General features: G+C 40.1%; 1 long non-coding RNA gene across 1 annotated transcript; it reads right to left on the bottom strand.

Moving 5' to 3' along the window:
• Positions 1–14,756: 14,756 nt before the first annotated feature.
• Positions 14,757–42,490, bottom strand: LOC122558034. The gene is made up of 3 exons (XR_006314011.1): positions 42,415–42,490; positions 19,505–19,586; positions 14,757–14,989 (listed from the first exon to the last, which is right to left on the bottom strand). It is a non-coding gene; the product is annotated as an uncharacterized LOC122558034 (long non-coding RNA).
• Positions 42,491–72,089: the final 29,599 nt, after the last annotated feature.

Raw genomic sequence — 72,089 nt, 5'->3', positions numbered from 1 at the left:
GTGCTTTAGAGATTATGGATGAAAAGCAAACATAGAGACTGACAAAAGTGGGACTGACTTGGAGGTGACACAGTAACTTAGTGGTTAGCACTGCTGCCTCACAGACACCAAGGATTCCAGCCTTGAGTGACTGTTTGTGTGGAGTTTGCACATTCTCCCTGTGTATGCGTGGAGGTGCTCCGGTTTCCGGCTACAGTTCAAAGATGAGAAAGCTAGGTAGATTTGTCATGCTAAATTGCCCTATAGATGTGCAGGCTAGATAAATTAGCATGGTAAATGCAGGGTTATGGGGATAGGGTGGGATGATCTTTGGTGGGTCAGTACAGATATGATGGGTTAAATGCCTCTGTCTGCACTGAAGTGATTCTATAATTAGATTGAAAACAGTTTTTGTTCATGAGTGATCATTTTCTTCATAGACATGTATAGTGCATAACTTGTAGCTGCAAATGATTATGTATACATCTTCCTTCAATTAAAAGAAGGATGTTTGGAAAAATGCATTTGCAGAGATATTTTACATTCATGACTGGTCATAATTATGTGATCTCTCCCAAACATAGGTTCACTTTAGATGATGTAGCCATTAAGTACATTGCATTTAGTTTTAAGGATGGTCATGTTATAAAATGCCTAATATAAATGGACACCTTTCACTCTTGAGTCCGAATTGAGTGCACCACCTGACTCATCTTGTGGATTCAATCTTTTTTTGTGTGGCTCCTCATCGGAATGCCATCCTAAATGAATTTTGATCTTTTAAGCTTTTGCTGATCGTGACATATTTTGATGATTGATTTAGTCAGTTACCTAATTCCAGATAGAAATACCAACCTGATTTGCCAACCAGATTAGTGAGGCAACAAGTGTCAATACATTTATTATTCATCTGAAAACAGCCTGCAAATGTTATTCTTTTATTTTTGTTTTAAATTCCTATATTTTTAGGGACATAGTACATTCTATTTTCTTTGAGATTAGGACCTGAAATTTGGACTAAGGAGTGAAATATGTCCATTTATATTAGACATTTTATAACATGACCACAGTGTGTTCCAAAGCACTTTACAACATATTAAATGCTTTTGATGTGCAGTCACTATGGTAATAAAGCAAGTACCGCAGCCAATTGATGCTCAGTGAAGGTTCACAAACCACAATCTGGTAATGACCAATTACTAATCTATTTCAGAGTTGTTTCTAACACAAACACTGTGAGGCACATTTGAGGATCACTGATTTGTGCTGAATGTATGACTAAAGGTTCTCCAACACAATCTTGGCCTGGGCAAGTTCCCTGATGCACACTTAAAATAGACTTTGGCACCTTTAGCATAAGAAATTCAAACAACAAGTACTGTTTCAGTCTTTTCTGCTAAATCGAACAGGATAGAATAAAGCAAAAATTCATTCTTTACGATTCTTAAGGAATGACTGGATGACTGACCCAAGAGGTACATTTTCAGAATTGTTGTTATGTAGCTAGGAGTAGGGGTCCCAGACTTTGAGCTCTTGCCTGTACAGCCTCCTCCTGCAGTAACGTCTTTCATGTAATGATATCTAAGACTCAATATTCTGGACTCCTCAGACATTACAATTTGTGCATGGGGGAATGAAACAAAGAACTATGAAAGCTGGAGATCTGAAATGCAAACTGAAAGTTCTGGAGACACTCAAATTTTCTGGCAGCGTCCGTGGGGAGAAAAACCCAGTTAATGTTTTCAGCCCAGTGACCCCTTTGTCAGAGCCGGAAATGGTGGCATTCTGAAGAAGGTTCACTGTACCCGAAATATTAATTCTGATTTCTGTCCACAGATGCTGCCAGACCTGCTGTGTTTCTTCAGCAATTTCTGCTTTTGTTTCTGATTTTAAGCATCAGCATTTTTTTTGGGAAGTGCTGACAACAGGGTTGGGGGTGTGGTGAGGGGAGGTGTTGGTGGGGTGGAAGGGAGTGAGATGAATAGATAGGCATGGTGCCCAGAGACAGAGAGAGCATAAAGAGGAAGCTGGCAAAGCAAATGTTGTTAGTAAACCAGGGAAAATAAAAATGCTAAATATATGCTAAAGTGATGTGTAAATCATTGAAAGTGCATTGGCTGTGCTGGCAGTGACCCATGCAGAACAGGATTCAAAGGTATGGGGGAAGGGCAATGAAGAGGATGGAGATGTTTGGGCTCTGAAGTTGTTAGACTCAATATTGAACCCTAAAGGCTGTAAGGTGCCAAGGTAGAAGGTGGGATGTTGTTCCTCCAGAACTGCAGCAGGCTTGAGACAGAAATGTTGGCATGGCAACATGGTGAGCTGTTGAAATAGCACACAACTGGATTCTTGACATCATTTTTATGAGTAGACTGGAGGTGTTCAGCAAATTGGTCATCCAGTCTGCATTTTATGTCCCCTGTAAAGGAGGAAACCCTGTGAGCAGCGGGTACAGTAGACTAGATTGAATGAAGAACCTTCAATAGCTGTTTCATCTGGAAGATGTGTCTGGAACCTTAGATAGTGACGGGGAAGTGGAGGCAAACAGAACAGTGTTGCACCTTCTGTTATTGCCTGAGAAGGTGACATGGGGGTCTGGGGAGATGCTGGGAATGGAGGAGGAGTGGATCTGAGCGTCCAGGGAGGAAATGATCTTTGCGGAAAACTGCCAAGGAAATATGTGCCTGAATGGTATCCAGCTGGAGGAAAGGAGAAGGTCATTGACCTTCTTTCCTATAGTTCTGGCAATTCCTTCAGATCATTGCGTTAATGCAAGCTGACCTGGTCTGGTATTATGGCCTCCACTGCTGATCCTGGAGAAAAAGGAAGTCCCATCTGTACACTATCCTCTCTCCTTTCCATTCTCTGATATGTCCAGGGCAAATCTCAGGAAACAAGCTGGTTAGCTCCAGACTAATAGTCTGAGTGCCCAACATCCTATTAAATGTGATGCCATTGCTGGGGACGCCAGTTAATTTTAGGACCTCTAGTGAATGCTAAGTTGTTTTGGGAATGCTGCGTGGTGAGGTGGATACTTGCTGTAAGGGCTGAAATGGCAATTAATGCGGTGAGTTTGGTAAGGTATGGCAAGAAAACTCGCTCAGTCTCACGGCAGGAGTCACTCTGACCAAACGCAAGCTGACTTATACTTAGCCATGATTCAGCCTAATTTTTTATTTTCATCTTATTTTAAATCAAGCTGAATATTTTATTCTTTAATAATGTTAGAATAATGATTTCCTCAAATTGCATTTCATTTCCTCTTGTTATTTGAAAATATGCAACATTACTTAAATAAGCTTTTTAACATCGATCCATAAACAAAACCTTTCAGCCAATACCATGGCTCTTGTAATTCTTAGACTATAGCTTCATGAAGTGGATATATGATGGATTAAGCCATCCACTGAGGCTGTATGTTTTAATTAAATAAGCAAGTTTAACTACTATTATGGAAGTGATTTTAAATAAACTAAACTAAAAGTAAAGGAAACAATTCAAATTTTTCAAATCTATGTGAAATAAATCAACGTTTGCAGCTTCTTTTTCCCCAAATTGCATTTGACTCTTATGCTCAACACAATGGTGTAAATAATGGCTCATTCTTATCTCCTAACTCTTAACTCTTGCTTATGTTGGTACAAATTCACATCACCTCTGGGTAAATGCAAAATTAACTTCATGCACAGAATAGTGAAACACAAGGAAACCGTTACATTTTGGATAACCAAATCCAAAGCATTTTATGTTTGAGCTAACTTCTGTATCTTTTAAAAGAATCATTGATTTGTTTTGCTAATTTCTTTAAATTTGCATACTTCATTAATCTCATTAGTAGCCTAAAGATAATACTCTTGAAATTCCATTTAAAGTATGACTTTTTCTGTTAAGTAGATTAAGTAGATTAGATGTGCTTAACATAAATTATTACGTTATCTCTATAAACACCAACATACCCTAAAGTTTAATGTATTTAGAATTTGTCCGTTTTGTACAATTTGAAAATTAGCTTCCCTTAGAACATATTTATGAATAATAAGTTATTCATTTCCAATTTATGTTAGAGAAAATTGAGTTGTATTAACGATCAACATAACTTAAGTAGTGAGAATAAAAAAGTAATGCAAATAATTATCAAGTTATATCCTTCAGCTAGCATCATTTTTTTTTCCCTTAAGTATGTCAGTCTTGATTTCCAAAGTTTTGGAGTGGTGTTCAGATGGGATTTGAAATAAGTTTGGAGTCTCTTGTGCCAAATATAAGTCTAGGACTGCCTCCAGGTGAAAGTTGGGTGTAAAGTGCGGTCACCTAATAAGAGCAGGAGCAAAAAAAAATGCAGGGGCTTTTCTGTCTCATAAACTGCTGCTTTGAAGGACGTGCTTAAACCTGTATTCAGGTGGTTCCCAATTTACAAACATCCAACTTATGAATGCTTGCACTTACTCATGTGATCCCAGACAGGGGTGTAATTGTAAAGATCAACTTATGAACAATTCCTTAACTTATTGATCTGTGTTCCTACTTGTGTAAAAATAAACTTGCTAACGGACTTGAAAATTGAGAACTTGACCATTTACAACCAAGAGACTGCCTGTAAAATATTTAATCAGTTCGAAAATATTGGCTGGAATCTTCAAAAATGCCAAATACAGAAAACATGGCGGCACAGACTCAGGATTGTAAGGAGTTGTGAACTGTATGTCAAATAGAGATTCCTGATAAAGGGCTTTTGCCTGAAATGACGATTTCCTTGCTCGTCAGATGCTCCCTGACTGCTATGCGTTTCCAGCACCACTCTAATCTGGACTCTGATTTCCAGCATCTGCAGTCCTCACTTTTGCCTGTATGTCAAATATTCCAGAAAGAATTTCAGTACATTGAGGGTGATCACAAGATGGAAGAAATTATGAAAATAGATATTTGAACCTACAATATTGGATTTAATCAAGAATCACCTAAATGTTGAATTGGAATAAAAAAAACTGACAAAAGCGAGCAAAATTATGAGGTGAGCATAACTTCATGGATGGTCAAAAATTGTTGATAAGTGAAATAATGACTGGCAAAAACAAACAGGCAGCACAACTCACTGGGAAGCAAAACTGAAGCAGCCATGAAAAGGTTTTTCAAACTTATTTCACAGGATGTGGCCCATTTGTGGATTGGCCAGCATTTATTGCCCATCCCTAATTGTCCAGATGATGGTTAAGAGTCAACCACATTGCTGTGGGTCTGCAGTCACATGTAGGCCAGACCAGGTAAGGACAGCAGATTTCCTTCCTTTGCTGACATTACTGAACCTGATGTGTTTTTGCAACAATTGACTGAGTGGTTACATGGTTGCCATTAGGCTAGCTTTTAATTACAGAGCTTTCTTGACTTCACATTTCACCATTCTGCTCTTGTGGGTTTCAAACCCAAGTGCCCAGGCATCATCTGGGTGTCTAGACTAATGGCGTAATGATAATGCCACTAGGCCATTGGCCTAGTGTGAATGCTGGAAATCTAGTGCAAAAACAACAAATCACAAAGAATTGAGGGTATCTTGATGAACTTTGAGGGTCATGCCAAACTGAGGTGTTCAGTCGATAATCTGAGGACTGCAGAAAAATACAATGGCTTGTACAGTGAATAGTAGCAAGACAACACAGTACAGTAAAATGTGAAATGGCAGGAACAATAGGACAATTACTGATTCCTTCAAATCTGTGATGCTAAATGAGCAGAAAAGAAGAGATAACATGCAGTATTGATTCATGCATTTCTAAGCATTTCTGAGAGGGGGAAGGTGATAGCCAGTTGCTAGGCAGTTAATCCAGAGTCCCAAGTAATGTCTTAGGAATCCAGGTTTGAATCCTGCCATGGTGAAAGGTGGAATTTGAATTCAATATTTAATTTGAATTAAGAGTCTAATGGTGACCCTGAATCCATTGTCTGCTGTTGGAAAACCCATCTGGTTCACTATTGTCCTTTAGTGAGGGAAACTGGCATCCTTAACTGGTCTGACCTACTGTGACTCAAGACAAAGCAATATAGTTAACTCTTAACTGCCCCTGGGCAAAGAGGGTTTGGCAATAAATGCTGGCCTAGCCAGTGACGCCCTCATCTCATCAATATTTTTTTAAAACCATAATGAAACAAGTTATTAAAGCCATGAAAAGTACAAAAAAAAATTCTAGATCAATAGAATCACAAATTCAAGGAAATATTACTTATTTTATCATGAGTTTTGATCAGATCATGGTTGTAGCCTGTTGTACAGTTTCAGCCCTATTGCAATTGAAATGGGAGCAGTGCACTGTCATTCACTAGTCTCATTACTCCACAGGTCACATCATCAATTAGATTGCAGAACTGGCTAACTTGCATGGACTGTTACATTTTATCCCTCTAAGTAGACCAAAACATTCACACAAACACCCACCCACACTCACAAATATGCACAAATAGCACAGTGGCTTAGTGGTCAGTACTGCTGTCTCACAGGGCCAGGGGCCTGGGTTTGATACCAACCTCGGGCTACTGTCTGTGTAGAGTTTGCACATTCTCCCTATGTCTGCATGGGTTTCCTCCCACATTTCAAAGATGTGTAGGGTAGGTGAATTGGCCGTGCCAAACTGCCCAGAGTGTTCAGAGATGTGCAGGTTATGTGCATCATTCAGGGGAAATTGAGTAGGGCAGGTGAATGGGTCTGGGTACATTACTCTGAGGAGCGCTAGTGTGGACTTGTTGGGCCAAATGGCCTATTTCCACACTGTAGGAATTCTATGAAGAGAGAAACAAAATGGATTTCTCTTTTCAGAGGTGCACTTTGGGGCCATTGAAATAAACGTTTTTGAGACAATATTGGTCAGTTCTTGATGGAATTAAAAGAATAGGTGTAGAATGTTCAGCTTCTAGTTGACGTGGCCCATGGCAGTCTGTCATTAAACACGAGCAGTTATCTTTACGATCATGGGAGATGGAGCTCATCAGGTAATACAGGACCAAGAAACTTTTGAGACATTATTTCAAGAGAACAGTCAGGCTTCACATTGGATTCCAAACAAGGATGATTCAGAAAGGCAGAGTGATGATCTGAGAAGCCTACACTTTAATAGCCTTGCCCCAACCCAAAACTAGACAACTTCTACCTGCCTCCAAATACTGTTTCAAGTGAATATTCATAAACCCAGTCAGGTGATCTCCACCAAAAATATCCAACAATTCGTTGAAACCATGGTCATTTCCAAGAAATGATATGTTGAATAAACTGCTCCAATGTGTCTTTTCATTAACCTTATTGATAAAAACACAATTAAGGTATTTCCAAAAAAAAAATTTAAATGTATCTTTTTTTTCTGCAATGCATCGAAAATTCAAATCCTCGAAGAATATGAACTTTAAGGCCTTTATAACAACCTCCACATGACAAGACAAACATTGTGGAGACAGTGCAGTTGGATTTACAATGATGCTGATAGATTTGCAAGGTTACAGATATCAAGATGAATGAGCAGAATGGGGCTCTGTTCACACAGGAAACAATGAGGAGAACTCTTGGACATTGTGAAAGGGTTTGGTTAGGTGGCCTGGGTGAACCTGGCTTCACTTGTGGTCAGTCCAGTGGATGGATATAAATATAAAATAGGCACTAACAGATTGAACAAAAAACAAGAGGAAGAAATTTCTTCATAAGGACTTGTCAGAATGTTGAACAAACTTGCAGATGAAAATGATTAAAGAAATCAGTATTAGCACTTTAAGGGGGGACTCTGGGCATACAGAAGGAGATTTAAATCAGGGAATGAAGCCAAGGAGGAGAAATAGAGATAGTTAGAATGGAATATAAAACAATAGTATAGTCCTGTCAGAAGAAATGGTCTGCTTTGTTTGCAGTTTCACATATTGATTTGATGTTTCCCCATTAGGTATTTTATCAATCCCTGGACTAGACTGAAGGGTCCTAATCTAAGAATAGCATTACAGTGTTTACAGTTGTCTTTTGGTTCATGTTATGACAATGAATTGAATTTTTAAAAATTAATGCAAGCATTAAAATCTAGAACAGAAATGTGAAGGATCAAAATCCTGAAAAATAATTAACTGAATTGTGTTAGTGAGAACAATTCTGTAGATCAGAATTAGGTTGAAGGTTTAGGAAGATTTGTTGGAAATGAGAAGGTCAAGACAGAGGAATTGGACTTTGATTATATATCAGCATGATGGAAGGTTAATAGCACTTCCCAAAAGCAGAACACAGCAATGGCCCCTTCCTGCACAAAGTTGCAATGGAAGAACAACATGCTTGAATTCATCTTCTCTATATATGTGAAGGTTTGAATTGGCTCTGTCCTGATGTCATGTTCTGTTAATGAAGTCACATATAAAAGGGATGTCACTTATTCCATAGAGAGAGAGAGAGAGAGAGAGAGAGAGAGTGTGTGTGTGTGTGTGTGAGAGAGAGAGAGAGGGAGACCACATCCAGAACTTCATGTTGTGGAATGCCCCATCCTCCTAAAAGTAGTCAAAAAGATGTCATCCTGTGCCAGTCCACAGTTCCACTTATCACTGGGTATCAAGCTGTAGAGTTTACTAAGGATTCCCCTCTATAGGCACTCCATATATGGGCAATAAAGAACAAAGAACATTACAGCAAAGGAACAGGCCCTTTGGCTCCCCAAGCCTATGCTGCTCCAGATCCTCTATCTAAACCTGTCACCTATTTTCTAAGAATCTGTATTCTTCTCCTCCCTGTCTATTCATGTATCTGTCTAGATACATCTCAAATGATGCTATTGTTCCCACCACTACCACCTCCGCTGGCAACGTGTTCCAGTACCCACCACCCTCTGTGTGAAGAACTTTCCAGGCATATCTCCCCTAAACTTTTCCCCTCTCACTTTGAACTCGTGACCCCTAATAATTAAGTCCTCCACTCTGGGAAAAAGTTTCTTGCTATCCACCTTGTCTATACTTCTCATGATTTTGTCGGCCTCAATCAGGTCCCCCTCAACCTCCTTCTTTCCAATGAAAATAATCCTAATCTACTCAACCTCTCCTCATAGATAACACTCTCCACACCAGGAAACATTCTGGTGACCCTCCACTGCACCCTCTCCAAAGCATCCACATCCTTTTGGTAATGTGGTGACCAGAACTATATGCAGTATTCCAAATGTAGCCGAACCAAAGTCCTATACAACTGTAACATGACCTGTCAACTCTTGTACTCAATACCAAGTCCGATAAAGTAAAGCATGCCATATGCCTTCTTGACCACTCTATTGACCTGCATTGTTACCTTCAGGGAACAATGGACCTGAACAGCCAGTTCTTTCTGCACATCAATTTTTACCAGGACTTTTCCATTTACTGTGGAGTTTGCTCTTGAATTGGATCTTTCAAAATGCATCACCTCGCATTTGTCTGGATTGAACTCCATTTGCCATTTCTCCGTCCAACTCTCCAATCTATCTATATTCTGCTGTATTCTCTGACAGTCCCCTTCACAATCTGCTACTCCATCAATCTAAGTGTCATCTGCAGACTTGTCAATAAGGCAACCTACACCTTTCTCCAAGTCATTTCTGTGTATCACAAACAACAGTGGTCCCCACATGGGTCCCTGTGGAACACCACTGGTCACAGGTCTCCATTTTGATAAGTTTCCTTCCACTACCACTCTCTGTCTCCTGTTGCCCAACCAGTTCTCTGTCCATCTAGCTAGACACCCTGGACCCCATGTAAATTCACTTTCATCAGCTTACCATGCAGAACCTTATCAAATGCCTTACTAAAGTCCATGTAAATCCATCTACATCCCTTCCCTCTTCAATCAAATTTGCCACTTCTTCAAAGAATTCTATTAGCTTTATAAGACATGACCTTCCCTGCACAAAGCCATGCTGCCTATCACTGATAAGCCCATTGTCTTCCAAATGGGTATATATCCTATCCCTCAATATCTTCTCTAGTAGTTTCTCTACCACTGATGTCAGGCTCACAGGTCTGTAATTACTTGGATTATCCCTGCTGCCCTTCTTAAACAAGGGGACAACATTAGCAATTCTCCAGTCCTCTGGAATCTCACCGATGTTTAAGGATGCTGCAAAGTTATCTGTTAAAACCTCAGCCATTTCCTCTCTGTCTTCTCTCAGTAACCTTGGATAGATCCCATCCGGACTTGGGAACTTGTCCACCTTTTAGAATACCCAACACTTCCTCTCTCCTTATGCCGACTTGACCTGGAATAATGAAAGATCTATCCCTAACCTCAGCATCCATCATGTACCTCTCCTCTGTGAATACCGATGCAAAGTACTCATTAAGAATCATGCCCATTTTCTCTGACTCCACACCTAGTTGCCCTCTTGCTTCTTATATATGAATAAAAGTCTTTGTATTTTTCCTTAACCCTGCTTGCTAAGGGTATCTCATGACCCCTTTTAGCCCTCTTAATTCCTCATTTCAGATTGGTCCTACATTCCCGGTATTCTTCCAAAACTTTGTCTGTCTTCTGTCACTTAAACCTTATGTATGCTTCATTTTTCCTCTTAGCTATTCTTACAATTTCATCTGTCATCCTTGTTTCCCTAATCTTGCCATTCGATCACTCACTTTCACAGGAAGATATCTCTCCTGAACTCTAATCAACCTTCTTTAAAAGCCTCCTACATATTTCCCTTCATGTGGATTTCCCTTCAAACAGCTGCTCCTAATCTACATTCCCTATCTCCCACTGATTTTTGGCATAGTTGGCCTTACCCCAACTTCGGACTCTTCCTTTAAGACCACTCTCATCTTTGTCCATGAGTATTCTATAACTTGTGGAATTGTGATCACTATTCCCAAAGTAATCCCCGACTGAAACTTCAAACACTTGGCCGGGCTCATTTCCCAACACCTGTTCCAATATGACCCCTTCCTGAGTTGGACTATTTACATACTGCTCTAGAAAATCCTCCTTACAAATTCTGCTCCACCCAGACCTCTAACACTAAGTGAATCCCAGTCAATGTTAGGAAAACTAAAATCTCCTATCACCACCACCCTGTTGCTCCAAGTCTTTCTATGAACTCTACATATTGTACCTCTATCTCACATTCACTTTTGGGAGGCCTGTAGTACAATCCCAACATTGTTACCACACCCTTCCTATTTCTGAGCTCTGCCCATATTGCCTCATTGCTCAAGTTTTCCATAGTTCCCTCCTTCAGCACAGCTGTGATATCCTCTCTGACCAGTAATGCAACTTCTGCAACCCTTTTACCTCCCTCTCTATCCCACCTGAAGCATCAATATACTGGGATATTTAATTGCCTATCATACCCTTCCCTCAACCAAGTTCCAGTAACAGCAATAACATTATATTCCCAGATACTAATCCAAGCCCTAAGTTCATCTGCCTTACCTACTATACTTCTTGCATTAAAACAAATGTACCTCAGACCACCAGTCCCTCTGCGTTCATTCTCTGCTTCCGGCCTACTCTTACCCTTAATTACGCTGACTTCATTATCTAGTTCCTTACAAGCTTTAGTTACTACTTCCTTATTGTTCACTAACCTCCTCACTTGGTTCCCATCTCCCTGCCACATTAGTTTAAAACCTCCCCAACAACATTAGCAAAAGCACCCCAAGGACATTGGTTCAAGTCTGGCCCAGGTATAGACCGTCCAATTTGTTATTGTCCCACCTCCCTCAGAAGCAGTCCGAACGTCCCAAAAATCTGAACCCCTCCCTCCTGCACCATCTCTTAAGCCACACATTCATCCTGGTTATTCAATCATTCCTAATGTGACTCGCATGTGGCACTGGTTGCAATTATGAGATTGCTATCTCTGAGGTTCTACTTTTTAATTTGGTTCCTAAATCCCTAAGTTCTTGTAGGACCTCATCCTGTTTTTTACCTATATCATTGGTGCATGCACTACATGCACTACAACAGCTGGTTGTTCACATTCCCCTTGAGGATATTCTGCAGTCAATCTGAGACATCCCTGACCCGTGCACCTGGGAGGCAATATACCATTCAGGAGTCTCATTTTCAACACAGAAAAGCCCATCTACTCCCCTTACAATTGAATCCCCTATGACTTTCAGTGTTTATACAATGTGAGCTCTGCTGCAAAATTTGGTTGAGCAGATGATTGCCGCATTAAAGCAAGAATTCTGCTGCCTCCTCACAGTATGCGCCAGAATACAACATGGAATGGCTTGCTCCATTCTCCACAAATTGGCCATCACATACCCTCAGCAGCTGTTTCAGGAGGAGGAAGGAAATAGGCCAGTATACAAATGTGTTCCAATGGATTTGCATGAGCATTATGTCAAATCCTGCTTACCCTCAGTGAAACCCCAGATTCCTACTGCTCAATGCATCATTCCTCTTTTGCCTCAGAGCCACACCTTGGTGAAAGCTTTGAAGTAAAAGACACCACAACATTTCCATTCATTACCAGCTTTATGCATTAGCACTCTGAGTACTCCATATTGTACTTACATGTTCACTGTTGTACTTCACCTTTAGTGTCTGACTTGCACATGACTTTGCCTGTCCCACTGCTCCCATGCAATGTTTTTGGAAAGCTGCAGAGGGATTTGATCATGTTCTGCTGGTGGGCCCAGCTTTGACTCCACCATTATTACGTGGGCAGCAGCAGTCTCAGCTGGTGGATGACCTACAACAACAGACTGAAAACAGGTCATTGCTGGGAGGATAGATGCAGTTCTTCCAATGATAGCAGCTCTGTGCTGCATGTAACTACTGCCACTCCCCAGGACAGCATCTGGGCAAATGTTGTCACCTGCTGGAATGGAGATGTCTCAATTGCTCTGTTCAACCAACCCTTGCACAACGTCTCCCATTTAGCACTGCTGCCTCACAGTCCCAGGGAGTGAGTTCTATTCCAGCCTTGGTCTGTGTGGAGTTTGCACATTCTTCCCGTGTCTGGGTGGGTTTCCACTGGGTGCTCCAGTTTCTTCCCACAGTTCAAAGATGTGCAGGCTAGTTGGATTGGCCATGCTAAATTGCACATAGTGTCCAGGATGTGTGAACTAAGGGGATTAGTCACGGGAAATGCAAGGTTACGGGGATGGGGTAAGGGATGGGTCCAGGTAGGAATGTTAGTGTGGATTCAATGGGTCGAATGGCCTACTTTCATGCTGTAGGGGATCTCTGATTCTCTGATTTATGACAGTTTCAGATGGGTTACCCCAAATTTTCAAGTTCCCTGTGTAAAGATGGCCGAAATATCACACCTTCATTATTCACTCCACTCTCTCTCTTATGATTCACTCCACTCACTCCAGCCCACTCTCCATTGGTTACAGTAAGGTTAATTCGGAAAGGATCCTTTCCTTTGTGGATGCCTTTCTCCCAAACCCAAACTAATTTATGTTTTGAATATTTAACCAGGCTTTCCTGAATTAATGAAGCAGTGAATCTTTTAGTTACAAGTAGCCAAAAGAAATAATAATACATCATAGCGGCACATAGATTTGAAATAAGAATTCAACAAAAAAACATAGAATTTTTTGAATACATATCCATTAGTTTCTATTGTGGGACAGTGTGGCTGTTGTTTTGGATGATACCAGTAGCACTAATGTTGGTAGGGAAGTTGTTGATTTTGAAATGCTTAGCTTTGGAGATCAGCCAAAAGACCTTTGTCCTGTTTCCTTACAACTATGGTCTCTCTTGCTTTCTGGCTTCCAGTAAAGAGAGAAAACCTTCCTTTATAATGATCCGCTGTGGAGGGATGACTGGGAGCTGGTTCTCAGCTGTTATCCTCTTAGTTTAACATAGTTCACCAGAAACACGCAGACCAGGATTGAAACTGGCTCTTAACCCCTTGTTCAGATTTCCAGCATTTGTCTTCATTCTTAACCCCTGTCCTTGAACATTTTGAACGGAGAAAATACAACATGTCCCTAATCAGACTGCTCTCTTCTCTCCTTGCTTTTCTCCAGTCTGAGATAAAACACAGGAGACTATTGTTCGGTTTGCAATGCATTTCTCTCTTTCAGGTCTGTCTCTTTGAGGCTTCCATCAGGTTTGACATTCCACGGTCTCCCTTGAGGCTGGGGTTAATCCACACAATCCTTTTCAACAGCTACTGAATTACATTGCTCAGAATTTACATTCTCAGTCGTTTTCATGCTGGTTTGTGCCATGTAAATAGTTGACAGGAATTGAGGAGTTAGGAGATGAGTTATTTATGGCAGGATTCTCAGCCTCTGACCTGCTATTGTAATCACAGTATTTAAATGTCTGGTGCAGTTCAGTTTTCAGTCAATGGTAACCCCTGGAATGATGGTAGTCGAGGGTTCAGTGATGGTAATGCTATTGAATATCCAGGGGCGATCGTTAGAATTTGTCTTGTTGGAGACTGTTGTTGCCTGGAATGAGAAGGAACCTGTCATAAATCTTAATTTGGAGATGCCAGTGTTGGACTGGGGTGTACAAAGTTAAAAATCACACAGCACCAGGTTATAGTCCAACAGGTTTAATTGGAAGCAGTAGCTTTCGGAGCGACGCTCCTTCGTCAGGTGATAGTGGAGGGCTCGATCGTAACACGGAATTTATAGCAAACATTTACAGTGTGATGTAACTGAAATTATACATTGAAGAATTGATTGTCTGTTAAGCCTTTCATCTGTTAGAATACAGTGATAGTTTCACTTCTTTTATGTGTAAATCACAAAAACTTTTTTTTTAAAGTTGCATTCTTGGATTAGCAGTTAACAATGGTGATAGCGAGACAATATGTTGAAGGTGTTGGCCCCCTGTGTTCTCTGTCTATGCCATGATGTTTAGATTGATTCTAATCTAAAAAGTGAGATAATTTTTTAGATTAGAATCTAAATTAGATTCTGTTGGACCATAAATCTTAATGGCTTCAGTGATGCTACTCGTCAAACACGACTGGTGTCTGCTGTTATCCCCAACAATGTCTCTTCCACGGAGTCAGCTCCAAGTCTTCCTCAGTGGTGTGGTGTTGCTGCTGTCCACTATATGCACCTTATCCTGCAAAAGAGAGAGAAGTGTAATGTTGACTGTACTGCAATGTGTTTTGTGGCATCGTTTTAAACATTTACTGGAGATGGATGTCGTTAGCTATTATCAACATTTTTTGCCCATCCCCAAATTCCCCAGAGAAGATGCACCAGCCACATTTGAACTCCAGTATATTGTGTAAGCTGTTATACAGTGTAGGCTGTATAAAAGTAAGGTAGAGTGTAAGATATGAGTCATGGCAGTTATTATAGATAAGGACATGTGAATTTTTGCGGCTCTACTTCAACGCTTGAATCCTAGCAGTAAGATGCACATCTATGTGCTCCTGTTATCTTGTCATCTACTGCTTGGATTACCCACTGTCGATAGAAGGCATCTGTCCTTTTTTTCCTCATCCACCAAGGTCTCCAGTGTAGCGTTGAAAAAGCCTGTCGTCTGCTCTCTACAATGATGTACTATTCTTTGTCTTTTCCCCATCAAAATAAGTAGGACATCAATGTTCAGCACCTGTTCTAGTAACAGTGTGCCTAGAGCTAGTATCTAACCATATTAGTCCCGGATGATACATTCAGTTACTCAATAATACGTTTTTTTTTAATTTATTGATTTATTGTTGTCACCTGTATGGAAATACAGTGAAAAGACTTATTTTGTGTGCTTTCCCGGCCCATCATACCACACAAAGTGTGTCAGGGTAGCAGAACAGAGTGCAGAGAGCAATGTTACAGCAGAGAGAAAAGTCACCATTATCATTTAAGAGGTCCATTCAAAAGTCTGTTAACAGCAGGAAAGATGCTGTTCTTGAATCGATTCATATGTGTATTCAAACTTTGATATTTTATGCCCGATGAAGAAGGTAGCAGACTGTATAACGGGAGTGGGAAGGGCCTTTGATTATGTTGGTTGCTTTCCTGAGGCAACAGGAAGTATAGATGGGGCCAATGGATGGAAAACTGGTTTGGTGGTGGACTGGGATGTGTTCATAACTCTCTGTAGCTTCGTAAAGCCTTGGGAAGAACAACTGCCATGCTACATTGTGATGTATCCAGATAGGATGCTTTCTATGGTGCATCTATAAAAATTAGTAAAGATCCTTGTGGACATGCTGAATTTCCTTAGCTTCCTGAGGATGTAGAGACTTTGTTGTGCTTTCTTGACCATTGCATCGATTTGGGTGGACCAGAACAGACTGTTGGTGATCGTCACTCTCAGAAACTTGACAGTTGCGACCACCTCCACCTCAGCACCATTGATGCTGATAGATGTTTGGCCTCCACCCTGCTTCCTGAAGTCAATGACCATCTCCATCCTTCTGTTGATGTTGATGGAGAGATTGTTACACCATGCTGCTAAGCACTCATTCTCTTTCCTCTATCCTGTCTCGTTGTTTTTTGGCAGTGCTGGCATTGCCAGCAACTTATAAATGGAGTTAGTGCAGCATTGGTGAGTGTATTAGGACAACAGTAAGGAGCTGATTATACAGCCTTGTGGTGTCCATGTAGAGGACTATGGTGGAAGGGGTGTTGTCACCTGTTCTTACTGACTGAGGTTGATGAGTCAGGAAGTCAAGGATCCAGTTGCAGAGGGGTGAACCATGATTTAGAAGTGTAGAGATAAGTTTGTTTGGACTTATGGTGTTGAAGGCAGAGCTACAGTCAATATGTTGGACCCTGATGTAGGTATCCTTGTTATCCAGATGTTCCAGGGAAGAGTATAGGACCAGGGAGTTAGTGTCTGCCATGGACCTGTGGCACCAGTGGACGAATGGCAAGGGATCGAGGTAATTTAGTGGGCTGGAGTTGATGTAAGCCGTGAACAACCTCTCAAAGTGCTTCATAATTGTGGACGTCAGAGCCACCAGACGATAGTCGCTGAGGCATGCTGTATGATTTTTCTTTGGCACTGGGGTGATGGTAGTCTACTTGAAGCAGGTGGGGAATTCAGATTGGAGTAAGAAGAGATTGAAGATATTGGTGAATACTCCTGCTAGTTGGTCCACACAGGGTCCACACTCCAGCCAGAGTCTCCATCTGGGCTGGTCACTTTCCGTGGGTTCACTCTCAAGAAGATTGATCTAACATCTGTGGCAGTGACCATGGATACAGGCACATCCGAGGCTGTTGGGATAGGTGACATAATTTCACTGACCTCTTCTTTACAGCGAGAGTTGAATGAATTGTGCTCGTTGGGCAGGGATGTACTGTTTCCTGCGATTCTATTCAAATTCATTTTGTCGCCTATTATGTTGTGTAAGCCTTGCCAAAAATGACCAGTGTCTGTGTGGTTAGTCTGGGTCTTAAGCTTAATTTGGTGTTGCCTCTTGCCATCTCTCATAGCTTTACGAAGATCATAGCTGGATTTCCTGTTGTCCAACTTGTATGCCTCAGACCTGGACTTTAGTAAGGAATGGATCTCCCGGTTCATGCATGTTTTCTGGCTGACTGAATGTTTCATTACATTTTACATTACATTACATTACATTACATTACAGTGTGGAAACAGGCCCTTCGGCCCAACAAGTCCACACCGACCCGTCGAAGCGCAACCCACCCATACGTTTACCCCTTACCTAACTCTACGGGCAATTTAGCGTGGCCAATTCACCTGACCTGCACACCTTTGAACTGTGGGAGGAAACCGGAGCACCCGGAGGAAACCCACGCAGACACGGGGAGAACGTGCAAACTCCACACAGTCAGTCGCCTGAGGCGGGAATTGAACCCAGGTCTCTGGCGCTGTGAGGCAGCAGTGCTAACCACTGTGCCACCGTGCCGCCCACTCAATCATGTTAATTAGCAGGCAGCTTAGTGCTCACACACACTCTGTATTAAATTGAACAGAATGCAAGCAATCCACACAATGTTCAGGAGCTACTTATTTCTCATCTCTTTAACAAGAATTTGATATAATTTTATATGGTTTTGATATGAAATTAATGCTATACCTCCACTTCTGTAAATGTAAGCATGATCAACATGATGGAATCAATAATTTGATAGAATCAATGATAATTTTTAAGAATTAGATGAAAAAGAAAATTCACCAGTCTGACACCGACATGCCTTCTGTATGTATGTCACTTATCTACTGCTCTCTTTAATGACAACTTCTGCACCTTTACATAAGCTGACTGACATTTGCATTAACATGGTTTAGGTCATTGCCATGCAATAGCTGAACAACCCAGGGGAGAAAGTGACATTTTTGCTCAGTCGAAAATTCACTTTCAGTTTTACAAGCCGGCAGCCTTCATCGGAACACAAGGGAATTGAGAAATAAATTTTCACTCCTTACTGAATGTCAAAGAACAGAAAAAAAAAATTCATCCTGTCTCTTTGCAGGACATTTGGGAGTTGATAGCTTTCATGTTGGAAAAGCATTTCATTTCTATATTGCTAAAAAAAATGCTTGTTCCTACATTCCTGCATTTATAACACAAGTAAAAATTCATATACTTGTTCTGTGTCAACATTGCACAGGATTTAGGCCATTTGCAATTCTGATAACAACAATAAGGTGTAGATAAAGAGAAGATTGTATATTTTACAAAGTAATTAGTTACTTTTTTAAGCTTCTCAGGAGTAAATCTGGAAATATTGATTTTATTTTGTGTCGCAATATATCAGCTCTTGATATTGTACAATATTGAACATCTGGCTGTTTTAATTCAGGAATACTAGGAAGACCATAACTAATTTACACATGACGATCTGCATTCCTGTACATGAGAGCAACATTCCTGACAGCCAATCATTCTAGGAAAAGGAGAGGACATTCCAAAGTTAAAACGAAATGCTCCCAGCTCAAAAATTAAAAGCAAAATACCCTAAACCTATTGAAGAAACCAAAATGACAAAATGTTGTGAAGTATAATTCCGGAGAGAAATTATAGGAACTATTGGAGTGCAGAAATTTTGATGAACGACGTAAAAACAAACTTCAAATTATATACTAGAGCAGAGTTCCAGTTCTTTTGGACACAGAACCATGGTTAAAAGAAGATTTTCTCCAGCCTTCACCTATTCAATGGCATGGTTCAGGAAGAATACAGTTGGAATTCACAGGTAACAGTTCTGGTTCAGAACAAAGCAAGCATGTTATCGTAGAATGTTCCTCAAATGAGGTTAAATGGATAGAATTTAAAAACAATATGGGCCAATCACTTTGTGAAGTGTACTACAGACTACCAAATAATCAGAAATACATAAAAAGACAGCTGTGTAAGCAAATTACAGAGAAGTTAAAAAGCAGGTAAATAATAGTGGAGGATTTCAACTCCCCCAGTAATAAGACAAAGAGATAGACAAAGTATGAAAGGCTTAGAGGGGGGAGTTCTTAAATTCTGTCCACTTAGATAGGCAATAATTAGTCAAGGATAGTCAGCATGGATTTACCAGGGCAAGATCTTTGTCTGTGAAAACATTTACATTTAATTTTTAATTTAGGCTTTTTTTTCACATTTTACATTCATCATGCCTGTTTTTCAACTACAAGTGCATTCTATAAGCTAACTATATGACTTACCAGTTAGCCTCAGTTGAGACTTATTGTTATAATCCCAGTGGATGGTACTGCTGGACAAGTCAGATCCAAGCAAGAAACCTGGCTTGATAGATCATAATTTAAAAAAAAACTTAGTTTGTTTGGTGGTCAGTCTCTGAAACATAGTCACACGTATTGTAAGGTTTATTTAAGTTTATTACACACAAAAGAAAACAAAATCATTAAACAAATCCTGTCTTGATACCAAAGACAGTTTATAAAAACCTTTAAATGCACAAACAAAAGTTTTCAACCATTACCATCACCTTCCAATACCTTCACTTTCCAAAGAAATTATCCTTCAAAATCCAATCTTCAAGTTCCACTTAAATGATTCTCTCCAGTATCCATCCTGGGAAGCATCATTTAAGTGAAATTTGAGGATTGGAAAAAGGAATGCAGGATAATACAGTGAACTGGACAGTCTTCTGACTCAAAACTCACATATTGGAAGCTTACCTTTCTCGGCTTTTAACATCTGATGATTTCTACCCAAACACTCCTGGTTTGGAAGTTTCACAAACTATACCTTTCCACAGAGGTGACTTACTTTTCCCTGTACTATCCTACATTCCTTTACAAAGAGAGTAACCATGTTTGCTTCTGATCCCAGTCACGTCTCCTTCAATTCGCACTAAAAATGTTCAATCTTTGTTTTTCTTATACTTCAATCAATCCTTGATTGTTCTAAAGAGAAAACAGGCTGATGTCTTTCAGTATTTACTCTAACCATTGAAAACCACCACATTTTTTCATTAATACTGTAGGGGGTTCACAGTCAGTGGCTCTTTGACACATCAGATTAGATCACTATCCTGGAAGTGCTACCTGACCTAATTTAAAAAATAATCAAAACTAAAAAACGTATATAAATAGATATATACCAAAGAACTTTCATGTATTCTGAGATTTGCAAATATTTCCAAGCTATCACCAATTTCTTTTTCTAGTTTATCAATCTACTGGCTGAAATTAATTTCTCTAACAATTGATCAGGTCTTTATGCTGTCTATGAAGCATCAGAACTACATTGGTTGCTGCATCTTGCTTGGTCAGTTTTTCTCAGCTTTTAAAGATATTCATGAATCACAAATTCAGCAGCGAGAAAACCAAAAGCTAAAATGTTTACAATGACCAAGATTTAGAATTTTTCATAAAAATCTCAATAATGGAGATAAATGTAGAGTTTCTACCAAAATTCAAAAATGAAAGACTGAAGCAAATGGTGAAAAAATTAAAATGTTAGTTTCTCGAATTGTAAGGTGAGATAAATTCCCTTTGAAGTAAAAGGAGAAAGATCCTTTCAAATATGCCTGCTGAATGTGTGAGCGCTAGCATTCCCAGAGAGAACTGACTCTCAACTCAAAATCTCCCCCCAACTGAGAGAACGGATGATACTGATCTGACCTGACATTGCTACGTATGCTCCTTGCAACATGATTCTGAACATATCTCCTCAAAAGCATCACTGAAAAGAAATCTGCACAGAAAATATTTTTACTACAATTGTCTAGAGTGACTTTATTGATATTCAGGATAACAAGACAAAGAAAATTGTTACTTTATGGCTAAAAATTAAAAAAAATATTGTCAGGTAAGTTCACAGCTAAAAGGTTTGCTGTTAGAGATTGGAATACATAAGTATAAAGAAATAATGAGCACAGATGTGTTTCAGAATCACACCTGTACTTTCTTAGCAATCCTGCTGATTCAAGTGGTAGTTACTGACACTAGAGAGGTATGAATGCTGGCATTGGAAATTAATTATGTTTTTTCTATTGACCAAGAATTATATTTCTCTTCTGTACCAACTGCAGGATTGAAAGATGAGCTCAGGACAGAAACTTTGCATTGTAAGTCTTCATGTTTATTTCCTCTCCCTACCACTGTGGGAATGGGTTTTTAGGCAAAAATAAAATCAGCATTAACGGTTTCCTTCGTAGTTACCATTTACTTTCAGCATTAATGGTTTCCACATGAACAGCAACATTTCAGATTGGTTGTCTGCAGATAAAAGTAAAGTGTCACTGAAACTTTAGGCTGGTACGGTGGCTCAGTGGTTAGCACTACTGCTTCACTGCACTAGAGATTTGGGTTCAATTCCTTCTTCAGGCAATTGTCTGTGTGGAGCTTGCACATTCTCCCCAAGTCTGTGTGGGTTTCCTCCAGGTGCTCTAGTTTTCTCCCACAGAACAAAGATGTTCAGGCTGGATGGATTGGCCATGCTAAATTGCTCATGGTGTCCAGGATTGTGTAGGCTAGTTGGATGGATAATCATGGGAAATGTAGGGTTACAGGGACAAGGTGGAAGGTAGCTGTGGGTGGGATGCTATTCTGGTGTGGACTCAATGGGCTGAATAATCTGTCCCCACACTGTAGGGATTCAGTGAGACATGAAGATGGAAAACTCGGCAAGTCAACATTTTAAACTGCAAAACGTTTACATTTTCTGTCATCTGTCTTTATGCCAGAGCTTGTTGTTATTCTTTTTTCACATTCCTCATTTTTGTCAGAGTTGTGTAACATTAAGCAGCTTGACAACTTTCTCTAAAGTACATTTTAGGACAACACAGATGCGGTCTAACTTTGGAACTACTATTTTGTCATTCCAAAAACGTTTCTACACTTCCAATGCGTATGGTTCTGCATTTAGTATTGGGATAGGGGATTATGTGATTGAAACATAAGTAATGTTTTAAAAGGATAACTCAGTACCCTGGGAGCCATGTGTTTTAGCATCCTCCACCTAGATGCTGTGTACACATCAAATATTTACCATGTAATTCTTTGGTGTTAATGAATATCTGAATGATCTGTGATTGAATGAAATTTTTTTCTGTTGATGAACCTACTGAATGTCCCACGGTTATTTGAATGATCACGAGGGAATGTACATACTGCGTCTGCAATCAGAGAATGTCGCACCTTTTGAAAAATCCCAGTGTGCCAATGCAGATTTGAATTATTTGATAGCATTTTGCATCAGGAAATCTGGGACATGGACAATAAACAGAATGTTACAAGCAAAGGATGCAACCATTTGCACAATGGAACCTATAAAAATAAAATGTTTATTCTGCAACGTTGATGTTATTCCTCAGTAGCAGGGAATGAGCCTCCCCATATAATAGTGCTTCATAATGCTGATGTAACATTCTTGCAGACAGTTAAGTTACAACATCACAAAAATAGTAGGGTATTTGATTACCCAACTGAACTCTCAGCTTCTGAACCAGCAAGCCCACTGAAGTGAGACTGATTTATTTTTATGGATTGAAACACAATTCTTGCTCTTTACAAGAGTCTTTTGCTTTGACACATGCTGGTCTTCTGCTGATTGTCTCTGAATTCTTACCATCATCCTCATAGTTGGCGTAATTTGACTGGAAAGTATATATGAGCAGATGTGCATGTTTGAGCTAAATTGTTGACTTGAACAAGCCAACAGAGTGTTAACCCTGGATCTGAGCATTAATCCATGCTAACTCCATCTGGTCTGAGCAAGAAATTTGGCTACAAAGCTCTCTGAATGCCAATGACATTTATACAGTTATATGTGGAACAAAATACCAAGGAAATACAGAGATGTAAACAAAAACTAAGAAGATGACAGAAAAGCTGAGCAAAACAAAATAGTCAGGGTTAATTATAAATCATCTTTTAAAAGACAAAATACGTTTGTGGAAAAATGTAAACATATATGTCTCGGGGACTTATCCCTGATGTCAAGTATGGCGTATCAATTTGTCAAAATTATGATACAGTTATATCAATTTTAGCTCAATTGCATTGATAACCTTTACTGCCTAAATGATGAAATGATATTAATGCATCAACTGTCGTGTTTGCAGCATCTGTCATAACATTTAGCCAGCAATCAAGCTGACATGATGGTTCACTCAAGCTGACTCAAGTGTAAATGTAAATTTCTGCAATGAATTATATCAGAGTCTGCTTGATTCACTTGGCAACTGATATTCTTTCTGATTCACATCCAGCCAATGCACAGCCTCGCAAGCTTAAAAATGGAATAGAGCTGTTGATGAACTGACAGTAGTAAATTTTAAAATATCAAGATAATGGACTGAATGCTGCCCACAAGGTGGTCTCCTCTACAGTGGGGAAACAGAGTGTAGATTGGGTGACCAATTCACAGAACATCTCTATTCTGTCTGCAAAAGAGACAACTGAGCTTCCAGTTGTCTGCCACTTCAACACACAGCCCTGTTCCCAGGCCAACATTTCTCTCTCTCTCTCTATCTCTCTTTCTCTCTCTCTCTCTCTCTTCACACTCTCTCTCTCTCTCTCTCACTTTGCAGTGTTCCGGCAAATTTCAGCACAAGTTGGAAAAACAGCACCTCATTTTCCGATTGGGGACTCTGTAGCCTTCAGGGCTCAATGTCGAGGTCAATAACTTTAGGGCTTGAACTTTCCCATGTTCTTGCCCCTACCCCCATACACCAAGCATTGTTATTGCATAGTCTGCCATTACATACAGCCTATTATTAGCCACTAACAGTTCACCATTAACAACTACGCACCCTCCTATCCAGATTGTTACCCATTCCTTTGTATATCCAACCATTCTTGTCTCTCTTTGGGCTCTATCCCCACCTATCATTTACTCCACATTCCCCCTCCCCTCATCCTATATTCTGCATTAAAAAATGACAATTTCCTAGATACCACCAGTTCATGACCCAAAATGTTAACTCTGATTTCTCTTCACAGACGCTGCCAGGCCTGCTGAGGTTTTCTGATTTACACATCTGCAGTCCTTTTGGGTTTATTTTGTTGAGTGTTCCCTCTGATGCTTTTCCCCTAGCTGTTTTGTCTTATTATCAGAATATAATTAGTAAGCAAATTTCAAACCTGTGCTATCCTCTAAACAGCAGAATATGAATGAACATTTTAAACTAACTAAATTTTAAATATCTGTAGAAATGGATACCCCAAATGAAATTCCCACTCAATGGAAATAATCCATGATTATTCAAATTCCAGTGACAATCACTTTGAAATTAAATTTTCAATATTCATCAAAGGAATATGTTGGAAAAATAATTTAACCTCCATTAACATTTATTTGCAATTATACTGTACCAACTAATCTATCAGTTAGGAGGAACAATCAAGAGTGTTTACAATATCACAGGCTTAGATGCACAGTTAGCACTCCTCTCTGTATGTAGAAATCATTGTGTGGTTGTTAGATAACTACATTTTAGTGTCAGTGGATAGGAGGCTAGAGGAATTTGATTTGCCATATGATTAAAAAGTCATATATATGCACATAAATATAGTTTCAAAAGATTTTAGGAGTTGCACTGATTAAAGTTATACTACAAACGGCGTTAGACTTTTGGAAAGTAACACTCTGTTGGGTTTTTAAGGAAAATAATAACAATTGACTGTTTGGAAATGCCCCAAATGGCTTCTTATTAATGTAAAACTGGCACTCCCAAATGTTAATAGGATTTTCTTGGAAGCTTTGAAGCTTACTTCTGAAATCTCCCAAACTTTCTTTTCTTTCATAGAATTTTGACATCATTGGTGAGACTAACATTTGTTAGCCATCCTTAACTGGCTAGAGAAGATGTGTTGAGCTGCCATCTTGAACTGTTGCAGTGCTGATCCTAGACACACACACATTGTGCTGTTAGGGAGGAATTTCCAGGATTTTTATCCAGTGACAGTGGAGACACGGAGACACGGTGATGTAATTCCAAATCAGGATGGCATGCAGAGAGGAAGTTGAAGGTAGACTGTTCCTATGAAAATAAGTCAGTCATTACAATTCCATGAAAGATCAGCTCTCAAAGCTGGTGCGCCACTCAGAGGCTTTAGAGCTTCAGAGAGGCACCTAGTTGCAGTAAGTGGTAAGCAACTCAGTCAATGTAAAACCATAAAGAAAACATCCAAGCCACAAGTGCTGGGATTGGAGATTGGCTGGAAGAGTGGGTTGGGGTTGAGGTGGGGAGGAGTTGGTTGTGGAATCGTTGGTTAGGGTATCCCTGTATAGAGCGGTGCTTGGCTACAACCACATCAATGAGGGGTAACACATAAATAAGAAACAGTGGAGTTAATTATAGATTGTCCTTACAAAAGAAATTTGTAGTTTGCCATTTTATTATGATGACATTTGGTAGGCAGAGTATCACATCTTTAAGCCATTCCCAAATGGTTTAAATTTCTCTTGTAATTATTACTTGTCTCCTCTGAGACAGAAGAATACCACATTGTCTAAGAAGCAACTTTAGACAAATAGTTTGATTTAGGCAACAGACCCGATCACCTCCATCCCCACCCCATTCATCTATTGTACTCTTTGCTACCTTTTCCCCGGCCCCACATCTCTCCACTCTGGAGGCTTCCTGCCTCTATTCCTGATGAAGGGCTTTTGCCCAAAACATCGATTTTCCTGCTCCTTGGATGCTGCCTGACCTGCTGTGCTTTTCCAGCACCACTCTGATCTAAAATAGTTTGATCTACCAAATCCATCCTTGCTCCTGGCCTGTAACCATCTCAGTTGAACTGGTTCTTCAATTCTGGCCTTTCCTGTTTCATGCATTTTTTAAAGTTGGCAACTGTGTCATCAGCTGCCTAAGCTCTTAGTTCTAGAATCTTCCCTAAATCTCTTTTCTTTTCCACTATGCTTTCCTCTCACAGGATGGTGCTTAAGATCTATCATTTTGACAAAGCTTTCAATCATTTGTGCTAATGTGAAGCTTTGTCTCATTACTATTCTGTGAAGTATGCCATGATATTTCTTCTACCTTTAAATTACTATGTAAATACAAATTGTCATGTAACTGATGAAAGAAATGAAATTCTGCCTTTATAACACTTTACCTTTATCTCATGACATATCAGGAAACTTTATAAGAGCTCTAAATTTATCTCCAAGCTCTCAAAATTGTTTTTTCAGTTCAAAATACAGCAATAAAGTAGATACAGGTGACAACCATATTGCCACAACTGTTAATAATGAAAAAGCATTCTGCAAGAACATTATCATTTATGGATCAAGTATAAATTACTTTGTTTTCTATGTTATATTAATTTTACATCATAAACATCTCCCTGCAGCTTATCCGACTCATCTCATCAACCTAGTAGCCATTTATTATTTCAAGCTCCAGACAAGTGACTATTACAATGTACAGCCATTGTCTGACTGAACCAATGTATTTCAAGCTCACAATATATTTATAGTGTCAATGAAAAATGCACTAAAGTAAATTTGGTTCCTCAACATATTGACAATGCAGGGTCCAAAACAAATGTTCTCATTTATAAAACAAGAAACTGGTGACTGAAATAGCAAAAGGAAGACCCACGAACAAAGCACTGTATTGAACACTTGGCAGTAAAACTGTGTCATCACTTCTTCAAAGAATAGGTCATTAAAGGTGACGGGAAATAGATTTTCAAAGCACTGCAATCGCTCTCATTCCTGAAGAAATGAAATTCTTAACCATCATATATCATTGTAAGGATATAGTACCATGCACACCTATGTGTTAAGATTAATACCAATTCACAGCAAAATGTATAGATCATACCATCAATATGAAACTGTGAGAAAGTGAGGACTGCAGATGCTGGAGATCAGAACTGAAAAATGTGTTGCTGGAAAAGCGCAGCAGATCAGGCAGTATCCAAAGAGCAGGAGAATCGATGTTTCGGGCATAAGCCCTTCTTCAGGATTCCTGAAGAAGGGCTTATGCCTGAAAAGTCGATTCTCCTGCTCCTTGGATGCTGCCTGACCTGCTGCGCTTTTCCAGCAACACATTTTTCCGCTCAATATGAAACTGTCCCTGACTCAGTGAGTAAGATTATTCACAGCAGCTTTTTCAAGACAAGGGTCTGAATCCTCATCTTACTGTGCACAGAATTCAACAGAAATTAGTTTCTTCAAAACTGGTGTTTCACAGAATCAGAAAATCATTACAATGCTTTTTGATCCTTCATGTCTGGACTAGCTCTCTGGGCATTTTGGCTTTATACCTATTTCCTGCCTTTTCCCTGTAACCCTGCATGTTGTTTCTATTTAAATTATCATCTCATGGTCTCTTGAATGCCTACATTGAACCTGCCTCCACTACACTTCCATACAATGCAATACAGATCCTGACTAGTCACTATGTGAGAAAGGATTTTCTTACCTCGTATTTATTCCTTTGCAAAACATTTCTCAAACTGTACCCTCTAGTTGCTCCCTAGTTTTTTCCTATTTATTCTGTCCAGATCCCTTATGATTTTGAAAGTGTATATTGAGTCTTTTCTTAGCCTTCTACTCTCCAAGGAATATATTCACAACTTCTTCAATCTAACTTCACAATTCTGTGTCATTCCTGGAACCATTCATATAAACCTCTTCTGTTCACTCTCCAATGTGTTCACATCCTTCCTGTATTGTGGTTGGAGAACTGTACATAGTAATACAGCTGAGATTTGCTCAGTGTTTAAAGTAGGGCCAGCCTTACCTACTTACTCTTAAACTCTGTGCCCCTATAAATGAAGCCTAGAATGCTGTATATTTTATTAGCTGCTCTCTCTGCCTGTCCTGCCATCTTTAATAATTGATGCATGTATACACCAGAACTCTGCCCCTGCATGATGTTTGACTTTGGGGATTTGTGATCACCGTTGCCTAATACAAGCAGTCAAACATTTGTAAACAATTTTCAGATAGGTTAGGAGTTTGTTAAGAAGCAACAGTTTAGATGAGCTGCATTATTTAATTTAACAGACAAAGGAAATATATGACCTGTGACAGATGGGAATGTTTTACTGATCTCAAAGTTATGCTGTAGAATGGAGAAGCAGAGGCAGATGACCTCTGTAGTTTTTTGGAATGGTGGTGTGTTCATTTCTGAACTTTCACATTCATTAGTAATACTAAGTCTTGTTCTTGCTCAGGTTGTCCTGGTTCTCTTTCAAAATGATGGTGTCCGCTTTCCAGGAACCTCACCCTTTTGCTTTCTACTCACTTTCCATCGACCTTGTTAAAATACTCTGCTTGGGGGATGGCCTTTTATGGCCTATGCTGTGTCAATCTTGTCTGAACCCTTTTGGTCAGTAACCACAGACAACTACTCATGACACCAGGATACCCATTTTCCCCTAGCCTTCTTTCATCCGAGGACTCATTTCACATTCTAAGAACAAAACCATCTCATTTTCCCAAACAATGCATTGATAATAGGACACATATCGAGTCATAGAGTCATATAGCATGGAAACAGAGCTTTGGTCCAATTTGTCAATGCCAATCAAGTTTCCCAAACCAAACTAGTTTCATTTGTCTGCATTTTTAAAAAAAATAATTTTGTGGGATATGGGCATCACTGCTTGGTCAACATTTATTGCCTGTCCCTAGTTGCCCGAGGGTAAGTAATGGTGAGTCACCTTCTTGAACCGTTGCAATCCACCTGCCATTAGGGAGGGAATTCCAGGATTTTGACCCAGCGACAGTGAAGCAACAGCGATATGTTTCCAAGTCAGGGTGGAGAGTGGCTTGGAAGGGAGTTTGAAGGTGGTGGTGTTCCTATATACCTACTGTCCCTGTCCTTCGAGGTGGAAGAGTTTGTGGGTTTCGAAGATGTTGTCGAAGGATCTTTGATGAATTTCTGCAGTGCATCTTGTAGATAATACATACTGCTGCTACTGAGAGCCGGTGGTGGAGGGATTGAATGTTTGTAGATGTGGTGCCAATCAAGCAGATTGCTTTGTCTTGGATGGTGTCAAGCTTCTCTCGTGTTGTTGGAGCTGCATGTATCCAGACAAGTGGGGAGTATTCCATCACATTCCTGACTTATGCCTTGTAGATGGTGGATAGACTTTGGTAAGCTAGGAGATGAGTTACTTACTGCAGCATTCCTAGCCTCTGACCTGCTTTTGAACCCAGTGTGTTTATGTGGCAGATCTAGTTGAGTTTCTGGTCAATATTAATCCCCAGGATGTTGATAGTGGGGTGATTCAGTGATGGCAACACCTTTGAATGTCAAGGTGTGATGGTTAGACTGTGTCCTTTTAATGCTGGACAGAGCCTGGCATTTGTTTAGTATGAATGTTACTTGTCACTTGTCAACCCAAGCCTGAATATTGTCCAGATCATGTCACATTTGAACATGAACTGCTTTGGTGTCTGAGGAGTCACGAATGGTGCTGAACACTGTGCAATCACTGGCAGACATTCCCAAGTCTGATGTTATGATGGCGGGAAGGTCATTGATGACATACCTGAAGATGCTTAGGCCACTACCCTGACAAACTCTTGTAGAGATGTCCTGGAGCTGAGATGACGGATTTTCAACAATCACAACAATCTTCCTATGTGTTCGGTATGACTCTAACCATTGGAGACTTTGCCCCCGATACCCATTGATTCCAGTTTTGCTCGGGCTCTTTGATACTAGATTCGGTCAAGTGCAGCCTTGATGTCAAGGGATGGCACTCTCACCTTACCTCTGGAATTCAGCTCCTTTTTCTATGTTTGAACCAAGGCTGTACTGAGGTCAGGAGCTGTGTGGCCCTGGTGGAACCCAAACTGGGAGTCACTGAGCAGGTAATTCCTGAGCAGATGATGCTTAATAGCACTGTTAATGACCCCTTCCATCACTTTACAGATGATCGAGAGTAGACTGATGGGGCAGTAATTGATTGGGTTGGATTTGTCCTACTTTTTATGTACAGGACATACTTTGGCAATTTTCTGCATTTTCAAGTAGATGCCAATGTTGTGACTGTATTGGAATAGCTTCGCTGGGGAGCAGTATGTTTTTCATAGAATCCCTACAGAGTGAAAACAGGCCATTTGGCCCAACAAGCCCGGATTCAAGCTCCAAAGAGCATCCCACCCAGATCCATTCCCCTACCCTCTTATTTTACAATTCCCCTGACAACTTACACATCCTTGAACCACACAATAGGGAAGTTAGCATGGCCAATCCATCTTAACCTGCACATCTTTGGACTGTGTGAGGAAACCGCAGCACCCAAAAGAAACCCACGCAAACACGGGGAGAATGTGCAAACTCCACACAGACAGTCGTTCAAGGTTGGAATCGAACCTGGGTCCCTGGTGCTGTGAGCCATTGTGCTACTCTGGAGTTCTAGAGCACAAGTCTTCAGTAGTATTGCTGAAATGTTGTCAAGGCCTGTATCCTTTGCACTACCCAGTGCCTCCACTTGTTTCTTGATATCACATGGAGTGAATTGAATTGTCTATAATGCTGGGGACCACTGGAGGAGGCTGAGATAGATCATCTGCCCAGCACTTCTGGCTGAAGATTGCAGCAGAAGGTCCAGCCTTATCATTTGTACTGATCTGCTGGACTCTTCCATCACTGAGGAACTCCAATGAGCTGTTCAATTGTCCACTATCATTGATGACAGGATGTGGCAGGGCTGCAGAGGTTAGATCTGATTGATTGGCTGTGAGATCGCTTAGCTCTGTCTATCACTTGCTGCTTATGCAAGTAGTCCTGTTTAGTGGCTTCATCAGGTTGACACCTCATCTTCAGGTATACTTGGTGATGCTCCTGACATGCCCTCCTGAACTCTCCATTGAAACAGGTTGATTCCTTGATTTGATGGTAATAGTTGAGTGAGGGAAACACCAAACCATGAGGTTGTAGATTGTGCTGGAGTACAATTCTGCTGCTGTTGATTGCCTACAGTGCCTCATGGATGCCCAGTCTTGAGTTTGCTAGGTCTGTTCGCAGTCTGTGCCATTTAACACAGTGATAGTGCCACACAACATGATGAAGATTATTCTCATTGTGAAGGTGGGATATTTTCTCCACAAGGACTGTATTTGGCTCATATCCCTATAAACCTTTCTTGTTCACGTACCTGTCCAAATGTCTTTTAAATGTTGTGACTATACCTGAATCTACCATTTCCTCTGGCAATTCATTCCACATACGAATCACCCTCTGTGTGGAAGAAGTTGCCCTCAGGTCCCTTTTAAATCTTTCTCCTCTCACCTTAAAATTAAGTCCTCTTGTTTTGAACTCGCCTACCCTAGAGAAAAGACCTTTGCTATTCATTTTATCGATGCCCCTCATGATTTAATAAACCTCTAAATGATCACACCTCAACCTCCTATGTTCCAGAGAAAAAATCTATTCAGTCTCTCCTTATAAATTAAACTCTACAGTCCTGATAACATGCACGTAAATCTTGTCTGCACCCTCTCCAGCTTTTATTTTTAAGTCATAGTGTTTTAAAAGAGAGGTAATTGTTTTTGGCTAAATGCAAATTTTATATTTGAGTCAACTTTATAATAAACACGTTAAAGTTTGTAACCATAATGCTTTAGACCTTTATCATTCAAAGTTATGTAGTGTCTGAATGTATAAAGATATGTTATTGCCTAACTTCTTATAAGTTGTGCATGAAACACTTCATATACACTATATGTAATATTTTAAGTGATACATACTTTGTAATTTGTTTATAGTAGTATTTTGTGACTTGCTGTGTTAGTTTTAAATATATTTAAAGTTACAACCAACTTATTCACTCTGTCTTTTTTTTAAAGTAAAGGAACTTGTTCCAAGCACCCAGAACTGAGGGGAAAACATCACCTAAAAAGTGACCTTGAAAAACCAATCATTGATAGGTGTTATTATTATGAGGAACATGTACCAATTAAGCAAGATTCAAATGATGAACTTAAGCTATCAATAATGAGGACGTAACAGCATCAACCCCTACCCAAAACAAATAGAGAAGGAAGATATCATAAAATAACTTATATGATAGCGATGAGTTATATAGGAACAGACCAACTATAATGAAGAAGATGGTCGTGAGCGTAATTGGTATTGTAAGGGATTGATCAGAGGAAATTACATCATTCAGTGATTATCACCTTCAAGGACTAATCACAAATTGATCATGCAGTTTGTGAACCAGTTAGAAGTGAGCATTGCCTCAGCCCTCACCCCTAAAGCACAGGAAAGGCAAGTAGAACATTTATGTCAAAGGGAATGGAATATAACAGTAGGAAGATTTTGTTAAAACTATACAAGGCACTAGTCATAATAACAACTGTGAACAGTTTTGGTTTCCCCTTTATCGAAGAAAAGATAATAGGACGTTGGTGGCTGACTGAAGAAGGTTCGTTAGAGTGAACCTGAGTCTGGAAGGACTATTTTTGTGGGGTTGAAAACATTAGGCCTGCTATCATTGGAATTTGGAAGAATGGCAGGCAACTCTATTGAAACATACAAGATTCTTAAGGCATTTGACAGGTTAGATGTGGAAAGGATGTTTCCCCCTGGGTGACAGTCTAGGAACAGGGGATTTGATCTCAGAACAAGGGATTGCACACTTAAAACAGAGATGAAGGGGAATTTATTCTCTCAGAATGTTGTGAAACTGTGAAATTTTTTACTGCACCGGGCTGCTGATGTCGAATCATTAAATATGCTCAAGGCTGAGAAAAAACGATTTTTCATCAAAAAATTAAGGGTTATGGGGAGTTGAGGATTATCATTTCAATTATGAGGTCACTTATGATCTAATTGAACGTGGAGCAGACCCAATGGTGTCTGATGCATTGTCGCTTGTTCAATGGACATTACAACCTTAGCGTTTCTGTTGGTTCTTGTGATATTTCCTTTTGGTTTTCAAATGCTAGAAATCTTGGGAAGTTAGTTACTGCTATAACCTCTTAAATAAAATCTAATGTGACATAGTGAATACCAGTAAAATTCAGTTTTAAAGGGATCCCAATTTCCAATAACAGACCAGTATACATGCAGATACAGTATAATCTTTATTTTATACTGTATCTGCATGTACTTTGCAGCAAAATATATTACCTCACACATCTTTGCCACCAATCTACCCATTTTACAAATCATTCACCAATTTGCCTTTGTCCTTTTACAGTTCTGCACTGTCCTGCTTATAGAAAAGTGTCCCAATGTTGATTTTTGGGGAAACACAGAAAATTGGTGCAAGAGTAGGCCATTCGACCTTTCAAGCCTGCATCATCATGCAATCTGATCATGGCTGATCATACAATCTCAGTTTCCCATTCCTGCTTTCTCTCCTTGATCCCTTTATCCAGAAGGGCCACGTCCAGCTTCTCCTTCAATATATCTAGTGATCTGGCCCCAACAGTTCTTGTGGGAGAGAATTCCATAGGTTCACAATCTCCAAGTGCAAAAAAAAATCATCCTTATCTCAGTTCTGGATGGCTTCCCCCTTATTCTTAGATTGTGACCCCTTGTTCTGGCCTTCCCCAACATCGGGAACATTCTTCCAGCATGTAGCCTTTCCAGTCGCATCAGGAACTCCACCACAAGTCTTTCTCTAATCCAAAAATTGCCCATTAAGCATTACGTTCTGTCTGTTATCACTCACCCAATTTAGTATAGTAATTGTTGTTTTCTCTTTTATTCAAAAGCTGTAACTTTTTCTTCATAATTTAATTCTATGGAACTGTATCAACAGCCTTTTGTAAATCCATGTACAGCACATCAAATGACTTGCACTCATCAACTACTTCAAAAATCCCCAACAAAACAGTCATAATTTGCTCATAATAAGCCCATATTGGCTCTTCTGAATTAACATATTTTTTTTTCCGTGCGACTATTAATCTTGTCCTGAATAATAGTTTCCAAAAATGTCTCTCACTACGGAAGTTAAACTGGTAAGTCTAACTGCTTGGGTTATCTGCAGTTCCCTGGCACCACTCCTGAGTCCAGGGAAGATTGAATGATTGAATGTCCAGTCCGGCAGATATTTCTACTCTCACTTCCTTCAACATCTTGGATTTATTGCATTTTGAATGCTGCTAAGTTATCCAATGCCTCCTGCTTATCAATTTTCAATTCTTCTAGAGACTGAATTTTCTCCTCTGTCATCATGAAGGTAAGGGTGAAGCCTCTCCCTGTGTTCTGTTCACATTCTAAAGATGCCGGTCATCCTTTAGATATCCTTTGGAGCGTATCTACCAATGGGGCGGCATGGTGGCACAGTGGTTAGCACTGCTGCCTCACAGCGCCAGAGACCTGGGTTCAATTCCTGCCTCAGGTGACTCTCTGTGTGGAGTTTGCACATTCTCCCCGTGTCTGCGTGGGTTTCCTCCGGGTGCTCCGGTTTCCTCCCACAATCCAAAGATGTGCAGGTCAGGTGAATTGGCCATGCTAAATTGCCCGTAGTGTTAGGTGAAGGGGTAAATGTAGGAGAATGGGTCTGGGTGGGTTACGCTTCGGCGGGTCGGTGTGGACTTGTTGGGCCGAAGGGTCTGTTTCCACAGTGTAAGTAATCTAATCTACCAACATAGGTAGTTATTACCTGTGCCCACTTGCCCTAAGAATGTACTGGTGAGTCTTTGTCTCTAACAGTTGGATGCAATAAGGTGACTTTTATAAATTTACTTCATGAAATGTGAGCATCATTTGTAACACCATGAATTAATGCCCATATACTTACCCTTGAGCAGTTGGTGATGGGCTAGTTTAATCCACTACAGTCCTTCAGGTATTGGTACATTGACTATTCTGTTAGAAAGACAATTCTAGGCTTCTGCTCTTGTGACCGTGAATAAATTGCAATACAGTTCCAAGTCAGAATGGTGTCTGATTGGGAAGAGATGTTGCAGTTTCTGATGCTCCTGTGGATCTACTGGTTTTACCTTTCTAATTCATAGATATTGTGATAAGATGTACAGTACATGTACCTTTAGGAATGTATATACAAAATGCTGTCAATCTGTACTACTCAGTTAAGAGCTAACCTAGTACTCCCATGACTCTATAGTCCAAAACAGCAGAAGTGCACCAAGGTAGATGTGCCTTCCTAGCCTTATAGTTAAATGTATGTATACAGCCTTTCTTTTCAGTAAATAACCCACATTATAGATTTACCAATCCTTGTCATATGATTGGAATGTTTATTTGAATAGACACATGGTGGCAGCGCAGATTGAGGCAAGTATATTGAGAGGTACATGAGCTTCGATTTTCTCACATGCAGCAGGAGGACTTGTGTTGAGGCACAGCTGCCATCAAGTACTAAGTTAGACAGGCAGGAGGCTGGAAGAACACAGCAAGCCAGGAAACATTAGGAGGAGAGAAGTCAACCTTTCGAGTGTAACCCTTCTTTGGGACTATATCACTGAGTCTAACTGATTCTGCAGCACTGTAAGGATCCAACAACATATCTTTGTCTCGGGACGTCACACCTCACTCTTGTCAGCACCTATCAGGTTCTGATAAAGTTGTTGAATTGCTGGAGACATTAATTAATATAGGCAATTGCCACAATGTATCTGCAGATTGAGACTAAGCAGCTGATTCTTGAAGGTATGGCTCTCAGCAGAACTCCAAAGAGAGAGTAATTCATTACTCTCGTTTAATATCACTTAATATCACTTAATCAGATGTCACTTAATTACCGGAAACCAATCCAATGATAAAATCTATATAGTAACAGTCAGATAAAGGTGATAAAAAGTTTTTTTATTTGTTTAATTCTTCCTTTTAATCCTGAAGTCCCTTTCACGTCAAAATCATAGATTTGTGAGTGAAGCTGAAACTCAATTCACTAATCCAGAATCACCTGAACAGTGCCACCATGGAAATAAAGCAACCCCTCATAAACTATGGCAGTGGCCATTTGAGGTACTGCAACACAAGGAGTAAACTAAGTTTTGCTGGGCTGTAAAAAATCTCAGTAGTCATCCTCATTCCAAACAGTTCTAATATTCCGACAAAAATCCACAAAGTTTCCAGAATTCAACTAGAGGGCGGCAGACCTCCTGTCTGCATGCAATTTTTTCACCTAATGTCTGGAGCTCTGTTCTCTGTGTTTTAATATTTTCAAACCAGAGAAAGCAAACCGTTAAGGCTGAAGCTGCTGAGGAAAACTAAAGCCTGCCACAGCTTGAACACATCAGGACTGTTAAATTTCAGGTTAAACACGGTCAATGCTTGAAGACTGATGATGAGTGAAGCTCAACTTCCGATTGTCCTGTTTTGAATTCATGTCTTTTGTGCAACAGTTGACAGAGAAGTATAGGGTGGGCTCTTGCCCTCCTGGGAACTGGTGGGGAATGTGTCGGGGTCGGGATGTGGGGATTGATAGGGGGGATGGTAATCAGGCAGGTTGTGGCACTCTGGGAGGCTGAGGCTGAAGGCAGTGAAGCAGCACCAAAGTTCTGGAGCCTTCCAACAGCTTCAGGTGATTTTGTCCCAGGAACTGATCTATAAAAAGACCAGTTAACCACTTAGGTACCGGATAGATGGAAGGTTCAATGGGCTTTCTGAGTCACAGTGGTGGAAATGAGACCTAATTTCCTACCAGTTACCATGCTTTGAAGAAAAACCAGAAGCCTTTGGCCAAAAAAAATCATTAGAATCATAAAATCGTACAGTGCAGAAGAGGTATTACCATCCATTGGGCCTGCACAGACATGTGAGAAACACCTGACCTTCAATCTAATCCCATTTGCCAACACTTGGCCCATAGCCTTGAATGTTATGATGTGTCAAGTGCTCATCCAGGTATTTCTTAAAGGTTGAGCAATTGGCCTCAATCATCCTCCCAGGCAGTGTATTCCAGACAGTCACTGCCCTCTGGACAAAAAAGGTTTTCCCTCACATCCCCTCTACACCTCCTGCCCCTCACCTTGAACCCATGTCCCCTTGTGACTGACCCTTCAACTAAGGTGCCCCTTTTCCACACTGTCCATGCCCCTCACAATCAACTTGCTCTGCTACATCCAGGAATCTATGGATTTGCTCCTGATCAGAAAAGTTCACCCAGTTTTCATGAATTCCATTCCCCCCATCCAATTTACTCTAAAACTGTTCTAGTCAATATTAGTCTCGTTAAAAGAACCCTAGATTTACCATCCTATTGCTTTTGTATGTCTCAGAGGTTTGCCTATACATTTGCTCAAATCTCAATCTGCCAGGTATGTGACTGCCCATTTTACTGTTCCTTAGTTCAAAACATTTAGCCTCATTTCATAATCCTCGTAATATATCATCCCTCCTCCTAGCTTTAGTTATTTCTTCAGTCAAACTCACCCCCCGCCTTTTCTATCTCCAATTCTATCATCATCTCTATTTTGGCATCAAAAGGATCCAAAAAATAGAGGCCAAACAGGTTCAGCTTTTCAATCACTCAAGAGCACGTAACAAGTTGTGTCCAAGTAAGGTCCATGAATTGTCTGTCCACACGTACAGTCAAAGGATAACCAGACTATCGTTAGAAAAGTGATGAGGCTTTCATCAAAGAATGGATTGAAATAATACTAACAAAAGAAGACTTTGCTACCATCTGAATTAAAAATAGGTTCTTATTAAACTGTTCAGAGATGTTATCACACACCTCTAGAACAGGTGGGATTTGAACCTAGAGCCCCTAACGCCACCTCTCAACCATTAGAATTTTACCATCCAAATTAAGTGTCCAGGAAAAACACAAATTGCAAGCAAAAGTGGTTAAAGATGCAGGTTCAAATATTCTTCCACTTTGTACATAGAAATGCAGACACCAACAGACTAATAGATGAATTAACCAACTGCTTCCCAATCATAACACATAGAGCACCATAGAAATTCCATCCCTGAGATCTGTTACACTCAAATGTCAATACAACAATTCAGCATGGCCACTTCAGATGCCTGACCTTGTGGATGTTATGGATATAGTGATCTATGGATATGCAGAGACATGTCCTTTGTTTCCAATTATGAACCATAAAGACAATGACAAGGACCACAGGGACTGTCATGGGAAAATCATGGTGAGAGGAGACTACTTAATACAGCAACAAAATATCATCAATCAACTGTGCAGAAAAATCTGGAGCGAAAATGTATACCAGTTCTGAACTTGCGCGTTTCACTGTTCAGTTGAAGCAATGTGAAATTACTCTTTTGTCAAGCAAGTGTAACAAACCCTCACCAGTCATCACTCATTAATACTCCCAGGAGTACAAGACACATTCATCGAGAACAGCGGAAGATGAAAGATGTCCATGGTCAACGTACAGGTAACAAATTAATTGACCTTAGCATCGAAAAGCAGCTGGAGAGCAAAACCCAATAGATGGCATATGGAATGCAACAGAAAACGCCAGCCAATGCCCAGAATCTAGTTTGTGACAAAAGCCAAATGGCATGACACTTCGATGTAACAGATTTTAAATTAAAACAATACCTTAGCCAAATATACTGTGTAGTCCTTTTGTGAACAGAACACTGTCAAAGATGCAGCACAAACATTGCCCTGCTAGCCAGCATTCTGAAAATATACAGCAGTCTCCAGAAAAGATCACTGTAACTAAGTCTGGATGGATAAACAAACTGCTGATGCATTTCAGAAACTTGTAACTTTGTTGATTTGTACAGCAGCTTATTCATGAATAATGTTATTTTCCTTTGTTGTCTAAGGATAAACCTCCAGTTCAGATGGAAAGGGAATGTTCAGACATGATTGGCATACATGTTTGAGGAAAATCCACCTTAAAATGTCGTGAATCGCTGCCACTAGGATTTGATGTGAGGTAGCAACCTCAATCCCTGTCCTCGGAATACAGCAGTGACGCTCCAAGACAGATACAGTTTTTCAGCCTCCTGGCTAACACGGCATTTGTATGGTCTTATCTTTGAACAAGAAAACCATGTTATTGTTTTAACATTATTTTTTATATGATCAATGTCATTAGTTGAATAGAAGAATGGATAAAAAAAAAGTTGTAGATTCAAATACAATAATACAATTATACAATCATTCTTCTCAATCCATCCTCATCCCCATTCCTGAACCATATCATCCTTCACTTTGAGTGCTATTTTTACAAAGGTCACTACCACCATTCCTTAGGAATAAAATTGTTATCAAAAAGCCTGAGCAAATCATTAGTGAGCCCAGGGACAAAGAAAATGTAATTTATCACAGCAGTTGGAAGACCAAAGGGCTGCTGATGATTCTTGAGACAATCTATAACCATCAACTATGACACATAACATAGTAGTGATCTTTGCAGGACATTTTACACTGAAATCTTTACACAGAAAATTCAATCTAATGTTTAAATTCTAAACTTTCTTGTTTCATGCTAGTTGTCTAGTAGTTGTGCAATGAATAGAACAGGAATTGTAACAAGGAATGTTGGCATTTTCCTCATTTGTAATGTCAGCAAATATATAGAAGCCAATAACATTGATCATACTACCTCTGGACCTATTTACAACAAATCCTAAAAATGATCTATATTTGCAAAAAGTACCAAATTATGTGTTGCAATGAAATATTCTTTTGGCACACAGTACTTTGTTTGGAGTTAATTTAACATGAGAAGTTCTACTGATTAAAGTTGGAGCTAGTTTCATCAGATGGTTAAAGAAGCGACAATTTCTTCCAGTCTTGGTTTTAGTTATAAAAACAGCAGACACAATGCAATAACACAGGAAGCAAGGAAAATACAAAACAAATGGACCCGAAATTGTTCTTCATTTCTGAGTGTGCAGTTCTTTAGAATTCTTGTTATCCTTTTGTGTTTTCTCAATTATCTAAATTTCAAAAATTGATTATATGGGATGTTTAGATCCACGATGAAGAGCTGTCATCTCATATCCATCTGGAACATCTCCTTACAAAGTCTCCTTGACCATGATCATACAATAATTACCACAAACAATAACCATTGCTCAAAATATTCATCCTAAAATATATCAGGCTGAATGTTATGATTTTTGACATCAATTTATATTGGGTTTTATGGAGGGATTCCCACCATGAAGCTGAGCAAGTTCTCTTGCTGTGTCTGACCAAACTCGCCATTTTAGCTACCTACCTTACCCTATGGCATTTCTCAAGTTCTAGCTCTATCTTATGTGTCATTCCAAGAACAATGTGCCACTGAATGGATTAAATACCTAAAGACTGGCACCCCTTGTGCCATGCCATTTTTGTACCAGACGAACAATGGCAATCTGATGTTGTCCCTCACCAGCAGCATAATGGCACAGTAACTGCATTACCCACAACACACAACAAGCATGGCTCACATTCCATCAGACATACAAACCCAACCTCTCATTTAAATTGCTACTTAAACGACACGTCACACAGTTTTCTCATCCTTTGATACATTCTGCATGAAGGATCCAAAGTCCAAGAGGTCACCCACCATTGGTATTGTCCAGTAGCCGAGTCCTATCATCCACAAGGAGAGATTCCTTCTCTCCACAGCCCTCATTGTCCTCCCTCCTCGGAAGTACTCCTATTCTCCCAGTTCCTCAGCATTTATCACATCAATTGCTCCAATTGTGCAGAATGTCACATATTAAGTTGGGGCACATTCTGCCTGGATGATACTGGAGGACTGCCCCCGATCCTCCTCTACAAAGACTGGGGGAGCTAGCCCTACCCTCTGCTCCATCCCTGCCCTGGCAGCATGAGCACTGACTTGGTAAAGGCTCTGTGCAGTCTGAGTGACCACCACACAGCTCCCAAATGGAAGGGCCCACTGCACTCTGAACCTTTTTCCATCCCAGATCCATCTTGACCATTCCACTTTCCATTCTATTAATTACAGTTCGCCTTCATATGTTTATAGGTTATGAAGCAGTGATATTCCCCTTATCCTGCAGCATCCTTGGAAGTTCTGTGAATGATGGGATACTTTTGGACAGTGTTGACCTCCTTTTAAATCATTGTCATTAACATCTGCCGCACCATGATGGCAATGATAACTGAGCCAATACCAATAGCAGGGGTAATCTACCTTTGACCAGCATTTGATGCATCAGCATGTTCACTCTTTGTAATTTTTGAGAAGATTTGTAGCTCATATTGAGGTTCAGGTTGTAAGTTTGCTCTCTGAGCGGGTAGGTTTGTTCTCAGACATTTTGTCACCATGCTAGGTAACATCTTCAGTGAGCCTCTGTTGAAGCGCTGGTGTTCTGTCCTGCTTTCTATTTATGTGTCTTGGTCTGTTGTGATGGGTGATATCATTTCTGGTTCTTTTTCTTAGAGGTTGGCAAATGGCGTCCAAATCGATGTATTTATTGATGGAGTTCCGGTTTGAATGCCAGGCCTCTAGGAATTCCCGTGTGTGTGTCTGTTTAGCCTGTGCTACGATGAATGTGTTGTCCTAGTCCATGTGGTGTCCTTCTTTGTCTGTGTTTAAGGATGCGAGTGACAGGTGGTCATGTCTTTTGGTGGCTAGTTGGTGCTCATGTATCATGTTAATTCATCTCAGAACCCACAACTAGGGAGGGGAAGAAAGACATCCTTGGTACCAAGGGTCTGCCTAAGAAGAAGTGTGCATACTCATAAACTAAAGACGACAATGGTTCAAGAAGACAGTTCACTTCAACCTACTCCAAGGCAACTTAAGATGGGCCTATACCTAGGCAGTGATACCCACATCTCATGAAGTAATGTGAAATATTACACTGGCCCTGTCCTCTGCAGGATAAAGGACTATGTCCAAGCATGCACCTTCTTTTTTGGTTGAAACTGTACAGGGTACATATTTAATGGCAATTCCTTAACTAGTGAGACTTGACTGACCAATTAACATTCATTTTTATGCAGTATAAATTGTTGCCTGCTTTGAAATTTGGCATTCTTGCATCTCTCCTGAACACTTTAAGTCAAAAGTTATGACAGTATGTTTATATTTTAGCAGTCGTAATTTTATTTGAAAAAAATGCAGAGATTTCTGAAAAATAATCCTCTCTCCATTAAAAGTAAGTTACTCTATGTTGCATTCCCTGATGACAACATACAAAATGCTTTTAAACAGAACTGTATTCATTTTCTTTAAATAAAACAAGCAAGCAAACTACCAATAGAATATCAATTTTACACTGTACCAAAATCTTTCCAAAACGTACCTTCTGCTTGCGAAAGTGTCATATTTTGAATCGTAGGAACCCCACATATTTTAATTCCTCTTGCACATTATTCTCTACATGATGAAAATTGATACAGAAGTAACTTGTCTGCATACTCTGATCCTTAGGTTCTGCTCTAATGAATCATATGGCAAACCTCAGTTGAGTACAGTGATAAATCACTGCATTACAGCCATCACAGCTTTTAATTTACAACTCAAATCAATTGGGATTCACCGATGCCAGATGCTAAAATAGTCTGTCACTCAAAGCTGATACTGTTTGCTCTGCAGAAGGCTCTGTCACTCAGAAAAGTGACATAGCAGCAATTTATCATAAGTACAAATCAAATGTACAAACTGCAAAAAAAATGAACTTTTGACTTATGTCAGAATATATTTGTTGATGACCAGGCAGTGATTTTTTTTTAAGCATTTGTTACAGGCCTGAAAATTTGGATAACCATGCCATGAATAAAAGGTGAGTGCCTGATTGTTGTTTGAAATCATGTATAATTCCTTAAATGTCTAAGACTCATTACACTGATTGTTTAAAGCCGAGTAAGCAATAATGACAGTAATTGGTATTGTGATTTTGGGCTTAACTATCTGATATCTATATCCATTGTGTATTTCAGATATGCGCTATTCATTGCTTTGAAAGCAACAGTACTAGCTTATAATTAGGCTGATATGGTTACTATGTTAATACCCTTTGTTGTTGTTCTAAATTTTCACAACCTCTATAAATTTGTAATTTCTATCATTCCTGACATTGTCTCTGCTGTATATCTACAATGACAATGTTAATCTATATTTTGAGAACATTTTAAAATTATTTAAAGTTTAAGATTACTGACACAATAGTCAATGTAACATAAACTTTTGGCAGACCAGGAAGGTAGGTGTATGATATAAAGAATTTGGATTTAAAGTGAAATGACTTGAACCCCATTTATTAACTTAAAATTAAAATGTGGATTTTCTTTGCCACCAATTTTCTACACCCTGAATGACCTAATAAGGCTCAGAGTCAAAACCTGAAACTTATATCAAATTCCTGAATTCTCTCTCTAACAACACCATCAATGTTCCAATTCCCCATGGACTGTGGCAGTTCAAGAAGGCAACTCACCATCACCATTTAAAAGGCAACAAGGGACAGATAATAAATACCTGTCCAGCCAGCTAGACCTGCAACATGTGAATAAGCACTTAAAAAAAGCTCTTCATTTATCAGTCAAGTGGGCCAGCCACCTCAAACTGTTGAGAATTCATTTTTTTTAAAAACTTCAATTTTTGACAAAAGCTAAGTAGTCGCATACAATTAAATGGCTACTGTATCAGTACAGAACAAATATTAACTATTATGAGCTCAGAATTAATGCGGAAAATAAATTCAATATGTATATATGTAACAGTGAACACTGATGTCAGGAATGCAATTTAAAAGCTGTTTATTGCTACTCATAGACTTTACAAAACTATCCGTTGAAGAATTTTAATTTGAGTACTGTTGTGCTTGATCTTGTTAAAATCATAAGTTACAATAAGAATACAAGAGGAAGGAGTTGGCCACGCAATGTCCCAAGCCCCCGTCTGCTGCTCAATAAGATCATGGCCTATCTGATTGTGACCTGACCTCCAGTTTTCTCTTTGCCTGCCATGACTCTTGACTCTGGGATTAGAGGCAGGGAGCTTGGGAGTGAAGTATTCCATCTTTGGCAGCCTTCTGTCTCGTGCTTGGGACTTTAGTAATCAGCAAACATCACATTGTGTTGCTTAGGAATATCTCTCCAGCATGACGGTCTCTGCCACAGTTCCTGCAGAGGAAGGCAGTGAGCTGAGAAGATTCATTGGCCTGCTTTCACTAGGACCTCCCCTCACTCTCTATCAGCTGAACTCTCCTCATCTCCTCCAATACCTTTCCAAGCAGCCAACCTCCAGGGGTCATTATTATCCATAAATGTCTCTTGGTTTCTTGTGGCAATGGCGACTAATTTTTCTGTGACATTGTGATGGAGATGTGAATTCCCAGCAGATAGACTCAGTGGCCAATTTGCCATAAAAAAACATCTTTGGGAATAAAACTACTATGCAGCAATCGAATGTGGTAGTGCTGGTGCAACTCTAACAATTTGCCAACTTTAAGAGCATTTAAATAGTCATTAGATAGGCATAGGATGAGAATGGAATAGTGCAGGTTAGATGGGCTTCAGATTGATTAGATTCCCTACAGTATGTGAACAGGCCCTTTAGCCCAACAAGTCCACATCGACGCTCTGAAGAGTAACCCACCCACCCCACCCCCTACATTTACCCCTGCACATCTTTGGATTGTGGGAGGAAACCAGAGCACCCAGAGGAAACCCACGCAGACACTGGGAGAATGTTCAAACTCCACACAGACAGTCGCCTGAGGTGGGAATCGAACCTGGGTCACTGGTGCTGTGAGGCAGCAGTGCTAACCACTGAGCCACCATGCCACTCACAGGTGGTTTCACAGGTCGGCCTAACATTGAAGACTGAAGGGCCTGTACTGCACTGAAATGTTCAATGTTCTATGTTCTAACTGCTGTTGGTTTAGCAACAAGTACATCCTGACAGAATTAGCATGCACCAAAAACACTAATTTGGTGACCTGGTCTTGCCAAGAGATACTGAGGATACTATGGATAGAGTGAAAGTAGAAACAGTTATTCTCTTTCTTAGACAACATAAAAAGTAATATCATCTATGACAGGGCAACGTTGAAATCCGCTGGGATCTGCAATGAAGTCAAACAGAATTATGTTCTGGCACCAATGATCTTTGGTATATTCTTAACTCGGCTGCTGTCATTTTAGAAACTGAATGTGACCAGTTATTTATATACTCTCAGCACAAGGGCAGTTCAGAGACTAGAAATTCTGTGGTATCGCCTGTCTCTGTGAGACAATGTTACATACATAGACAAAGGTACAGTGGAGACACTTAGAACTCAATTAAAATCATTTCATTTATTAAGTAATTAAATGAATAATATACACTTGTAAGTTCTAGAGACATCTCAAACACTATCTTGCACTTCTCTTGGTTCTGTAACTAGTCCCAAATGTTATCACCCGGGAGAGTTGGCAACTCGCCAGACTGGAACTCTTCTTGATGTCTTCACCGTGCCTCCTGACTTGGGCACCTCTTGCACTTATTCTCTGGAGTTCTGCTACAATCAAGAGTTTCCAGGCTGCTTTTTATACAGTTCTGACCTGCCAAATCAGCTTTTCGATATCTTAATTTGAAATAGCTTGTGAAATTTGTCTAATTTCAAATGGCACAGTGAGCAATTATCGAATTCCTTTTGGTTTCTGCTAATCCGTCTCCCTTTTATGGTTTCACCTGTAACGTAGCCACTTGATGAGACTTCACAGCAGCTGGAATGTCATTCCGTTCATTCTTCCTAAATGCAACTGGAATTTGGACATGGAAACCTATTTACCTAGAGAACGGCTTTCTACAATGCCTTCTGTTTAGTTGCGTTAACTCGTTCTAGTCCATTGTCAAGTCTCATATCAATTCATATATCTTCGGCCTTATCCCACAATGGTGAGTTGCTGAACTCCTAACTCCCCACAGCTTTTCCTACATCTATAAGGCACAAGTCAGGGAGTGCTGTCCACTTGTCTGGGTGAATACATCTCCAATGATACTCAAGATACCCAACACCATCCAGGACAATGTAGTCTTACTTGACTGGTAACCCAACCACCAATTTAAACAGTCACTCCCTTCGTCACTGACAAACATTACTAGTAATGTGGACCATCCATAAGATGGTACTACCGCAACTTATCATTCAACAGTACCTTCCATACCTTTGAGTTCTACAATATAGGGTAGCAGATGCATGGGACTACCAGCACCTGTGGGTTCCCGTCCAAGTTGCAAATCATCCTGCTTGGAATGATGCCATCATTCCTTTATTGTCACTGGAAGTAGCTTCTGAATCTTGGAAGTAACTTCCAAACTGCACTAATGGGCGGCACGGTGGCACAGTGGTTAGCACTGCTGCCTCACAACGCCAGAGACCCAGGTTCAATTCCCGCCTCTGGCGACTCTCTGTGTGGAGTTTGCACATTCTCCCCGTGTCTGCGTGGGTTTCCTCCGGGTGCTCCGGTTTCCTCCCACAATCCAAAAATGTGCAGGTTAGGTGAATTGGCCATGCTAAATTGCTGTAGTGTTAGGTGAAGAGGTAAATGTAGGGGAATGGGTCTGGGTGGGTTGCGCTTCGGCGGGTCGGTGTGGACTTGTTGGGCCGAAGGGCCTGTTTCCACACTGTAAGTAATCTAATCTAATCTAATCTAATCATGCACTGTGGCTGTTCCTACACCACATAGGCTGCAGCAGTTCAAGGAGGTGCTTCTACATAGGATTCTCAGTGGATGATTAGGAACGGGCAATAAATGTTGCTTTAGCCGGCCTATTATTAATTTTAAAAAATATACAGAACATCTCATAATACAATACTAACACCATCACTTGGATTAATTCACATTAGGCCTCTGGAATCCTGCCAATATCAAGAAAATTGCCTCGAAAGCCCTCCACAGTGTATGGAAAGAAAGGTAGACCTGAAAATGTGCATAGTTAAGATGTTAATGAGCTCATCTTGCTGGTATTTCCTCAGAGACTACAATTAATCAGTGACCTGTCCCATACTTGATAAAAAAAAACCTCACAACTACTGTGTTAAAAGGATTTATTTTCTGTGAAGAGCCAAGCATAAAACAAAGTAACTTGTGGGTTTTTAACCACAGAAGGGATAATTCAACTAACACGGCTCTTAAGAAAGCAGATTCAGGAAACACAAAGATGTCACATGGTTCAGTCAGGTAAAATGACCTACAGAAGTGACACAGCATAACACATTCGTTATCTTTCATATTATTACACAGATAAATTGTATTAATTAAACTAAATGAATACGGTCATAATTACAACTCAACATGTTCAACATTATGTGGAATGATGCAGCTTAATATGTCACAGCGAGCTTCTACATATCCACTGCTATCAAGATTTAGTATTGTCAGTTTAGAATTATGAATAATCTTGTCATGTTCCTGTTACAGCTGGGTGTGCCCACAGTTGGACAATGGAAGCCCATTCAGCACCTTGAGAAATTGCCCCTTCAACTCCAGTAGATTATGGCTGACCTGTATCATAACTTAATTTTCCCGCCTTTGAACCATATTCCTTGGTATTCTTACCAAACAAAATTATACATATCCCAAAAACTTCAGTTGATCCTGCCTTTTACTATGTGAATGGTTGCAATTTTAGATTTTCATTGACATATCGATGAAAGATCTTTCCTGAATTCATTTCTAAGTAGCTTCATTTCAGTTTTTCAATTTAAGATTTTGCCTCTTGTTCTAGATTCACTCGTCAGAACAGTTCACATGGTTAAAGTTCTTTATCATTTTAAACATCTCAATCATACCACACATCAAATCATTAATCCTATGACATACTGGCTAGGTATTTGCCATTTCTTATCATTTAATCTTCTAAGTTCCGGTAAGTTTTTCAACCCAATGATGTATCATTCCTGAGATTTGGTGCCTAAACCTTAATGCAGTGATGTGAAGGTTTGTTTGTGGGTCCTGAACCTGATGGCACGAATAAATGAAGGTTGGAAATTGATGTATCCTGGTGTTCATACCCAGTGACAGTTCCGAAGAGACACCATCTAATCCAGCAATGGTAGAGGGTAGATATCAAAGCCTTGGAGGCCAATGGAAGGCCCTCTTCTTCTGACACATTGACAGCCACATGACTGTAAGTAGATGAAACAGGGGTATTTTCCACAGCCACAAATATCCAATCTCAGGCACATTACCTGCCAGCATGGAAAAAGATTATAACAAAGTGTGAGCCAGAAAAGTCATCTCTGCATATCGGCTGCGTCTCACTCATTGGGGCAGGAGATCACCAGTCAGCTATAGAATTGCAGATATTCTCAGATATTGGTTTTAATATTATCAGTTGCCTTATCAGGCTACCCATCATTTGCAGACAAGTGGTTGTCCCTCCACTTAATCCCTCATTCAGGTTCTTCAGAAATACCTCCTCCTCTGCCAGCAAACTGGCAAGTAGACCAATGACAAAAACACTGTGGAACTGTCAGTATCCAACCCAATTTATTTGGATTTTGAGAAGGCCTTCAACAAAGTGCCACACAGAAGGCTGCTAAATATGAGAGGAACCCATGATGTTTGGGGAAAGGTACTGGCATGGAGAGAGTATTGGCTGACTGGCAGAAGGAAGAGAGTGAGGATAAAAGGGTCTTCTTCTGAGTGGCAGCTTGGTGGAGTTCCTCAGGGGTCAACTATTCACTTTATACCATTAATGATCTGGATGAAGGAACTGAGCACATTGTTCCTAAGATAGGTGGAGGAATAGATAGCATTGAGGATGCAGGGAGATTGCAGAAGGACTTAGACAGGCAAGGAGAGTGAGCAAAGAGTGGCAGATAGAATACAATGTGGGAAAGTGTGAGACCACTGGCTCCAAAAGACTAACTCTGATTTCACCCCACAAATGCTGCTAGACTTGCTGTGTTTTTCCAGCAATTTTTATTTTTGTTTCTGATTTCCTGCATCTGTAGCTCTTTCAGGATTTTGTTAAATGCAGTATCAACATTTGTTTCAAGAGTGCTAAAATACAAGAGCAGAAATGTACTGCTGAGGTTGTATAAGTCTCAGGCCAGACCACATTTGGAATATTATAAGTAGTTTTAGTTTCCTTATCTAAAGAAAGATTTTCTGGCCTTGCATTAGGTCCAAAGGAGGTTTACAAGAATGATCCTGGGGTGGAAAGCTTGTCATTTGAGAAGCAGTTAAGAATAATGAGTTTGTATTTATAAAGATGGATCTGAGTTTAGAAGGATGAGTGGTATACTGAAGAAGATGCTTTCACTAGCTGGAGAGACTAGGAATCAAGGGCACAGCCTCAAAGTGAAGTCACAACCCTTTAAAAGTGAGATGAGGAGAAATTTCTTCAGCCAAAGAGTGGTTAATCTTTGGATTGCTGCAGAGGGCTGTGGAGGCCAAGTCATTGAGTGCATTTAAGACAGACAGGTTTTGTTTAGTAAGGGAATTAAAGGTTACTAATGAAGGCAGGAGAATGGTTTCAAAAACATATCGGCCACAATGAATCAGCAGAGAGGGCCCAAAGGGCTGAATGTCTTTATTCATCTCCATTATCTCATGATCTTCTGGTTTCCCTCTGGTCATTTAAAAATTTGATCCACACACAAGATGTTACCAAGACTCTGTACACTGATGCATTACTTTGTGATTTTTGGTTTTGGGAAATCTAATTCCTCACTACATCCAAGTACAGAGAGTCCAGATGAATCAATTGCTTTTAAGTAAAGGTCGTACTTTGCAATTCATGTGGAAAATGAAAACAGATTGATACTATTCTTTAGTACTGCACAAACATGGATTTGATCATTCACTCAAACATAACAAGACTTTAACTGGATCTGTTGATTTATATAATTTCAGGAGTGATATGACTGTGTGATAAAGATGACCTTGTGCAGACACATTTTCACAATATCTGCAGAATAGGGGTTTGTGGACATCCCTCACTGAGTTATACTAATAATGTTCAAGGCTTTGAGGAAAAGGTTCGGCAGTAAGCTGTGGTGCAGTGTCCATCAGTTAAATGTTGCAGTTCAGGCATTACTGCAACATTGCAAAGCTGGGTGGTTTTAATTGGACCACAGAGTACCTATAGAATTAAGGTGATAAAGTTCGAGGTGACAAAATTGATGTGAGCCAAACTTGCAACTCATCTTCTAAGTAATGTTTTCTCTAATGGCTCACATAAACCAATCAGTTGTTCAAATACAGCCCACTATAAATGCCTCACATTATCTTTGACTCCATTTGAAAAGTAAGTATGTTTATTTCTACTTTACCAACTGTTAAGGCAAGATACAATAAGATTTTATCTCATTTTAACACCCTGTAATAATTGCAGACTTTGTGCTTTTACTAGAATCCTTTCACCTGTGTTATGCTTAACTAATGGTGTTTTCGTGGTTGCCAATTGATTTCATTGTGTATTTTATACAAGATATAGTGTAAAGTAATATCTATTAATTTAATCACATTTATGGTAACTTTTAACATATTATGGTTATTGTCTATAATCGTTGTTCTGTCTGTTGAGTTAATGGAGTATATCCATTTATCCTGCAAAAAGTTGTAAAATAATGATGGATGTTCACAGTTTTATGCTTACCCTGTAAGAGGGTACACAGTCAAGCAATGATATATATCACCTCAGTGCCCAGTGGACCCTGGCTGGAAGGTGACCCTCTTCACATTCAAGAATGATTATTCATTAAGCATACGGTTGGTCCATATGTCAGTGATAAAGTGAGTAAATCCCATTCTGCGTCATTAATCTGTGAAAGCACTTTATTTTCTACAGCTGGGTAGGTATTTGCAATAATTGAATGTGAAAATTGAAATCTGGAAGAAATAGCATAACTGGTTTGAAAATAATTAATCATTGCCAGGAGTCTTGATTCCTGTACAATAACGTGTGCTGAAGGTCAGGGCTACCACTACCCCAATCAGCTGTGTAATGTTGGTGGTTGGCTTGTGGATAATTTGAACATTGGTTCAAAGAGAACCAAGTGAGATTTCTCCTTCTCTGCAAATGTGCCTTGAACACTGAATAATAACCAGCATAGGAAAGCATAGGAATGACAGCCCCAGAATTCCTTTTCATTACTGTGCAACTGATAGAACTGGCACAATAACCTACGTACACATGGTTTAATCGGGTACCATTATGCAAAGAGTTTTAGTCAAACTCCTTTTCTCTCCAAATCAATGTCGCAGCCAGTCACCAATTACCAAATAATTATTTAAGATGAACACAAAACAATTAATTTGCAGATATAATCATGCAATATCCTCTTCTCTTTCAATGAACAAACTAAAATCAATTTATCATTAGAATATGAGCATAGCGACAACAGGAGGTACTTGTTACATTTTATATGTCAGAAAGAAATGCCATGTCAGCATGTTTGCCACTTTGTTAAAGATTGAACACAAATAGTTTCATGTAAAATTTCTTCCATGCTACATTAGTTTTGATGCTAGTGATTGTATCTTTGATTTTATTGCTTGCATTGATTCTTAAAGTAATTCTATTCATATTAAAATGCTTCTGGGCATATTTTCCTCTCTTTCGCTCTTTAGAGAAACCATACATAGAACAATCAAGTAGTGGCCTGGATTCTGTGGTTGTAATGACATCAAAAGTGTCACTGATTTGCCATCATTTCTTTAAAGAAATCTTCTGAAATACGAACCTCTGGCATTTACAAATGCATAATTACACTTGGAGATTTGAAAGTTGCTGTCAGTAATTCCCTGTTCTTTCCCTTCTGGGTCTAGTAACTTTCTGGGCACCTGCACAACATTTTCAATGTCATTTTCACCCAGAATTCTCTGAAAGTGGCCTTTATGTTCAGTGATGAGGGAATTGCTAAATACAACTAGCAGTGTAACATCACGCCATCTGTCACCTTCAAAGCGAACTTAATGTGAACACACTGATATTCTATTAGGTTCTATTTGAATAGGTTGCATTTCAAAATAACAGTTGAGTCTAATATTCTCTATATTTTGTTTGAATCAGGTTTTGACGATTCATGATTATTGGAGGATCAATCTCAACAAAATGTGTTCACAGGAAACAATAGAGTTTACAAGTCTGACTGGGAATAGCTGTTAAAAAAACAGAATAATGTGGCATTGGGTTTTCAGGAAGGAAGAGCAAATTCATTTCATAGAATTCCTACAGTGTGGAAACAGGCCATTCAGCCCAACAAGTCCACACTGCCCCTCTGAAGAGTAACCTACCCAGACTCATTCCCCCTACTCTATTACTTTACATTTACCCCTTACTAATGCATCTTACATGTCTGCACACTATGGGCAATTCAGCTTGGCCAATTTACCTAACCTGCACATCTTTGGACTGTGGGAGGAAACCGGAGCACCCAGAGAAAACTCACGCTGACACGAGGAGAATGTGCAAACTCCACACAGATAGTCGCCCGAGGCTGGAATTGAGCCTGAGTCTCTGGCACTGTGAGGCAGCAGTGCTAACCACTGAGCCACCGTGCAAACTCAGAAATGGCTAGCGTGATCCCAGACTCCGATAACGAAAAGATAGTATGGCAACAGATAGCCAAATCTGAATTCTTTAATAAAAATGACCAAAAATATAAACTTGAAAGAAGGTGTTTGTAGGAAAACCAAGTATTATAAAGGTTGAAGTAATAGTCCCTTATCTTTAGAATCAATCTTGTTTAGCGCCTTCAGACTCAACTTTGTGTTTAACACCTTCACATCATGAACTGATCTGATTTATTTTTGATGATAAGTATTGATTTTTAAGTTCAGTCATAGGATATAGTTCTCATTGACTGGGCCATCGTTTATTGCCCATCTCTAGTTGCCCTTGAAATGACAGCAATTAGCTGCCTTCTAGAATCACTGCTAACCATTTGGTGTAGGTACCCCAACAATATCATTAGGGAGAGAGTTGGAGGATTTTGGCCCAGCAACACTGAAGAAACAGCCAGATTTTTCCAAGTCAGGATAGTGAGTGGTTTGGAGGGGAACTTGCAAGTGGTGACCTTTCCATGTATCTACTGCCCTTATCCTTCTCAGTTGTAGCTATCCTGGGTTTTGTCAAAGGATCCTTGGTGAATCATTGCAGGGCGCCTTGTAGATGGAACACACTGCTGCTGCTGTGCTTTGAGTTTGTCAGTAAACTAGGAAAGATCTCCTGGCAATGTTTTATCACTGACGCTTGCTACATACGAAGGCCAAAAAATACAGAGTTTCTTTTCTAAGTGGCTAAAATTTGATTCTGAATTTGAAAGAGTTTTTGACTGCATATCAGGGAAATATTTTGAGCAAAATAAAGGATAACATATTATAGAATTATCTGCTGGGAGGTCTATGCTGGTTACATAGAAGAAAATACAAATATAAATGAAGGATGGAGAGAAAAGTGTATTAGTAACTTTAAGCTTACGTGATGCATATAGTTAAAAATCACACAACACCAGGTTATAGACCAACAGGTTTAATTGGAAGCACACTAGCTTTCGGAGCGACAGTCCTTCATCAGGTGATAGTGGAGGGCTCGATCGTAACACAGAATGTATAGCAAAAATTTACAGTGCGATGTAACTGAAATTATACATTGAAAAATTGATTGTCTATTAAGCGTTTTATCTGTTAGAATACAGTGATAGCTTCACTTCTTTCATGTTAAATCACAAAACCTTTTTTTTAATGTTGCATTCTCGGGTTAGCTGTTAACAATGGTGATAGTTAGGCAATATATTGAAGGTGTTGGCCCCCTGTGTTCTCTGTCTATGCCATGATGTTTAGATTGATTCTAATCTAAAAAGTGAGATAACGGAGTTTTCCATAAATTCATGCAGTTTTTGAGCTCAGAGTTCTACATGAATGCATGCAGTTTTTGAGCAAAGTACCTCTGCTGTTTGTAATTTTTGTTCATGACTTAGATGAGGGAGTCGAAGGGTGGGTCAGTAAATTTGCAGATGATACGAAGATAGGTGGAGTTGTGGACAGTGGGGAGGGCTGTTGTCGGCTGCAGAGGGACTTAGATATGATGCAGAGCTGGGCTGAGGAGTGGCAGATGGAGTTCAACCCTGCCTAGTGTGAGGTTGTCCATTTTGGAAGAACAAATAAGTATGCGGAATACAGGGTTAATGGTAGGGTTCTTAGTTAGGTGGAGGAACAGAGGGATCTTGGGGTCTATGTACATAGATCTTTGAAGGTTGCCACTCAGGTGGATAGAGTTTGTAAGAAGGCCTATGGAGTATTATCGTTCATTAGCAGAGGGATTGAATTCAAGAGTCGTGAAGTGATGTTGCAGCTGTACAGGACTTTGGTTAGGCCACAGTTGGAGTACTGTGTGCAGTTCTGGTCGCCTCACTTTAGGAAGGATGTGGAAGCTTTGGAGAGGGTGCAGAGGAGATTTACCAGGATGTTGCCTGGAATGGAGAGGAAGTCGTCCGAGGATAGGTTGAGAGTTCTCGGCCTTTTCTCGTTGGAACGGCGAAGGATGAGGGGTGACTTGATAGAGCTTTATAAGATGATCAGAGGAATAGGTAGAGTAGACAGTCAGAAACTTTTTCCCCGGGTACAACAGAGTGTTACAAGGGGACATAAATTTAAGGTGAAGGGTGGAAGGTATAGGGGAGATGTCAGGGGTAGGTTCTTTACCCAGAGAGTGGTGGGGGCATGGAATGCGCTGCCTGTGGGAGTGGCAGAGTCAGAATCATTGGTGACCTTTAAGTGGCAACTGGATAGGTACATGGATAGGTGCTTAAGCTAGGACAAATGTTCGGCACATCATCGTGGGCCGAAGGACCTGTTCTGTGCTGTATTGTTCTATGTTCTACGTTCTAAAAGCTTAATGTGAATTTGTAGCCTCTTGAAATATATCCTTGCCTGTTTACAATTCCAGTTCTTGATCAGTCACTGTACATGCAACATATCACTTTCATTTAGCAATATCTAAAATATCAAAAATTACAATTCATCAGTCAAGAGCTATATACAAAGAAAGGAAAAGCTCCTGAAACAGGAACAGGAGTCAGCATTGGGATGAAATCTCACTGGAGTAAGGTCAATGTCTAAAGTTCTGAATCTAAATAAAAGAATAGGATGCAGCATTGAAACAGTAAAACAATTTGAAAGTGTTTTATGATATCCCACTTTAATGGACACATTAGTCGACTTAAGCAGACTAACATCTGCAAGAACGCTGTTTCTCCACTGTTAAAAAAATGTCCTGAGACACCTCAAAAACATTTGAAAACTTGCATTTATATTGCATATTTCAAGTCACAATCTATTTTTGATTTATTGTAACATTAATGAACACAGTCTACAATTTTCTCTCAAAGTTTCTTAAAAAGCAATGTCACCAACCATCAAATTCTTTTTAACGAAGAGAAGAAATGTTAGTCATGATGTGGGAGTCAGAATGCCTAACTCCATCTCTTATACTCTCAGGTCCTCATTCTTCTGAATGCTTCATGAGACATCCAGCAAAACATCCTTTTCTGAATGTCGAAATCATTTTACAAAGGCTAGAGTCTAGGCTGAAGTAGATGACAGTGTCACAGTAGCTGCACCGAGATGACTGGTGACTGGTAACTTGCTCCCTTTTCCTGCAAGGCAGCCAAAGCAGCTGACATGATAGACCAAAAATGTGAAGAGTTTTGAATGGTTTACCAAGCTTTACATACCAGTTTGTCATCACGTTCACCATCTTCTGTCGTTATCTTATCTCATCTACCTGGTTGACTTGTCACCCTTTGAAGTCATGGTGTTCCATATCGCATTACCTCCCTCTTGTCGATGGATGTTCTTTCTTTTGTTCTGTGACATCCGGTTGCTGACAGCGAAAGGTTATAGTCAGTAAGAAAGATTATAATCAGTAAGAAAATGAGTTGATATGGTGCAGGATGTACGCAGTTGGCAAAGTATTATTTGATATACCCCAATCACATTTGTAATGTCAATCAATGTCCTTCTGTGAAGTGTGGCAATTTATGGAGTGTCACTTAATGTCTTTGGCACTTCACAGCAGACAGCCTGCAGAAACCCTTCTAGATGGTACACTGAGTCACAGAGTCATACAGAATGGAAACAATCCCTTTGGTCCAATCAGTCCACGCTGACCATGTTCTCAAGCTAAACTAGTCCCACCTGTTTGCATTTGACCCATATACTTCCAAAGCTTTCTTATTCATGGACTTTTCCAAATGTCTTTAAACATTGTAGCTGTATCTACATCCACCCTTCCTTTGGCAGTTTATTCTACACACAAACCACTCTCTGAAAAAAAGTTGCCCCTCATGTCCTTTTTAAATATTCTTCTCTCACTTAGAAAATTGTGAACTCCCCCACATGAGTGAAAAGGCCCTTGCCATTCATCTCATCTATAAACCTCCTGTGCTCCAGTGAAAAAGTTCCAGTGCTTCCAGTTTATTTTTATATCTCTAACACTCCATTTCCAGTAGCATCCTGGTAAACCTTTTCTGAACCATCTCCAGTTTAATAATATCCTTCCTATAACAGGGCAACCAGAATTGCACTCTGTACTCCAGAAGAGGTCTCACCAACATCCTGTACAACCACAACATTACATCCTAACTGTTTGCACATTCCATCAAGGTGGCCTTCACATGAGTACCACCCTCACTCAGTGTAAAGTCTGATATCTCTGACAGTTATTGACTGAAATTGCTGCATCTTTCAGTGTACTGCTGAAATGTAATGCTGTTCCTTAATTGATGGCTATACAGAACATAAAACATATTTCTGCTTCTCAAGCCTCACAGCAATGTTCATGAGAGCTAGTAGCAGTAATGCAATATTAGTGGCAATCACCAAACCACTCCCTTGGAGAGGCGGACAGACATAATTGGCTGAAAGACCTCTTTCTAATGCTGTACCAATTCTGTGGTTCTGAATTCTGTCAAAATGAAGTTGGTCAGCATTAGAACATTTTAGAACTGTTCAGCGACAAAACTGGTGACTAGAAGAGAGTTCAAGCCAATATTTTATAAGTAGGATTGCTCAGTTTAATAATAGGACTTTCTGTTACAAGGTTGTGTTTAATTTAGTTGGATATTGTATTAATATTCCATAATGGTCTATAATGGAGCTTGAAAAAGGCTCCGCCTTTGCTTTCCATGAAATGCACTGAGAAATACTATATATAATATCATTATTAACAGTGGCTAAAGAGATGCATACCAATCTCTGTCTTTGAAGTCTTATGAAGTGCTATAACAAATTATGCAAACTTCATTATTCTCAACAGTTGAGAAATATAGATGAGGAGCATTCACTTTATTTTAAAGAACAATTTGTTTCTGGAATGTCACACAGGATTACAACATTTGTATCTAAAGAATAGGATAACGCCAACAAAGACAGTAATTCTGAACAGCCCATTTTCTTAATGTTTTACTGAAAATTTTGCAATCAGCGCTATTGTTCAAATTCATTGTGCATTCTGCAATTTCAATTATTTCAGTGTGAAGAGATGAACTTTGGTTAATGAGGATGGATTATATCATGTGTGATTTTCAATTATTCTTATGGATATAAAAAAGCAATTTGAAATGTTGAAGAAGGTTTGTACTCTCTTGTGGGACACCATGTAAAATTTGTTCAGTTGTTTTGTTCTTAGCTTTCAATCAGCTTGAAGGCAGTCTTAACTTCTGACACTAAGTAAAACACTGATAGAAAAGTTGATATTCAGACGGTCAATTTTCTTTTATCAGTAAAGTGTAAAGCAGCTGCCAGATCCCCAAAACCTATTTTTACCTAGTGATAAGGATTAACATAACCTCTCCCCACAACGATGCTTGTAGCTTGCTGCAAAACTAGCAGTAAGATGTAAACTCTTGAGAATTATCCTGAAAGTTGTTTGTACTGCACATTTACCTGCTGAAATCTAATCTAATTTATTCTACAAGGAGTGCAGCAAAAACATTCACATGCTATAAAATAATCAAAATATTTCTACTTTTTTTTGGCTTCATTATAAAGAGAAAATAGTGCACATGGGACATGTGGGAGAATGCCTCTCAGATCAAATGATCTTATTTCCAGTTACTTACACCATTGTATTATCCGAACTAGGCTCATGTCCTTCAACATTCCTGTACACCAGTTAATGCCTTGCAATTACTTACTTCAAAAGTTGATTGAGGGAGGTTGTTCGCAGGTAAATGGATGTCTGGCATGTGGGAGGCTTTCATAAATGAGATAAAGAGAGTTCAGAGACAGTATGCTCTTGTTTGTGTGAAGGGAAAAGCTGGTAGGTGAAGGGAAGACTGGTTGACTAAAGGTATTGAGGCACTTGTCAAGAAAAAGAAAGAAGCATATGTCAGGCATAGACAATCGGTATCAAATGAATCCCTTGAGGAGTGTAGGGAGTAGGAGTACATTTAAAAGGGAAATCATGGGACCAAACAATGCACATGATGTATCGTTTCCAAGTAAGGTTAAGGAGAATCCTAAGAGATTCTGCAAATACACTAAGGGCAAAAGAGTAACTAGGGAGAGAATAGGACCCCTCAAAGATAAACAAGTCTGTCTATGTGTGGAACCACAGGAAATGGGTGAGCTACTAAACAAATATGTTGTGTCAGTATTTACTGTGGAGAAAGATATGGAAGCTAGGGAAATTGGGGAAATAAATAACAATGCCTTGAAAAGAGTTCACATTACCGAAGAGGAAGGTCTTAAACCCATAAAGATGGATAAATCCCCGAGACCTGATCAGGTATGTCCCAGAGCTAGGGAAGAAATTGTATGGCCCCTTGCTCAGGTATTTCTATTATTGACTATCACAGGTGAGGTGCCAGAAGAGTGGAGGGTGATTAACATTGAGCCATTATTTAAGAAAGGCTGCAAGAAAAGACCAAGGGATTACAGACTGGTAAATCTGATGTCAGTGGTGAGTAAGTTGATGGAGGTGATTCTGAGATGTGCATGTGTTTGAAAGGCAAGGACTGATTAGGGACAGTCAGCATGGTTTTATGCATGGGAAATTGTGTCTCATAAATTTAATTGAGTTTTTTTGAAGAGGTTACCAAGAAGATAGATGAAAGCATAGCAATTGACATTATCTCCATGGAGAAAGTGAGGTCTGCAGAGCTGGAGATCAGAGTTGAGAGAGTGTTGCTGGGAAAGCACAGCAGGTTAGGCAACATCCAAGGAGCAGGAGAATCGATGTTTCGGGCCAGAGCCCTTCATCAGGAATGAGGCTGGGAGCCATGGGAGTGGAGAGATAAATGGGAGGTGGTGGGGCTGGGGAGAAGGTAGCTAAGAGTGCAATAGGTGGATGGAGGTGGGGGTAAAGGTGATAGGTCGGAGAGAAGGGTGGAGCGGATTGGTGGGGAGGAAGATTGACAGGTGGGACGTCATTAGGACAGTGCTGAGCTGGAAGTTTGGAACAGGGGTAAGGTGGGGAGAAGGGAAATGAGGAAACTGGTGAAATCCACATTGATGCCCTGGGGTTGACGGATCCCGAGGCGGAAGATAAGGTGTTCTTCCTCTAGGCGTCAGGTGGTGAGGGAGTGGTGATGGAGGAGGCCCAGGACCTGCATGTCCTTGGCAGAGTGGGACGAGGAGTTGGAATGTTCAGCTGTGGGGCGGTGGGGTTGATTGGTGCGGGTGTCCCAGAGATGTTCTCTAAAGTGCATTGCAAGAAGGCGTCCAGTCTCCCCTATGTAGAGGAGACCGCATTGGGAGCAACGGATAGAGTCATAGAGATGTACAGCATGGAAACAGACCCTTCAGTCCAACTCATCCATGCCGATCAGATATCCCAACCCAATCTAGTCCCACTTGCCAGCACCTGGCCCATATCCCTCCAAATCCTTCCAATTCATATACCCATCCAGATGACTTTTAAATCTTGCAATTATACTAGCCTCCACTACTTCTTCTGGCAGCTCATTCCCATACATGCACCACCCTCTGCATGAAAAAGTTGCCCCTTAGGTTGCTTTTATATCTTTCTCCTATCACCCTAAACCTATGCCCTCTAGTTATGGACTCCCTCACCCCAGGGAAAAGTCTGTCTATTTATCCTATCCGTGCCCCTCATGATTTTATAAACCTCGTTAAGGTCACCCTTCAACCTTCGACGCTGCAGGGAAAACAGCCCCAGCCTATTCAGCCTCTCCCTATAGCTCAAATCCTTCATCCCTGCCAATATCCTTGTGAATCTCTTATGAACCCTTTCTAGTTTCACAACATCTTTCCAATAGGAAGGAAACTGGAATTGCATGCAATATTCTAACAGTGGCCTAAACTAACCAACGTCCTGTACAACCACAACATGACCTCCCAATTCCTACACTCAATGCCTTGACCAATAAAGGAAAGCATACAAAACGCCTTCTTCGCTAATCTATCTACCTGTGACTCTACTTTCAAGGAGCTATGAACATGCACTCCAAAGTCTCTTTGTTTAACAACACTCCCTAGTACCTTACCATTAAGTGTATAAGTTCTGCTAAGATTTGCTTTCCCAAAATCCAGCAACTCACATTTATCTAAATTAAACTACATCTGCCACTCCTCAGCCCATTGGCTCATCTGATCAAGATCCAAATTTAATCTGAGGTAACCTTCTTAGCTGTCCACTACATCTCCAATTTTGATGTCATCTGCAAGCTTACTAATTGTACCTCCTACGTTCATATCCAAATAATTTATATAAATGGCGAAAAGTAGTGGACCCAGCACTGATCCTTGTGGCACTCCACTGGTCAAAGACCTCCAGTCTGTGAAACAATCTTCCACCACCATCCTCTGTCTTCAACCTTCGAGCCAGTTCTGTATCGAACGTTGCTAATCAGTCTCCCATGGGGAACCTTGTCGAATGCCTTACTGAAGTCCATATAGATCACATCTACCACTCTGCCCTCATCAATCATCTCTGTTCCTTTTACAAAAAACTCAATCAAATTCATGAGACATGATTTCCCATGCACAATGCCATGTTGACTCTCCCTAATCAGTCCTTGCCTTGCCCAATCATTTGTTGTTTTTGTCACAGTAATATGTTTTCATTGGATTTTCTTGTCAAAGCACACACCATCTTTTTCTCTCAGGCCACAGGAGTGCAAGGGGTTGGAAAAACAATCTATCTGACAGAACTTGGATTCAATGCTGCCTCCAAAACATTTGTGACAAACTATAATGTATGGTGTGTGTGTGATTTATATATATTTTAAATTTTGAACTAGTTACTTATGGATTTTATTGTAAATCTGATGGGATTAATGATTACTTGTAAGCATGTCTGTAGCTATGGTGATTTCCTTTAAAACTCATTGTGAAAGAAAGGCTTACTGAAGAGGAATGGGTTTTTGCTTACATTTAGAGAATTTTATGAGCAAAAAGTAAACATTTATGCATTAGGCTCCAGGTTAGTACATTGAGGGTTGATACTCCTTTTGTCTCTTATTAAAGAGCACCTGAGGCCTCATGTGAATATCATTCAGTGATAAGCCACCTCATTAACAAACTGCAAAACATAAGTATCTATCAAGCTAGGTTTCATTCTGGGGTGTGACTTGATCCCCTAGTACAGCAAGTGGGACCACAACAAAAGACAAAGATGAACATGAAACATGAAGATGTGACCTGAACTATGTAAGTGAAGTCATTAGTGACATTGGCTTGAAGCATCTTCCAAAAGTTAGGATTTGAGGGGTAAAAACAGAAAACAGTGGAAATATATAATAGATTCAATACCATCTGAGGATAGAGAAATTGAGTTAATACATTGGAATTTACTGGCTTCTGTTGATGTACTTGAAGATGGGGAAATTCTAATATGCAGCACATACTCTGCCCATTGTCTTCCTGCCCACTCCAACCTGTCTCTTATTTTAGAGGGGAGGCAATCTGGTCATCCTCGGGCCAATTCTGGTCGCTAAGTTTTGTTTCATCTCATCTTTCATGGGATTTGACTGTTCTTGGCAAGTTCATCAGTTGGTGGCCATCCATAATTGCCATTGAACTGAAAAGCTTGCTTAGCCGTCAACCCCAAACAGAAGCAGAAGTTGCTGGAAAAGCTCAGCAGATCTGGCAGCAGCTGTGAAGAGAAATCAGAGTTAATGATTCAGGTCCAGTGACCCTTCCTCAGAACTGGCCATATTGTTGTGGAGTCACATGTAAGCTAGATGAGATAATGATGGCAGATTTTCTTCCCTAAAGGACGGTATTGAACTAGATGGGTTTTTTGCAGCATAGTTTCTTGGTCACAATTACTTTTACGTTTGGCAGTCTTAGTAATTGAGTTCAAATTCTGCCAGTTTCTGTGGTAGGATTTGATCTCACCTTCCCAAGAAATTTGCTTGAGATTCCGGATTCTGAGTGATATTATGACTACACGGCCATCTGTCATGCAAGAGCCAATTAATGGCCAAGAATGTGCCTTGTCCAAACCTTGTCACCAATTGGAGGAAGCTTAGGCTGTGCATGTAGCCTAGCAGCTCTTACTGCGCAAGCTGGTTTTGGGAACAAAATGGGGTGAGGTAAGGGAGGGTTGCCATGGGGAAGGGAATATCTTTTGTGTGGGAATACTGTTCCTTTGATCACATGCCCCACTTTAATTATGGTTCCCCTCCACCCTGGACTTTAACACAGAAGGTTTCGAGAAACATGGGCCAAATGGAACTAATCTAGTTTGGGATCCATTGGACTGAAAGGTCTGTTTCCATGTTGTTTGACTCTATGACTCTCAAATCTGGATCCTTAGCTCTGTGAAAGTATTTTTGAAACTCCAGACTTAACAATTCAATAATCACCTCTCTTTCAAGCTCTGATTGTCATTCCAACAAACACCATTGCTTGAGTTTCCCACTACTGGTGTTGATCTTCCTGCTAAATTAACTAGTTGGCTAGTCTCTAAGGTAGGGCATCCTCTTAAGTCTAACCGTATGTGGGTGAAAGAAGATTCAGAAATCCAAATGTTGAAAGATAAAAGCGTCAGGTTGGAAAACAACCAAGCAAAATGGAGCAGGAAGAGACAGAAAACTTAATGAAGCTTGTATATCAGCAAATAAGGTCATTGTTGGGAGTAAAAGTAAGAAAATTCAACTAAAGGTTCTTTACCTGAATGCACAAAGCATCTATATTAAGATAAATGAACTAATGGCACAAGTAGAGGTCTTAAATGATTTCGATCTAATCAATATTTTTAGAGGCATGATAACAAAATAAGCATAATTGGCACATAAGTGCTTCAGGGTCCAAAATAGCTTGGGAAGGCAAACATAATGGAAAAGGAGGAGAGGTAGCCCTGATAGTAAAGGATGTACCCTGAGAATATTATGAAGTGGAATCAGTATGGCTGGAAATAGCACAAAGTGCAGTTGAAAGTAATTTACAGGACTCCTATATAATAACATTGAACAGAATATTGAACTAACAGTTAGAACGTAGAACATTTCAGCGAAGTACAGGCCCTTCAGCCCTCGATGTTGCGCTGACCGGGAGGAACCAATCTGAAGCCCATCTAACCTACACTACTCCATTCTCGTCCAAATTCCTATCCAATTACCAATTAAATGTCCCAAACGTTATTAGTGCTTTTAGCAAAGACAATGTTATAATTGTGGAGGACTTAAACCTTCTCAGAGGTAGGAAAATTAAATCAAATTGGGTGACCTAGAAGGTGAGTTGGTTGACTGTTTTTATCACATTTGCTTGGACAACACATTGCAAAAGCAACTAAGGATGAAGTTATCTTGGATCTATTATTGTGTAATGGAGCAGTAATGTTATAATTTTGGATATTATTGAATTCCATGTTAAATTTGAAATTGGCATACTCCAATCATATATAAGTAAAGCCAATTTACAAAGATGTGAGGTGAGAGCTGGCTAAGTTTATTTGTAAATAGCTTAATGATGGTCAAGAAACGGTAGTACTGTTTCAATATTTAATTCACAATGCCCAACAAAAATGTGTTCCATTTAAAACAATAATTCAGCAAAGAAGATTTGTCTGTGATACATGCAGGAAGTTAAGGACCCAGGATTAGATTTAAGAAGAAGCTTAAAATGTTGAGAATATTTACTTCTTTAAAAGGTTATCAAAAAAATCGGTAAGATGGAAAATAATTGGGTATTGGCAGTGTTTGAGGCTGCATTAAAGTCAAGAATTTTGGAATCATTAAATGACTACCAAAACATTGATACAGTAAAAAAAAATGAAAGTTTGTTTTATAAATGAACAATTGGTTAATGCCATGTTTGAAGTTCTACTGAAGTCATATGGTTTGATTGGAGTAATAGGTGTATGGATTTTACAACAACCATAAGGGAAGGGATTAATACCTGATAACATTAACAAACAGACAATGTGTAAGGAGATGGACTCAAATATTGCAAGAATCTATGTGTTTGAGAGCTGTAAAAGACTGGCCTTGCTGAAATTGACAATCACCAGGAAATAGGTGATTTTGTGACATTGGCAGAGGATTTTTTTGTTAAAGGAATACAAAGAATGTGAACACAAGTTACCAATCAGAACTGAAGGTTTGGAGCATTGCCAAGTTTGGAGATGAAGTGGCCAAGCCAATTGCAAGGAAATGTTGTAAACAGACATTGTAATACATTGCTATTTCTGCAGGTGTCGAGGAAAATACTGCACTGTCAATTCTACTGAGGGAGACCATCAAAAGATTAAGTAAGTATTAACTTAGGAAATTTAAGTTGGGAAAAGGGGGTTTAGCCTTTGACAGAGCAGTGTCATGGGTATCATAATTGTAGTTGCAACTGTAACTTGTGATTACTGAGTTTGACTTTCCTCGAAGGATTGTGAATAATTTGATAAAATGACTGCGACTTATCAGAAAGAATATGCCTCAACCGATTATTCTGTCAAAATCAAATATTTGAAATTCTGGTGTCACAAATACTATAGCGTGGGGCAGCAGTAAGAGGCTAGGAAGTGTCTTTGGGTGAGGAAGAAGCTTCCTATAGATTCTACAGTCGAATCCATAAGCTACATAGCAGAGATAAAGGGTGACCTAAATACTAGAAATAGATGGTAACATGGAGCTTAAAAAGAATGAAGAAATTCAGAAAATTAATATTCACAGAAAGTAATTATTGAAGAAACCTAAGGGACAAAAACCTGGCAATCCCCTCTCTAGTCCCCAGACCTAACCAAACTCCCACCCTCCCTGCATCCTACCCCCAAACACTCCCAGAACTGACCTGATCTGATTTACTCCTTTCCCAGCCTCTGGACCTAACTTCCAAGATAGCTACAAAGATAGTGGACACACTAACAATGATCTCTTAGGTTTGGGAGGAATCTCATTGGGCTGGAAGTTAGCAAATGTTCCATTGCTTTTCAGGAAAAGACGGAGACAGAAAGCTATGAACAAAGGCCAGGAAATCTAACATCAGTCGCTGGGAAAGTCTATTTTTAAGAAAGTCTTAACAATGCACTTTGGAAAGTGTAATAAGCTTAGGACAAGTAAACATGGTTTTATGAAAGGGAAATTCTGTTTGGTCCCCCTTTATTAAGCCTTCTGGCTACATCCTTAAAGGTCAATCTATGCGGTAAGGATAGGTTTCCAAATGACATACATATACAATGAATGGTAGGTCCCTAGGAAGTACTGAGGAACAAAGGGACGTTGTTGTACAAGTCCATAGATCCCTGAAGGTATCAGCACAGGTGGACAGGGTGCTGAAGAAGTTGTACAAGATGCCTGTCTTCATTAGCCAGGATATACAATATAGAAGCAATGACGTCCTGTTATAACTTTACAAATCATTTGTTGGAAAATGTGTTGCTGGGCCAATTATGTAATATTTGTTGGGCAAATGATGTAATATTCTATACAGTGCTGATTACCACAATATCAGAAGGATGTGTTTGCACTGGAGCGGGTGCACAGGAGATTCACCAGGATGTTTCATGGGATGGAAAGTCTGAATTATGAGGAGAGGCTGGATAGACTGGGCCTTTTTTTCCTCGTGGAGCAGAGGAGACTGAAGGGTGGATCTGATTGAGGTATACAAGGTTATGAGAGCTATAGATAATGTTGATCATGAGAATCTTTTCCCCATGCTAAATGTGTCAAAGTCCAGGGGAACACTGATTTAAGATGCAGAGTAAGTGGCTTAGAAAGATCTGAGGGTGGTAGAAATATGGAACACACTGCCTGAGAGGGTGGTGGGGGCAGGTACTGGCGCTAATTTTAAGAAGTATCTGGATGAGCACTTAAAATGCCAGGGCACAGTCGGGGATAGGGGAAGGGTGAGAGGTAAGTGGGTAAGGAAATGGGGCAGGGGTGAGAGACTGATTGAAGTAACGGTGTGGGTAGAGTTGTAAGAACAGGGTAGGTAAAGTGGAAGAGAGGCTGGATGGGTAGATGCACTTTGGTTAGCCTGATTGTTATGTTTTATTCATTCATGGTGTGTAGATGTTATTCTGTATTGGGCTTTACTAGGCTGGAGAACAGAACTAAAAACACACATAAAATCGTTATTTGCTGCATCGCAACAGGGAAGTTTTATTCTGTAGACGTGTGTTCTGTAAAGACACAAGAGAAGTCTGGTCAAGAATCTGGCTGATGACTCACTAGTGTGACTCAGCAGTGATCACATGACTCAGCTCTTAAAGGGCCAATGTACCAGCATAATACAGACCAACTATAATGCATAACAGGCATCGCTGACTGTGCCAACATTTTCTGCCCATCCCTAATTGTCCCCTGATCTAAGTGGCTTGCTCGCATCATTTTAATTGGCAATTAAAGTGGATCTGGAATCACATGTGAGCCAGACCAGGTAAGGACAGCAGATTTACTCCCCCAAAAGGACATTAGTAAACCAGATGTCTTTTTTCCCAATGACAATCGACATTTAGTTACATTATTATTAGGTCAGATTTAATTCCAGATGTTTTTATTGAATTCAAATTATACTGCCACAGTGGGATTTGAAACTGTTTACCTATACCTTTGCCTAGGGTTCTGGATGACTCGCCCAGTGACATTACCACTGCCTCCCAGTGAGGTTGGGCATTTGTTAGGCAGTCTAGAGGAATCAGGCCGGATCTACAGCAGCATCATGGCCAGATTGAATCAGGCTTGGGAGTTGGATTAGGACCCAGTTGGGAATATGGGCGGCATCGTGGCACAGTGGTTAGTACTGCTGCCTCACAGCGCCAGAGACCCGGGTTCACGGGCAATTGTCTGTGTGGAGTTTGCACATTCTCCCCGTATCTGCATGGGTTTCCTCTGGGTGCTCCAGTTTCCTCCCACAGTCCAAAGATGCGCAGGTTAGGTGAATTGGCCATGCTAAATTGCCCGTAGTGTTAGGTGAAGGGGTAAATGTAGGGGAATGGGTCTGGGTGGGTTGCTCTTCGGAGGGTCGGTGTGGACTTGCTGGGCTGAAGGGCCTATTTCCACACTATAAGTAATCTAAAAAAAAAGCACAGCCAGTTAGGCAACATCAGAGGAGTAGGAGAATTGACATTTTGGGCATAAGCCCTTCATCAGGAATGGAGCTTGTGGGCCAAGGAGGCCGAGAGATAAATGCGAGGAGGGTGGGACTGGGGGAAAGGCAGCTGAGAGTGCGATCGATAGATGGAAGTGGGGGTGAAGGTGATAGATCGAAGGGGAAAGGGGTGTGCTGTGTCAGGGGCTGGGCACATGGCTCATGTCAGGTCTTGGATGGGGTACAGTTGGGTTGTGTTCAGAATGGGGTCTCTGTTTAGGTTGATTTTAGGAACAGAGGAAGGAGGTGTTGGAATTGTTCTGTGAGTGAAAGAGGGGAGTCAAGATGGGTCTGTGGAGGAGGGTGCTGGGAGCAAGTGAACTGAGTCATGCTGGGGAGGGAGTTTGGCTGTTTCTGGAGGTGAGGACAGTGGAATTGGGTTGGATACGTGGGGTTGTAGAGGAGAGGAGGAGAGAGTTGGGTTGAGTCTGGGGTGGGGAGGGAGTTTCGCTGCATGTGGGGGTGGGAGAAAGGAGTTGGATCTACTCAGGATTATGAAGGAATTGGGTAATGGGGAAATATCATCTATGTCACACATGGTTTATACTTTCCTCTCGCATGTATTTCACGTCATGTCATAATCACATTATGAACTGAACAACAGAAATGGGCTGTTAATTCATTTCTCCTGATCCCAATGAAAATAATTTTTTTTCTATTTCCTCACTCTCTGCATTTGCACATACCCGTTGAGCCAAATGCATACTTATAGATAATTTACTGCTAACGGTCTTAAAAAAATAAAAATCAAATTTATGGTGATAAAATCTAGATCGGTGGCATTTATGTCATATTGTCTTCTAATTAAAATGTAAATTTGTATTATTGTGCGAGTGGACCTTTGAATATTGCTCTCATGATTAGAAATTTCTGGTTTTGCACATGCCACACTGTAGTTGTACAATGTGGAACCTGGTCTTGGAGTTAAGTGGTGACTTAACACAGTAACAAGATTGATGCTTCTCACTGAGGTCCAGACTGAATTCCAGTTCCAACAGCACTAATCCATGTTGAAAATAATCCAGTTTGATTCTTACTGAACTGAGGCTGGGGATAATAAATCATCAAAGGATGGTCCTATCACTTGAATAAGATTGCAAAGTCACATTTGAGAAGACATAAAAGTTTGGCAAATCAACTGCAGAGGGGAAAAAAAAGTCAGCTAAAAATTCTTTGTTATCTCATCAACCCTAATGGAACATTGCAGTATATCTGGAGTAAACTAGCTGCTTCCAATAGCGATATCTATCATTGACATTAGCTACACATTGACAGCATTGCTGGGCACTTCAGAACTGAAGAATTCAAGGATAACAAAAGGTTATTTACCAAGCTGAGCCTGTGGTTAAAGGTTTAAGTATTTTGAGTGATTATCTCACTGCATGATTCATCATCATATCAGATCGCAGACACTAGATTTTCCATTTTTCTTTTAAAAGATAGTTTAAGTTTCAATTTTCTGTTATTGTATTTTGTGCCCATGGACAAGTTAATTACAATGTTTGGATTTGGAATAAGCAGTAGCTGAGAATAGGCTGGTATTATTAGACACAGAGGAAGACTAATGGGGCAGATTTCCTGATGGCTTGGTAGTCACTATTCCAGTGTAGGTGGGAGTTGGGCGTGGGGACCCTGCAGTCTCCTCTTCATAGTAAACTCTGGAGGAATTGCCTGAGAAACTGAATCATCGACTGGGCAATTCCTCTACATCTGGAGCCCTCTGAAAATTTCCACAACGTTTGGAGACTTTGGAATGTTCAGATGGATTTCAAAGATATAGTTCCTCAGGAAAAGCTTTATTAATAAATACTCACTCCCGACCAACCATTAAACAGTCTCCATATATACTTCACCCCCCCATTATGCTGTTCTAACCAGTTACGCCTCCAAACATTGACCTGACTCCCCTCTGGTACCCAGATATCTATTCCCAGGACTCTGCCCAGCATACAACACCTCTGCCTGGGAACCAACAGCTCCCTCCCACCGACCTCCAAACAATGTCACTGCCACCTGAGCTGAGTCGACTCCTGGACTATCACTGCCCTAGAGCAACCTGATCTCCCACCTTCTACCCTACCCAGCTGACATCCTACTACTCACTCACACATTCTTGATGAAGGGCTTATGCCAGAAACGTCAATTCCCCTGCTTCTTGGATGCTGCCTGACCTGCTGTGCTTTTCTAGCACCATACTTTTTGACCCTACTTACCTGTCGTCCTACCCTTCCATCTGACACCCAGCCCTCCCAGCACTCTAATTTCATACTTACCTTCAGATTTACCCTTTGATAGCAGCTGTCAAAGTGTCTGACTAGATACTTACATTTCCGAACGTGGCAACTGACTGCTCTGAAACAAGGGGGGGGGGGGGGTGGAGGGGGGAATGTTTTTCTTTTCTCTGTCTGTTCTACACTACAAAAGGCCTGTCAGAATGAAAGTCCAGCTCTGCACATCTGTGGGAGACCTGAACGGAATCTCCTGTCAAAAATGTGAAGCATGATTGATTTGTGAAAAAGAAAGTCAAAGCTCAGAAAATGGCAGTCCACATGAAATTGCTACTTCCTGGAAAATCTGGCCCAAAGGTGCAGAAGGATCCCATTTGATCGACCAACATTCGGGTCGCACAAGTACCAGCAAGGATGATAGGTTAATGACTCTCAAGTAAGTAATATGCCATTTAACCAATATAAATGCTAGAGTGTTCACTAATACAAGGGGGTGTGTACATTTTGTAGTAACTTGCTCAATGAAAACTGAGATGATCAACCTTCATCTATAAGAACCTGTGTGAACTCAAACTTGTGGTTGTTGGTATCTTTACTGCTAAAGAATATTTTGAACATAAGATCATAGCAATGTAGGAACATAGGAGCAAGGGTTGGCCATTTGGCTTCTTTTTCCCATGCTATCCCCATATAGTTGGATATTATTATTGCCTGGGAATCTGCCAACTAACCATAAAACATACTCAAACATACATTAAAGATACTCAATGCATGAGCTTCCAATGCCCTCCAGCATACAGAATTCCAAGTGTTCACAACTCTCCAAATGAATAAGGTCATCCTCATTTCAACACTGACTATCAACTAACTCGGAGACTGATATTTTGATTCTAGAACCCACTTTGATCACTGCATCCCCAAATTCCTCCGTTTCCAAGGAATGGATCATTCTCAGGTTGGCAGATTGTGCTTAGTGGGATACCAAATCTAACTTTTCAAAGTTTTTGGTGATACAATGATGGCAATGTATATTGCAAAGTCTCAAGGATTTTGGACAGGCCGAGTGGGCAAGAACATGGCATATGCAATATGATGTTGAAGGAGGAGTAGACACATTTCTAATTAGTAATGTTTTGGAAGGTTATGGAAAGTGGGCAGGAATGTGGAGATGAGGCCGAAATGAGATCATCCATGATTGTATCAGATGGTGTAGCAGTCTCGAGGGGCTGAATTGCCTACAGCTGCTCCTAGTTCGTATGTTTTAAGTGTGAGGTTACCCACTTTGATAGGAGGAGTGGAGATGCTGAATATTTCTGCAGTGATATGAAACTGGAAAGTGTTGACACCCAAAAGAATCCAAGTATCTTGATTCACAAGTCACTGAAAGTTAACCTTGGTGTGGAGCCAGCACATCGGATGTTAAACTGTATGCTGACAATTACAACACCAATGTTTGAGTACAGGAGGAAAGTTGTCTCACTTCAGTTGAATAGAACCTTAATGGGCCTGAGCCTGGAGTATCTTGTTTGTCAGCCTAATTCCTAAGATTATGAAATTGTCCTATGAGGAGAGATTGAAGAAACTGGGTTTATTATTTGATTGAGAGATGATTTCATTGACACTTTAGAACATTCTTAAAAAGCTAAACTGAGTAGTTAGATACAGGAAGGACATCTAGAGGGTGGAGGAAATATCTAGAAGCATGGAGACGGTCTCAGAAGATGGGGACTCCTGTCTATATTGAAGTAAGGAGGAGTTTTGGCGCTCAGACTTTGGAATTCTCTCTCCACAGGGATGTGGAAGTTCAATCATTGAGCATGTTCAGGACAGAACTTGAGAGGTGTCAAGAAACTAATTATATTAAGGAATATGGGAATAGCATGAGAAAACAACATTGAGATAAACACTCAGCCATGATCTTGAAAGGTCCAGCAATTTTGACTGGCTAGAAAGCTCACTCCTGCTTCTGTATTCCTGAACCATTATTTCAATTCCCGTCAATTTCTGCTGCTCTCCCTTGTTCAGTTGTGAACAGTCTATCATGGTTGCACAAAACCATACTTTTCCATACTTTAACTAAAACTATTTCTGCTATTTCTTGTCTTGTGACTCTGGAGAAATGCTCCTTGATGTCAGTATTGGGAGGATTATTGCCAATTTTGAGTGATATTTCAATATTCTCTGACACAGTTTGATTTATTCCAAATCTGAAATGATAGTAACGTCATCAGATGGCTCAACACAGTTTAATATGA

This window comes from Chiloscyllium plagiosum, chromosome 16, assembly GCF_004010195.1.
Source record: "Chiloscyllium plagiosum isolate BGI_BamShark_2017 chromosome 16, ASM401019v2, whole genome shotgun sequence".
Taxonomy (NCBI): Eukaryota; Metazoa; Chordata; class Chondrichthyes; order Orectolobiformes; family Hemiscylliidae; genus Chiloscyllium; species Chiloscyllium plagiosum.
Note: the sequence above shows the minus strand (reverse complement) of the source record. Positions and strands in the feature narration are given on the sequence as shown.